General features: G+C 42.2%; 2 protein-coding genes across 4 annotated transcripts; both read right to left on the bottom strand.

The window, feature by feature from the left end:
• Positions 1-8,068: 8,068 nt before the first annotated feature.
• PLEKHS1 (pleckstrin homology domain containing S1) lies at positions 8,069-27,831 on the bottom strand. Of its 3 annotated transcripts, XM_061372738.1 has the most exons (16): positions 27,670-27,831; positions 26,016-26,171; positions 25,147-25,278; positions 23,921-24,012; positions 23,709-23,815; positions 22,626-22,760; positions 21,190-21,265; positions 20,431-20,538; positions 19,630-19,725; positions 15,220-15,330; positions 14,433-14,542; positions 12,810-13,019; positions 12,471-12,572; positions 11,245-11,380; positions 10,365-10,454; positions 8,069-8,598 (listed from the first exon to the last, which is right to left on the bottom strand). In XM_061372738.1, exons 3-15 carry the CDS (start codon positions 25,175-25,177, stop codon positions 10,386-10,388), a joined length of 1,383 nt encoding a protein of 460 aa, XP_061228722.1. In that variant the 5' UTR covers positions 25,178-25,278; positions 26,016-26,171; positions 27,670-27,831; the 3' UTR covers positions 8,069-8,598; positions 10,365-10,385. The 3 variants fall into 3 exon arrangements, with proteins under 3 accessions (XP_061228722.1, XP_061228724.1, XP_061228723.1); XM_061372740.1 differs by lacking the exon at positions 19,630-19,725; XM_061372739.1 differs by lacking the exon at positions 26,016-26,171 and having other exon boundaries at positions 25,147-25,282.
• Positions 27,832-28,784: 953 nt separating this feature from the next.
• CASP7 (caspase 7) lies at positions 28,785-49,665 on the bottom strand. The gene is made up of 6 exons (XM_061372746.1): positions 49,527-49,665; positions 33,518-33,666; positions 32,552-32,680; positions 31,884-32,059; positions 31,100-31,238; positions 28,785-30,382 (listed from the first exon to the last, which is right to left on the bottom strand). The coding sequence occupies exons 1-6, from the start codon at positions 49,637-49,639 to the stop codon at positions 30,159-30,161; spliced, it is 930 nt and encodes a 309-aa protein (XP_061228730.1). The 5' UTR covers positions 49,640-49,665; the 3' UTR covers positions 28,785-30,158.
• Positions 49,666-51,558: the final 1,893 nt, after the last annotated feature.

The raw sequence follows: 51,558 nt of genomic DNA, 5'->3' as shown, positions 1-51,558 counted from the left end.
CCTTGAAGTCAAAACCTTAATCACAGCTCTGATATCAGCTTGCTTCCTTCCATAGGTGTATTTTCAAGAATGAGTATTCCTGCAGGGAGTGAGCATGTGTATGGGATCCCAACGTGCTGCTGCTGTTGCCGGTTTTGTAGGTAGGTGCAGGACACCTGCTGCCTCTATGGCTCTTTACTTAGTGCTGTTGGTTTCTATACTGTTACTACCCTTAAGTGTTGGTTGGTTTTTATTCTAAAAGCAAACTTCTTTCTGCAACTAACCACAAAAATGATGTATCTTGGCAGACACTGACATTGGCATCTGTTGGAGTGACCCAGTTAATCCTGCCCTGATGTGGAGCAGATGGTGATAGGCTTACTTCAGCCAGCAAAGCAGAATGGCTTTTGCTCTGAGGTCTGTTTCCAGTTGCCTGCTCTGCTGTAGGTATTCCTGCATCAGCTCGCTGGTTCCTTTCATTCTTCCCTCCTCCTGGTTTGTATTTGCACTTCTACCAGCTGTTTTTCTGTGGGCAGGTTTGAATTCTGCAGCTTCATGTTAGGAGATCTCCATGTTACCCAGGAACTTGGTCTTCTTTGTGTGGAAAAAGCCTTTTCAGAATCCAAACCCAGGAAGATATTGCTATTTTTATTTTCTTTATTGTAAAGGAAGAAGATCAGCAACATGATTAGATTGCTTAGATGGCCTAGGATGACACATAAACAGATGTGGAAAATGAATTAACTGAACAAGGAGTTTGTGCAAAGATCTGTAGCAGAACCTTTCCTGTTCACTTGTCTGGGCTGTTCCAAGGGAGGACTCTCTGATCACAGAAGGCTAAGCCTTTTAGGGAACACAGATCTATGATCTTAGAACCATAAAATGGCCTAAGTTGGAAGGGACCTTAAAGCTCACCCAGTTCCAACCCACAGGCAGGGACAGCTTCCACTAGAGCAGGTTGCTCCAAGCCCCATCCAGCCTGGCCTTGAACACTGCCAGGGATGGGGCAGCCACAGCTTCTCTGGGCACCCTGTGCCAGCACCTCAGCACCCTCACAGGGAAGAATTTCCAACCAATATCTAATCTAAATCTCCCCTCTTTCAGTTTAAACCCACTTCCTATCACTGTCCCATCCCTACAGGCCCTTGTCCGAAGCCCCTCTCCAGGTTTCCTGTAGCGCCTTTAGGTGCTGGAGCTGCTCTAAGATCTCCCTGGAGTCTTCTCCAGGCTGAACCAGACCAGCTCTCTTGGCCTGACTCCAGGGCAGAGCTGCTCCAGCCTTCAGACCATCTTTGCTAAAGCAGGTCCTAAAGCAGGATGCAGTACTCTACAGGGATAAATCTGATTTCAGCATTACTGCTCATGTGTAATTAATTGGGACTTGGGGAATGGCTCCAGTTTTCCTAAGCAGTGAATATGTTTTCAGCCTTTCAGCACTGTTGGCACTATAGCTGCATGTGTGAAAGCATTTGTGACTTTTGATTCAGCAGAGTGGCTCTAACTACAGCAAAAGTACCATTTTTGTCAAAGTCAATAGACAGGAATTACTGGTCTTTGTTCAGAGAATCAGAATAGTTTGGGTTGGAAGGGACCTTCAAAGGTCATCTAGTCCAATCCCCTTGCAATGAGCAGGGACGTTTTGAGGTAGATCAGATTGCCCAGAGCCACATCCAGCCTGTCCTTGAAAGCAGACTAGACCAGAGGTCTTTGGACAGCAGGTTCAGGAGTCAGTCTGTGTCCTTACCTTCACATCAAATGAGAGTCACATACTGACAAAAAGAATACCATGTTTTACTAAAGCAAGATGGGCCTCTGAACATCCCAGAAGCTCTTCAAGGTTGTCTGGTGCTGACAGACTTGGGGCAGAAGGCAAAGCAAACGAAAGGGGCAGCTGTAACACTTGCTTGATCAGTGCACAGAACGGTTTTCAAAGCCAACCACTCCAAAGAATCACTTTGTATTTCCCATCAGGGCTCCTGCTCTGATTACATATCGCCCCAATAGGCAGATAAATGAGCTAAAAGCAACCCCAGTTGGAAAGGGTAGAGGGGGGGAACGGGGAGAGAAGGAAAGCAGCTCACTCACTGTGCTGATTCAGGCAACGGGTTTCAGGCTGGCTGCAGTAAATGAAAGCAGCTTCTTGCAGCCATGGCCTGCCATCACCCCAAGGAGGCTTCCGGAAAGGGATCTTCAAGGTGCTGGGCATCTTTTTAAACCGTGATGTTGAAATAAGGATTGGCAATAGCTTGGAGTGGAGAAAGGAGCTGAGAGGTCGTAGGGACGGTTAAAGCATTTCTCTGATCTCATCAAACCCATCTACTACATGCTTCGTAAAGGCTGCTGAGATAAACTGCCATTCAGGTTTAAGAGAGTGTGATTTGAGATGCAGCCTTCAAGCACTCAGAGTCTGATTTTTACTGAGCCTGTGTTTTGAATTTGACGACTGTTTAAGGGGATTACACTCGAGACCTGTTACCATGTCAGGGTGAAGACTCAGTATTTTGCATCTTTTGCAATGCCTTGCTGTATTTTCTGTGTCTGGTGAGTTTCTTTGGTAGGGGAAAAAAAGCAGGGGAGTTCTGAGAACAAGAGAATGCATCCCAAACTTTCCCATGCTCCCTTAGCTACAGCATTCATTTCAGCAAGTGGAGTCAATAGTGGAGATTCATTTCAGAACCAGAACAAGAGCGTATCTTGTGGGGCAAGATCAGGCTGCTTCATGTCTTTAGGGTTTACAATAAGGTGATGCAATCTGAAATTCTATTCAACAGCCACCATTCCAACTCACCTGTGTTTGCAGAACGCTCAGGGTGTGTAAACCACACAGTATCTAGGGGGAAATAGGACAGGGATCAATGAAACCCACAGGAGCCTCGGCAGAGCTGCAGCCGCAGAGCAGAGCCCTGCACCGCCTGAATGCCGCCTCCGTTTCCCCTCTGCTCTGAACCTTTACCCACTGCTGTACAATGGCACCTTGTTATCAAACCTCCAGCAAATGCTTTGGCAGGGAAGAAGCTTTTCCACTCTGTCACATCTGCGCTGCTATCTCAGAGCAGATAGTGACTTGTTTGTGCCAGTTTCCAATGGGTACTTACATAAACCAAACAGTTTTTAAAGGCTCTAAGCTTTCCCATTTGGCATTTGAATTTAACTTTATTCTCCATCCCTTCTGTACATTGCATTGGTTGTTAAGGATGGAAGAGGAAAAAGTCCACTGTCTCAGGGAAGAAGATACCAACAGGGCACCCGAGGTAAAGGTGACACGAGGACACAAAGGTGAAAGGGTGACTTTGGAGCTGAGTTCTGCAAGATCAGAGCTGGCTGTGAGGTTCTCCATGTCCTGACTCTGCTGCTGCCCACCCCTCCCAGCTGCCCATCACCTTCCTCTGTGTACAGAGACAGTGATTTCAGTGAACTGTTCTAAGAAACAAGGTTTATTTCTTCTGATCCCTCCAGTCATCTGTCAGCTCCAAGCAGAGCTCTCCCCAAAAGCAGCGCTGGCAGCAGCAAGATCTAACCCACTTTTCAGCTCCTCTTTTAGAGAAGAGATGGATTGAGGCATTTATCACAGCAGGGCTTCCTCAATCAGAGAAAGACAGGTTTGGATTTCACTCCTTACTGAAGCTGTGGTAGTTGCTTGGCTCCCTGCCCCGCTCTTGATCGTGTCTATTGCCTGTGCAACAGAGGCAGAGCTGAAATTCAGCTATTCGTGCTGCTACCCAGCGACCGAATGAGGAACTGAGCTCTGCAGCACAGCAGGAGCCTGGTTTTGATCCAGCACCTTCATGGTCAGCCACAGCACAGCTCATTCCTCCCATGTGCTACTTACTGGTGCTTGTCTGATGCTGGAAAATAACCTTAAACTAATGTTTTGGGGTTTCTTTGAATCACCAAAACCATATTTACAGCCATCTTTGACTTGATTCTTTTGTACCCCCAGTCCCTCTTGCTGCTTATAGCTGTTCCTCATGATTCACTTTTCCTTCCTATTCTCCCCCAAGTTACCTTTCTACTACTGGGGATTTCTCAGAAACATTATGCTGCCAGAATTCACCTCTGTTCTTAGAAAGAGGAGCACAAGGACATTTGCCTTGGGGTTTTGGATTTTAGGGAAGGGTTTGTGTGTATGTGTTGTTTTTCCAGTTCTCAGGTTCATTGAAGACAGGCCTGCACCACATCATTGCGATTCCAGGTAAATGTTGTATAGAGCTGAGCTACAACAGAACAGGGCTCCCAGGAAAGCCTGTCTCCATCTCTAGCTATTTGGCTGATCCAACCTTAATGCTGCTAAAAGAGGCGGCAGCTGCTTCAGAGTTTCAGCCTACAATTACAAACTGTGTAATTATCTACAGCACTGCCTGGGATTATGTGTGCTTAAAACTGTTATGCAGCAGCAGTTAGTCTGGCACGATCAGTGTTGATGGCCTCTGTTGCTGGAAGTGGCAGGACCAGAGGTGGAGCTGACTTGTGGGCTGCTCATCTGCTCGCTGGCCACCTAGGAACCACTTGCTGGGCTTTGGTCTTGCTTCTTATTTTCTTTAATCAGCTTGGCTAACCCCATTTCCTTGCCATGGTGGAAGAACTAAACCAAACTGGGCAGGGGAATAGTAGGAGAGCTAAGCTCTGGTCTCATGCAGAGGGTTTGCTTGCTTTGTTGGCAGAGGTTGTTGAATTCTTCATAGCAGAGACCCCTGGACTGGCAGTCTGCAACTAGGGCTCTGGATCAGCACTTGGATGATGGTAACTGCAGTCCTTCAGCATTTTAAAACAGATGAGCGCTACTGATGGCCATGGTCTCAGGACCCCCAGCGACTGCTTAACTTCTGCACCCTCTACTGTTGATCCCTGGGAAACAAACCAAAACATCTCAGTACAGCTCTGGTCATGCTGTCAGCTCCCCAAACCAGAAGGTAGACAGTCCTGTGGTTAAGGCTTTCTGCTGAGGTACCAGTACACTGATCTGCATTGCCAAGGTGAGCACTGAGGAAGTTCCCTTGTAAGTATTAGTATGTCTGCTAATGGGACCTGAAATACTAAAGAAGATTTCCATAGCCCCTGCTCAGTGCAGCCCTCCATAAGCAGCACCAATTCAGGATGAGCCAGTTCCCTGCAGGGGAAGTGGGAGCATCACCTAATGTTCTCTTGTGGTGTTGCTGTCTCAAGGGTGACAGAGTGAGACACATTCCTGCAGAACATTCAGGATGGCTCCAAACGGGCACATCAGTATCATTCCGTATAATGGGGCTACAGCCCCGTGCATACAGGTCTGAGGGAGGTGTTTCCAGCAGATGTTCTGAAAGAGAAAGCCATTCACAGTGTTGAATGTGATGCTGGCGATTGCATGCATTGATAAAAGAGAGTGTGATGTGTGTGTGTGTCTGAAATCACTTCCTGAATTTTACTGAGTGTGTGCAAGGAAATTTCTGAGATCACCAGAAAATAAGAGGGAAAACATAGACTAAGTGTCCCCAGCTCACCACTAATGTGGTGTGCAAGGTGACATCACTCTTCTTCATTGCAGCTACTCCTCTATTAACTCCACTTGCTGGAAGCCCAGCCATGAAAGACATCTGGGTGGGTACCCCAGTGTGGAGGGACTCTGAGTAACACATTGCATCCAGACACTGCACTACACAGAGTGTGTCTGTGGCTCAGTTCAAAATGGACATGGACACAGCATAGATAACCTTTACTGGCTAGAGTTGTTGTCCTGCAGCAGGACCTGTGCTCTCTTGATCAGTACATGACTCCAACCCCAGTTCTTGCTAGTGTGGCCCTCGAGAGGAAGTGCTGGGGTTCTGTCATCTGGTTTGTGCCTCCTGTACAATGGGCTTTTTAGTTTTCTTCAATGACCTCACACCAATTTGGAGACTTCTCTTACTATCACTGCCTCTGTTCAGGAACAGAGAGAAAGTGTTGGAACTTTCCTGCAGGAGAAGGGTGCTAAAGTGGTAGAGAGAGCATGATTCATACCAGGGAATTCAGGGGGGAAAATCAGCACCAGTAACGAGTGACTGCAGCATGGGAATGTGCCACGAATTAACAGTCAGGGAAACAACCTAAAGGCACTGGCTGTATTCAGCAACAGGAACTAAAGGAGTTAGTGAGGAGCATGTTAATTGTGAGCAAATCATGTAATCCACATTGCAGTCAGTTGGGTTTTGTCTCTCTTATACCCAGTCTGCAGATGCTGAGCACACACCAAGTGGTGTGTGTTGCAGCCAGCAATAGCTCTTGCTCCTAAGCAGGTTACTTTGGGGTCAGCAGTGCAAGGATTCATGATCTGCAGCCTTCTTCCAGCTCTGTTATTACATAGATTCACTAGTCTGTGGATTCAGTGCATTTCAGCTCATGTCAATTTAATCATCAGGAACCTCCACAGCCCAAGACTGACTAAGAAAAGATTCTGATGCCATAGAGCATGCTGCACTATCACCTATTTCTTTAAGAGTGTGTGCTGACAGGACACATTTAAAATGCCTGTAGGTGATCTAAACCATTACCAGCTACCCCTCAGACAGCATGGGTTTAAAGGCATTCCCTTCAGGTCTTCCAGGACTAAACATGAGCACTGGGTTACACATGGAAGTAGGCATCTCCCTTGGCTGTTGCTTCTAGAAGCAGCCCATAGCTTTAGCAGAATTTACTCATTTGAAGAAAGGTGACATTTTCACATGGGGACAAATGTGACAGAGGGAGATTGACCTTGGTTTTTCAGGGTAGCACTTTAAAAAGGGCTGCTTGGTGGTTCAGCTCCAGGTACTGGGAAGTTACAAGCAGTCTTTAGAGGGCAAGGAGGGGCTGTGTCAGGAGAAATCCAGGTATCTGCAAAATACAATGTATTGTAAAGTGTTAACACATTTATTAATTGCATGTGGGCAGACACCCTCCCACAATTTACTGTACCAATGTCATTTCCACATTGTAAGTGCTATGAATCAGCCAATATGTGACATTAATCTGCATTTATTACTGTGCAAGCTGACATAATGACCAGTTATGGGCTAACACATCAGGAACTGTTTAGTGAAGTACAGAAGCAACCCCCCAGTTTTCTGAAGCACCCTGGAATTATCCTGTGCGTGCTGTATCTACCCAAATCCTACTTATGTCCAACAGGCACATCCTTCCACAGCTGAGAGGTGCAACATGCATTGCTCAACACCTCCAGCAGCAATGCCACGTGCAGGTTCCATGGTGGTGGCTCTCTTCCTACCATCATGTACGGTTCACAGCTTCTTCTCTAGGTCACCTCTTTCTGGCAATGTTTCTTCATGAAGTTCCAGGAAGCTGCTTCACGGGTGCCTCACCTCCTTTGTTCACCCATAACTGGGAACACAAGGTGTTTGTCTTCCAGTTCTGTGGCATATGACCACTTACTTTCAGGAAGTGTTGGGAAAAATGCCGAAAGAATGAGAAACTGAACATGAGCCGGCTGCAGTGTGTGCTCACAGCCCAGAAAGCCAACTGTATCCTGGGCTGCATCAAAAGGAGTGTGACCAGCAGGTCGAAGGAGGTGATCCTGCCCCTCTACTCTGTTATTGTGAGACCTCACTTGGAGTATTGTGTGCAGTTCAGGTGTCCTCAACATAAAAAGGACATGGATCTGTTGGAACAAGTCCAGAGGAGGCCACGAGGATGATCAGGGGACTGGAGCACCTCCTGTATGAAGATAGGCTGAGAAAGTTGGGGCTGTTCAGCCTGGAGAAGAGAAGGCTGCGTGGAGACCTCATAGCAGCCTTCCAGTATCTGAAGGGGCCTATAGGGATGCTGGGGAGGGACTCTTCATTAGGGACTGTAGTGACAGGACAAGGGGTAATGGGTTAAAACTTAAACAGGGGAAGTTTAGATTGGCTATAAGGAGGAAGTTCTTTACTGCAAGGGTGGTGAGGCACTGGAATGGGTTGCTCAAGGAAGTGCTAAATGCTCCATCTCTGGCAGTGTTCAAGGCCAGGTTGGACAGAGCCTTGGGTGCCATGGCAGGGGGGTTGGAACTGCATGATCTTAAGGTCCTTTCCAACCCTAACTGTTCTATGGCTCTAATTTAGGATATTTGGCCTAAAAAAAAAAAAAAAGAAGAGTCAGAAACAACACCCAGAATGAAGATTTCTCTGGAGACAGTGGAAGTGCCCATTCCCTGTGCCCACTGCAAACAGGGCAAGGAATAAATCGTCTGGTGTACATATTAGTAAGATCTTCCTAATGATACAGAGAGATGAGTCTTGGAACAGCGCAGGAAGGTTTGTACTTTTCTAAAGTTCAAAGAGCTTAGGCAAGCCTTGGGAAGGAAAGGGTGAGGGTGACATCCTCGGTGCATATTCTTGAACTAGATGATCTGTGATTTCAAGATTTGGGCCTAGAGGCTGTCCTGGCAGAATGACACAGTTACAGAGCTTGAAGAAGCCCTGTATGGTGATAGCCCAGCATCTCATCCCTCAGAGACTCCTTAGCCAGAAATGGATTTGTTGTGCTCAAAGAGATGGTGTGGAGTGAAGGAATCCCACAGCAGCTTTGGAGAAGAGCTTCCAGGGAATGTGTTTTCTTCCATTTTCAGCCTCTGTAGTCCCAGAACTGGGGTTTCCCTCCGTCTTTATGCAGAATTCAGGCCTTTGAACACCACTGAAACAGAAATAGCAAAAGGTGATTCTTTCCCACCTTGAGAAATAAGCATGTCCCAAACACTCTTATCTCAAAAGCAGAAGAGACAGGCTGTGGAAACATGCAGGCTGGAAATAAGCTTTTGAATAGGAGCTGAGTCAGAAGAGCTTGTATAAATATTGATGTTGGTTTGTTTTGAGTTACTGCTGCTGATTTCATCTTTGGTTACATCTAATTTTATAATGATTGTTTAAAAGTCCAGACTGGATTTTAAAAGAGATATACAAAGCATATTTGTCAAATTTACTACTGGAGTAAGTTTGCTCTAATGATGATTTTAGTGAGTCTAGTTTCTTACTGTAGTAGCCGACTTGGCCTAATTCAATTGGAAGCTGGACATATACCTCTTTTGGGTCAAATCCACCTTAATCAAATCTCTCAGTATCAATAATCCTATGCCTGCTAAACCCATTAGTTATTTTGGTTGTGTCTGGCAAGATAAAGCTCTCTGTATTCAAAACCAGTGATTGAGTTTGTTCCCACATCACTGTATATTAATGCAATCTACCTCACAGGGGGGTTGGAAATACATGATCCTTAAGGTCCCTTCCAACCCCAAACATTCAGTGAGTCTATAACAGATGTATGTAAATACACCTGCACACAAACATGTATGTACAAATGTGTACGTACCCATATAGAGAACAGGTACATGTCCTGCCTACACACCTCATTGCTTCTCTAAGCAACAGAGGTCACTGTCGTACAGGACAAAGCTCCCTTTTGGCATCCACTTAAAGGCACCCCTGCAGGCAGGTCCATATCAAGCACCAACACCTTTTAAGTGTGATATTAGCTGAAAATCCAGTCATGTTTCTATGATAGCAATGGAAGCAAGATGTATTCACAAATAAATGTTTGCAGGAAATGTCCTTGTTTGGGAAACGAATGAGCACTTGGTCGGGAAATTCTGTGGTACCAGTGACATCCCCGTGGTACTTGGTGGCATCAAAACTCTTCCACTGAGCTCTGTTTGCACTGGGATGAGTGCACATGCCTTTATATGCACCATTTCTCTGTTTTTCCCAGCTGCCTTTACCAGTAACACTTTCACAGAGCAGGCCAGCCCTCCTCTCTCCCAAATCCATTCATTTATTCATCACTTAGGGCTTATTTTGGTTGCCAATGAACCCAAAGGTGCTCCAGACACATACTTCTTCTCCAACCAGCTCTTTTTCCTGTCATTCCTTGAATGTATTTTTGTGGCTGTAACATAAGAGGGGCATAATACAAAAGGAGGCCTCACTGAATCACTGCACAACACTTTTTCACCAGCCAACAGTACAGCTCTCAGCTTGCCTTTGCCTTTCTGTAGCTATGGGAAAACATGGCTTTGTTCCAGATGGAGGTTGTTTCCACACCCCTAACTCATTAGGAGTTTGGCATAAAACAATGTAATTCAGTGTAAAGAGGTGAGCAGAGGTGTGAAGCAGCACTTACTACTGAAGTACAAAGTACGCATAATGCAGAGGTTTCATAAATGATCTGATGCTCAGGTTTTTTCATGTAACTCAGTTGCATGCTAACATGAAATACAAGCCAAACACATAGCATCCATGTCACCAAAATAAGTTATTGGGACATAAAATGAAAATGAAATCCACATTCCAAGTTCTTTGTACTTCAGCAACAGAAGATGCCTGGCAGCTTTAGAAGACAGAGACTATCTCCATATTCTAGGTACCACATTCTTCCCCTGATCTGTTCCCTTAAACTTTGGCACTTACTTAATCACTGAGGTCTTTTCTTCAGGAACATGAGCAGCCTTTAACATGGAAGGTATCTGAATGTGGAATCCTACAAACAGTAAGTTTCACCTAAAAAAAAGAGAGACATTTTTATAGCTTGTTACATCTGGTCAACATCTGTGCTACTACCTGACTTGTATTTTAACTAGCTAAATGAAAATGCCCTATTAAGACAGATGAGTGTTTTTTTCATTGCTGAGACTGGCTTTCTTCTCTTTAGATGGCAACAGCATGTGATAACCTCAACTTTCTTGGCAAATTCAAATATGAATGAGTTCAGGTGTGGGTCAGAGAACCTGGATACTGAAATACGAGTCCAACCGAGAGGCACATAGGTAGTAACATGTAGTAGATCACAGTGGTGTTAAGGCACCCCTTGGAAATGTCCCACCCTCTTCCAAAAGGTGGTATCACACAAGGAGATGTGTAGTGCTTGATACCCAACAGGGGGTAGGAGTCTAGGGCTCTGCCCTCAGTACCCAAAACCACTACAAGCAACAGCATTCACTGCAGGCAATTGTTTATTTCCCAAAGTTTGCAAATCACAGGCCTCAGGCAAAAAAATACCAAGTAACTTTAATTTACTAATTGCTCAGTAGTATCTCTTGGGATTGCTCAGACTCCTTGAGATTAAGTCCTCAGACACAGCAGTGCTGACCCTGCACTCCCCAAATAGCCCAGGAATGAGTGATGCTACATCAGAATGATGCTGGTGAGCTCGTTGGTACTGAAGTTGCTCATGCCAATCTTAAATCAGAGTAAAGTGGTTTGATTGGAGGCACTAGAAATGTAAAAGGCAACTTCCTTTCTCATTTGTCTTTATTCATTTGACTCTCACCTTCAGGTTAGTCAAGCTTACCTCCTTTCTCATGGACCTGCTGATGAAGAAATAAGCCTCCTCCACATTCTGGGGCTGCAGATCATTCACAGCCACTATATGGTCTCCGTGGTTAAACAAGCATCCCACTTGGTGAGGACCAGTCCACTGGGAGACACTAGGGCATTTGGAGAACAAACAATAAAGGAAATGCATGGGATACCCAGTCACTGCTAACAGAACGTCAATGGATGAACAGGACTGCATTTATGGTACTGCCCTCTGGATTGAACCTGGAACACACAGGTTCAATGACTTTGCAACCTTTTGATCTGGTTCTAGCTGAAACCAAGCTGCTTCACCCATCCCAACAGCTTCTCCTAAACAGCACATGACACTGACACTGCAGCATGTTAACAAGTGAGACTGGTGCTAGCAAGTTCACCAGTGAAAGTCAGGGATTGCAGTCCAAAAGACTTGCTGTAGATGTTTTAGCCCAAAGTTTGCCTGAGATGGTTTCTGAAGTAATTCCAAAAGAATTAAATTAAAACTTATTAACATGTGTTTTATCTATGATATAACTGCAAGAGATCCATTGCTGTCCTGATGGGACCTTTTTGAGACCTCACTTAGATTACTGTGTGCAGTTCTGGTGTCCTCAACATAAAAAGGACATGGAACTGTTGGAACAAGTCCAGAGGAGGCCACGAGGATGATCAGGGGACTGGAGCACCTCCCATATGAAGATAGGCTGAGAAAGTTGGGGCTGTTCAGCCTGGAGAAGAGAAGGCTGCGTGGAGACCTCATAGCAGCCTTCCAGTATCTGAAGGGGGCCTATAGGGATGCTGGGGAGGGACTCTTCATTAGGGACTGTAGTGATAGGACAAGGGGTAATGGGTTAAAACTTAAACAGGGGAAGTTTAGATTGGATATAAGGAGGAAATTCTTTCCTGTTAGGGTGGTGAGGCACTGGAATGGGTTGCCCAGGGAGGCTGTGAATGCTCCATCCCTGTCAGTGTTCAAGGCCAGGTTGGACAAAGCCTTGGCTGGCATGGTTTAGTGTGAGGTGTCCCTGCTCATGGCAGGGGGGTTGGAACTGCATGATCTTAAGGTCCTTTCCAACCCTAACTGTTCTATGGTTCTATGGAAATTCCAATTTCTCTTTCCTGCTGATCTCTGATAGACTCTCCAAGCTATTTAGGATTAACTGACCTGACAGCCACTCATTCACATCTGACAGGCACCATCACAAGACATCCAGAACTCACCATATTTGTCCTGCTGCTTCGGTAAGCTTTAGGTAACTGTTAATATCAGCCAGGGGGACGAAAACATCCAACTTCTGCAGCTGGGTCTCATCTTTGATTTGACTGTGAGGGAAAACATCAGAGACCATAGGGTGACAGGACATCTCAAGTTAGAAGGGATCCATAAGGACCATCAAGTCCAACTGCCTCATAGAACTACCTAAAACTAAATCATATGACTGAAAGTGTCATACAGATGCTCCTTGCACTCTGAAAGGCTTGCCATGCTCTACCAGTGCCTCAGCTGAAACCCATGAACATGCCTATGCTCTCTGCAATGAAAATGGAGAAGACACTCACCTGAGCAGTATAGACAGCTGAACCACTGACAGTGGTGATGAATTTCGCCTTCTCTGGAGGGTTGGCTGCTGGCTGGTGCTGTTTTCTGGGAATTGTAGGTCTCTGTTTGCTTCCAAGTCTCTTGGACACGTGCTGTTGTCCTGGCATTCGGGAAGAGATGGGAGCCCATCATGTCTGCACGTGAGCTGGCAGCTCTCATCCAGCAACCTACTGAAGAGGCACAGTGATAACAAATGAAGTGGTTTGACCATTCCAGGCACTCTTGCTGTGTTTGTAGCTGGATCAAATAGCCATCAGTGAAGCAAAGAATAACAAGTTCTTGTAGAATATCCAGTGGACAAAATTACAGCTAAATAAAATAAACAGTCCTTCTAAAAATGGACCATAAATCCCAAAATAAACCTTTTCAGTATTTAAAGACTATTTATTAAGCCTGAAAACATTCCAGCTAACAACATGCCTGGATAAAGAAACTGAGTGCAGAGTGTTGGCCTTGGCTGTGCTGGCTTCTGAAGGGATTTAACACTGTCCCCTGGGAGATACAGGGGACATAACTCCTACGTGCTTGAAATCATTTTAGGTTTATTTGATGAGCCTTACAGTGCCTGGAGCCAGATCCCATCCACACCCCAAACAAGACTGGGGTTCATAGCAAAAGCTGGTATATTTTAACTTGAATGGCATTGATTTGTGACAGCTTTATAGTAATTCCCTCCAGGGGCTGCCAAAGAGACAGATGAGCTTGAATAGATCTATTGGAATAAACTGGTTCATGTGTCTCCAATTGCCTCCCACTATGGGGCATAAGAGCTGACTGTCAGTAGGTGGCAGGCTACAGCTAAAAGCTAAGGACGAGTCCTCTGGGTCAGGAGGTACGGTTTTATTGCGAAGGCACCCATCAGTGTACTGCGCTAGACCGTGGACGTTGTAGTTTCCTTGTGGCATTAATGCTGTGTTACAAAGTTCAGCTCTTTGTTTGTGACATGCCAAAACATTGTAGTCAGCATCAGACCTGCTCTTTGAAGAGAAACAGGAAGGAAGGAAGGGAGGAAGGAAGGGAGGAAAGGAGGAAGGGAGGAAGGGATGAAGGGAGGAAGGGAGGAAGGAAGGAAGGAAGCAAGGAAGGAAAGGGAGGAAAGGGAGGAAGGAAAACAACCTACTCAGGATCACAGAACTTCTCCCTGGGAAAGCTTGGAGCTTTTCCAGTCAGTTTTTCCCCAAGTCTATCTTTCTTTCTCTTTTAACCACCAGATAATGCTGCCTATTTGGAGAGTACCTGTCCGAAGGGTTGTTGTGCCTCGGCTACAGGACCTGAGTGAAGCAGGGGGTTGTTACATCATGAAAACCTAAGCAAAGTATGAGCCAACAGAAAGTGCTGCATTGTATAGCCAGAGCACATCTAAATGCATGAGTCTGCAATGTGAGTTTCAATTTCACCTTGATGAGTTTGAGTTTCATTCCCGGTATTGCCACGAGTTCTCAACTTTCTGAACCAAGGCCAAAGAAGGATTCACTCAAACAAGATGCAGCCTCTAGATATTGTTATGTAAATACCACAGATGACAGCTCTATCTGTACCACTTTGTCACTTAGTGCACAAACCTTAATGAAGTTGTGACTTACAGTGATTTCATTGGCATATAAATGTTCTCCTGTACTGGGTTTGTCTGCACTGCTTTCTCTTGCGCATCAAATCCAGCTGTAGGGTCAGGCTTTGATACCTCAGTAGTCCACTGCTTAAAACACGTAACATAAGACATTAACATCATTGCTCTGCCTGGAGAGAAAATCTTAATTCCCTTGTTTGGTTCAGAGATTTAGATTGGATATAAGGAGGAAATTCTTTACTGTAAGGGTGGTGAGGCACTGGAATGGGTTGCCCAGGGAGGTTGTGAATGCTCCATCCCTGGCAGTGTTCAAGGCCAGGTTGGACAAAGCCTTGGCTGGCATGGTTTAGTGTTGTTTAAGCACATCAGCTAATACAGCTTGGCTGTACAGTCCTGGGAGGGAGGCTGTAACCTCTGCAGTGTAGCTTCTCCTGACCACTAGCTACATGGGAAGCCTGGAGGAATGAGCCTCCCAGATCAGAGGCAAAATTTGTTTAAATTACCAGTATGATTCCTCCTGCTCCCTTGTTCACAGTGAAAAGTAGGTACCAAAGTACTTTACAGTGCTTTTAAAGCACTGGTTTGTTTTATGCAGCTTTTCTACCAGAAGGCTCCTTTGAAATGAGTCCACTGTATTTTTTTCTTGTGCAAATGAAATCTCTGTTCCCTTCTGCTTTATCTGTGTATTTCTATTGCAAGGTACTAGTGGCTCCTTATACAAGTTCCTCTTTGGCTCATTAAATGTCATCTGTCTCCTTGGAGATGCTAGCAAACCAACAGAAAGAAAACAACTGACAAACTACCTGTGCTAAGATACTGCTGGGAGTTTGGTAATAATCTTCTTCGTCCTTTTTGATGTCTTCATCTGTATCTGACGACAGCAGGTTTTCCTCACACTTTCCCAGAGTTTTATCCTGTTAAAAGAACGGGTTTGTATTTAACAGGGTCAGTTACACAGCTTGTTTAAGATGTATTTTTTTAATCTATATGGAGAAGTAATAGCATCAGCAAGCATCCACAGAAAACACGGAAAAACATGTTTCTCTTTGAAGTGAGAGATGCTCAGAGCCAGTCTGGTTTAGAAACAAGGTGTCTATGTTTGTATTTTTGAGATGCACTGCACACAGACAAAACTGGCTACTGGTGTTATCGCATTAGTACTTCTCATAGATGGGTTTGTGGTAACCAGGCAATTGAAATTGTTTGTGTGTTCACAACCTGCTTAAAAATCAAGTGAGTTAAAACACTTCAGGTATGAACCTGCAGGCATTTAAGGTCGCTTGAGTTCTAAAGTCTTTGCACTAGGAAAAAGATCTATGGAAAACCTAGAAGTGGATCATGATGCATTTGTCCTTTTTAAGCACCTTTTAATTGCTTTCAAGTACAGAATGAATTTGGGACTTCCTTGACTAAGGAGAAGTCTAATAGCTCATACTTCTCCATGAACTAGAACATACAGTGGAGGGCTGGAGATCTGACACAGAATCCTTTGTGTCCTGAGTGATTCTGCTTTCACAGATACTTGAAATTCTAAGTTTGTGGCAGTTTGGTAAATCAAGGAGAAATTAATCCCTCCACCACGTTTACCTTTCTAAGTCACAAAGACAAATGACTGATTTTCATATCTCCTGGTTGACTTCACTGTAGTGAAGACTATGGTAATTGGTATTTAGCTGCCTCCCAATGCAATTCTTCACGCCATGTTTGTGATGCAACCTCTTTTTATCTCTTCATTTACATTCTTGGTTTCCATGGTGATCGCTTTAATAATTGCTAAATATGCCACAGAATATATTACTGTTTTCAAGGTAAATGAAACTAATTACTCTCTTACATGTAAAGAGAGGAAACTGGCATCGAATAGATATTAAAGATGATGAATGTATTTTTGTTCCCTGGTATAAACAACATACAAAGCAACTCATGCAGTAGGAGTCAGAACAAACCTGCAAAGATCCTTCAAGAGGTGCATAACAAACCCACAGCAGGAGCAAAGCTGGCTCTGTAGTCATGATCCAAAGTCATGAATGAGTTTCCCAGTGGCTTTTCAGGGGCTTTGGGACAATCGAACAAGTAACACTTGAGGAGAAGGGGGAAGAGGAAGTGATTTTTATGAAGTCGTGAGATCCTCCAGCTCCTAGGAAATCTCAGAGAGCTGAGAGCACTCACCAGCTTCCCCAACTGAGCCTTCAATCACAGGCAGTGGCTACCTTTTGCTAAATGCTTAGTGTTTCTCCTTGGTACCATTGCAGATTACAGGGACAGTGGAAAGGAGAAGGTTAAGCTGCAGCAGCACTGCATTGCCACGAAGCAGTCTGTGGACGTCCCTGTTCCTCCAGGTGTTTTACCACCAGAGAACTGCAGTTAACCTCAATGTATAGTTAATACCAATTGAACAGCTAAACAAGCTCTTTATGCCTCTGTTGAACCATGATCTGTTGGAACAAGTCCAGAGGAGGCCACAAGGATTATCAGGGACTGGAGCACCTCCTGTATGAAGATAGGCTGAGAAAGTTGGGGCTGTTCAGCCTGGAGAAGAGAAGCTGCGTGGAGACCTCATAGCAGCCTTCCAGTATCTGAAGGGGGCATATAGGGATGCTGGGGATAGACTCTTCATTAGGGACTGTAGTGATAGGACAAGGGGTAATGGGTTAAAACTTAAACAGGGGAAGTTTAGATTGGATATAAGGAGGAAATTCTTTCCTGTGAGGGTGGTGAGGCACTGGAATGGGTTGCCCAGGGAGGTTGTGATTGCTCCATCCCTGGTGGTGTTCAAGGCCAGGTCGGACAGAGCCTTGGGTGCCATGGTTTAGTGTGAAGTATCCCTGCCCATGGCAGGGGGGTTGGAACTGGATGATCTTAAGGTACTTTCCAACCCTAACTATTCTATGATTCTATGATGTGGAATTACATTAGAGAGCAAGTAGACTATGGAGAAAATTTGTTGTAGCACAAGATGGACATGATACCTGGATAACAACTGAGTAATTGTTAATTATAGGCTCCTCAGGGAAAGTTACGTGTTGCACTTGGGCAGAGGAACTGATCAAAATCTCTGTCTGTGTCTAAAAGATCCTGACAAGGATGCCTAGCTGCCTTCAACACAGTAATGCTCAGTGTAGGGTGATGCAAGTCAGGGCTCCTTACTTTGATGTATTTCAGGTATTTAAAGCTGTGTATCAAAATAGCTGACACTGAACTGCTGAGTCAGATTTGGTTTGGTAGGTCCAAAAAGCGAACTGAAAGGGAGCCAGGTCCCCAGTCCTCTGCAGGGTCCTTGCCTGTGTGACTAGACTTGGCTGACATTGGAAGGCCTGTGTGTGCATGAGTAATGGCTACTGAACAAGGCCTGGGCCTGGATGAGGGAACCACCAGTAAAAAGCAAAACCCATCAGATGCTAGAAATGTGGAGTCATACTTCTGAAAGGAAGTAAATACAAGGGATTAATGCAGAGATCAGCTGTCTATAGACATCACTGAGCAGAGAATAGATCTGGAGATGTTAGCAGATGCTGAACTTATGAGGCAACTGAAGTATTTTTATCGAATGGACAAACATTTTTGTTCCTTGTTAGCTGTATGGCAAGGTCAGTTATTTTCACACATGCTGAAAGAGAAAGACGAGCTTCCTGCTATTGCCTCTGCTTCAGGCTAAAAAGGTAAAATACAGATTCCTTGTATTTTAACCCTCATGGTCAGTCTGTCTTGTGTCTAGACAGCTGCATGCAATACATATAATACACGCTCTCTGAGGCATCATAAGTATGAGGAGAATTAACGAATGAGACAGAAAAAGCATGCATAAGGAGGAGACAGAAAGACAGCCTTGGTTTGCATCCATAGGAGCAGTAGTTAAAGTCAGACTAAGGGTTAACCCAATGCATTTCAGAGCTCAGACTCACAGTTGAATTACTGCAGCTTCATAAAGCACTGTGTATCAGCTTAGCTTTGCTAACAGCCCATGGCATTCCAATGTCGTTTCAACTATTTTCACTTCTTTACGCTAAATTTAGCTGTATTATCTCATAGGTGCTGCCAGCCCATATGCATGGATGGTGACTGCAACACGTGAATTACCACACTGTTAGCTATGACAGCAGAAATTCTCTAGATCATAGCCCAATGCATAAACTGCCAATAAATATTTGGGTTTAAACTCAGCTGCCAAACTGCATTCAGGTGTGGTACACCTTTGGTTGCACCTTCTGTTCCGTTGAGAATGATCAGGGGCCTGGATCACCTCCCATATGAAGATAGGCTGAGAAAGTTTGGGCTGTTCAGTCCGGAGAAGAGAAGGCTGCGTGGAGACCTCATAGCAGCCTTCTAGTACCTGAAGAGGGCATATAGGGATGCTGGGGAGGGACTGTTCATTAGGGACTGTAGTGACAGGACGAGGGGTAATGGGTTCAAACTTAAACAGGGGAAGTTTAGATTGGATATAAGGAGGAAATTCTTTCCTGTTAGGGTGGTGAGGCACTGGAATGGGTTGCCCAGGGAGGTTGTGAATGCTCCATCCCTGGCAGTGTTCAAGGCCAGGTTGGACAGAGCCTTGGGTGATATGGTTTAGTGTGAGGTGTCCCTGCCCATGGCAGGGGGGTTGGAGCTTGATGATCTTAAGGTCCTTTCCAACCCGAACTATTCTATGATTCTGTGATTCTATGACTCTGCTGCGAATTGAGAGGATGGGTGAGAATCACCTGATTGCTGCAGGAGTTTGCTCAGGAAACGCAGGTCAGAACGTTCAGCTTATAATACACAGTACCATTCATCACTGTGCCTTCTTGGATCATCCCTGCCAGATACGGAAGCTAAATTACCTGAAGTCATATTAATGCTGACGGAAGGTCAGCCCTGAGGTGTGCCTTGATTTAACAAATCTGTGTTCTGTAGTTCAGCAGTTCAGTTTGATTGATTGAACTGCTACTGGCAGAGGCTGCAGAAAGAAAGCATTTAGGAAGATTGTGGCACGGATGAGAAATGCAATGGAAGGAGCAAACCCTCAAGCAGAGCAACCTGGGAGTCTTTAAACAAGTTCTTAGAAAGTTATTTTCAGTGCTAAACAAGACAACAGGCAAAATATGTAGGAACCTCTCATAGTGAAAACCAATTCAGCGTGCTGGGAAAGTATCATCTATAGTTACAGGCGAGACAAGAGCCAACAGTGGCTTCTGCAGACTGAATAAGTAAAGAGCTGTTTGATTTGTTCTGCTCACCAGACTTGGAAAAATTCCTCTTGGTGAGTCACACTGAGCCTGATGAGGGCCAGGGTCTGAGTTAGGCCTGTTCTTGTCTTCTGAGGAACCATTCTCCTATATACAAAAGGAAAGAAGTTGACTCCTGAAGGAAGGTACACTGGAGGTGCTTCATCTGCACTCAGCTTCCTCTGGCTAGGCCGTGTGCATACAGCTTCATGACTAGAGAAAACCCAACAATTCCTTGGCTGCTATTTAGTCTGTCACCAGAGGATGAGGACTGCAATTGCTTTGGGACAGAAGCAATGCTTTCCTTCCTGTCTATTTAAATACTGAGGGGGAAGATCTGATCTGGAAGGCACAGAGAAACTGAATCTGAACTCCCCTCTAAGTGTTACAGCCTGAAGAGAGAGACAGAGAAACAGCACAGTCACAAAACAGGAGGAACGTGGCTTGCAGCTGCCAAAACAAACATCACACAGCTTTGCCAAGGCATGTCAAAGCTAATCTTCAGGGGCTTATTTCATGCCTGCTAATCTTTGCCAGTCAGTTGAGACAGCAAGCGAGTATCATTTCTCATCGCCATCAACACCTGCCTTTACTTACATGCAGACTTCCCTCAAAAGTCTTTCCTTTCTGGGCACTTCCTGACGTTATCATCTAGCTCCTACTCAGGAACCTCATCAGAGAGCAGAACAGGCCACCTGGGCACCCACGGCACCAGCTCTGAAGAACTTGTGGTGGAAAAAGTCAACTATACAAATCAAATATCACAGTCACCCCTCAGAGCAAGCTCATTGTAAGCATGGCTCATCTGGTTACCTTCTGGTAGCTCTGCCTTTCCACGATACTGGTCGTATCTATAGAATTTAAGAACAGTGGCAAGGAGGAAGGCCGGCTTCTGACTTCTGAGTTTGGAGGATCTTGGGTCTAGAAGTGAGATAACAGCAGTGTAAAAAGACAGGTACCTGGTGGGCATGGGCTACAATATACCAACGCATTCCACTAGTCTAAATCTTCACTTCTAACGGCTCAGAGATGTTGTCTACCTGACATTTTTCAGTCAATAGATTTGCTCTGCTTGCACTTTGAGCTGGCTGAAAGCTGCAGGGATGTAAGTAGCTTAGCGCTGAGTCTGAATAGCAGGCCTGGCTGGCTGACAAGGTGAAGAAACTTGAGTCTGAGCTTGAACTAATAATAGGGCTTCAGCTGGTTCATAACACAGACAGAGTAGATGTGGGTTGGTTTGTAAAACAGCACATAAATATAACTAAAAAGCATGCAGTAAGATAGCACCCAGGCTTGCATTCTGACTCATCAAGGTGCCATTCACTGCAGCATGTCAATCATCTCCTAATTTCCGTGTAGCTTACTCTTCAATGAGATTCTTTCAATGTCAAATCAATCCCAGCAGACAGACTGTGCAGCACCTGCTTAATGCATAAAACCAGGGTACAAGATTTATATGGAAAATGAATTTCTGATTAAGCAAGGCAAGGGCCAACTTGCAAAGCCAAAATCAGGTTTCTAATGACATTACAAACTTCGTTCTTTCTAACACCAAGTGCAGAAACGTGTCACCTGAGGGCAGCATCCACCCCTTTTGGCCTCCTTGCAGACTGAAGATATCACAGTGACCCAGTCCTCTGTTTCCTGCCTGTAGTTTGGAACAATAGAAGTGAAAACCTATTCACAGGTAAAGCACAAGGAAAGCCTACCTACTTCTTCCTATGGGGCCGAAAACAATGCTTCCTGAAATCAATGGGGAAAATGTGCACTTTCCTTTCAAAAGGGAGTGCTGGGTTTGACTTCAGAGAGATGCAGCCCAATATTGGGAGCTAAAAGGTATTCAGGAGGGAATAGTATGTGTGTGTGCAAGAGACATGGAGATGGAAAGAGATGGGGAGGGGGGACCATGCTTTCTACTTCATTTTCTGTGTGTAATGCTGCCCTGTTGAGTCCTGCCTTAAACACAGCTAGCAAGGCTTGGGAATGCATTTGGGCTAGCAGGATGAGAAACATGCCATGGAAGGCATGTTCCTGCTCCGGCAGGGGATTGGACTAGATGATCTTTTGAGGTCCCTTCCAGTCTGTAACATACTGTGATACTGTGATACTGTGAAGGACCCCGGAAGCCCTGTTTCATGCTTGTGGTGGGTTTAGCTGGATTAATTCCAGACCACTTCCCACCAATCATGGGCTGTGAGAGCAGTGCCCTGGGGGAAAGCATGAGGTGGCACGCTTAAGTGGCACACAGGTATGTGTTTGTCTTCGGCACTTACCAGCATTTCACACATCAGCTGCTCTTCTGCCTGAAGGCAGAAAACCCCCTGACACGCCTGTGGCTGGGAAACTGAAGAGGAAAAGCGGGAAGCAGCAGCAGAGGAGCCCTGTGCCAAATGCTCTCCATCACCTAACCGAGCTTTGGCTCATCACCTCGACAGCAGCAGTGTCTGTCCCTGCTGAGGACTGGATTGCAGCCTGGGAAAGCAGGGAGCACACCATCCTGCTGCAGTAAAGGCCCCAGGCATTCCTCTTTGGATCTGTTTTCACTTGGGGGAATTTTCCAGCGATTTATCCACAAGGAGCAGAAGCTTTCCTAACTCCCAGCAGCCACTGAGTGAGAAGACAAAGCTCTCTGCTCTTCCTTGACCCTTAATAGTACAGTTTGACATGGCACTGCCACACTGATGTGCTGCCACCATCCCCATTCCCAGCCATGTGCTCCTCCTACTTCCTTGTGTTGGACATTGTAAGTGTGGATGCAGGGAAGGTTAGCTCGCCTACCTGAACCAGCAAAACATTAACCCAGCCATGGGGGGAAAATGGTACAAGAAAGAGCAGTTTTCCATTGAATCAACCACTGATCAGCCATCCCAGAGCTGAGCAGTCAGTAGCTGAGACACAAGAAGGGATGGAAGCACCTGGGAGGGAGCTGGACCTTCCCTTGGGGCAGTGGCTTAGTGTTACATTATCTTAACTGTAATGTCTGTACTTGCACATCTTTCTATGCCTACCTGCTGCTCCCAATGAGGTAGTAACACCTGTTTCCAGTGCTGACGGACATCACCTGCTCAGGAAGGCATTTAAACATCTTCCTCACCATCTCCATCATTTCGGATTTGCTGATGCCAACTTCAATATTTATGATTCTGTTAAGAGAACATGCGGAACATCCTATATAACTATACATACATAGATAAAAACATACACACACATGTGTGTATGTGTGTATATTACTCTAAGCACAGCATAATATGGTGGGTCCTGCATGGGAAAAGGTAAACAAAAGCATCCTTAAGATAATAAGCACACACAGTCAAAAGACATGGTCTTTCAGTGAAGAGAACTTCCAAGCAAAAGAATAAAATTGACTTTAGCAGACTTGTGTCCAGATTTTGGACCTATAAAAGGGGCTGTTGGTCTAATACAGTCTTGAAAAGAAATGAGTCAGAAAAACTCCTGGCAGATGTCTTTGAACCACTGCAGAACAATACATTTGATTTGAAATGAATTGTGTATTAACAGTGTTTCAACGGAGGGGAAGAGGAACAGAGTGTTCCTCTTAATGGATGCTTAAATGTAAGCACTACTTCCATTAACTCCCAAGAAGTTAAATGAGTAAAAATAACACCAACAATGCTGATGGTAATAATGTAACCACATCCCACTGAGCAAATTGGAATTTCTTTGAAAGGTTCACAATGTAAATCCTTTTAATGGAAAAAGCACAATAGCAATGGGAGTACAGTGACCTCCATGCCTAACAATTCCAGAAGCCTGGAGTATTAAGCTCAAGGTCTAACTGGTAAAATCTTTAACTTTACATTTCCCTTTACATTTACTCTTTCCTTTCCAAGTATCTCATACCATATGTAACATGGTGAAGGGTGCTAGTTCAAGACCAATGACACATAGCCTTGCTGCAGTGCGCACAGTGCTGAGGGGAATGAATATTCGGTTGATACGCTGGAGGGAAGGAATGCCATCCAGAGGGACCTTGACACGCTTGTGAGGTGGGCTGATGCCAGCCTCATGAAGTTTAACCATGGCAAGTGCAAGGTCCTACACATAAAAAAGTGACGCATTTAGTTACATACTGATCAACAGCTATGGAGCCTTTTATGTTCTGGCCTTTCAGATACTTCAGGATGTAACTGCCCTTGCTGGATTTGGACAAGATGAAGAAACGCCTTTTCCAGGAATTCTGATGAAGAGAAAGTAATTTGTGTCTTGTTAGATTCCAGGACAGCAAAAATAACAGATGCTTGCTGAGAGATTGCTGGAATATGACTAATCTGTGCTAGTTTACCTGTGAGCTGAAAAGCTGAAGAGGTGGTGATTTGATGAGGAATCCGTGCTTGCACACTCCACCTTCAGGGCAAAACATATCTGCAGTTCTCACTAATCCAAGGGAAATGAACAGCACCATTATTTTGTTGGCAATTAACCTCTTACAAAGACCTGGAAATTGTTGCTGAGCACTGGGCTTCTGTCCTTAAATGCACATAAATTACATTACAATTACAGAAGACAAACAGAAATCAAGACTATAAAATATAAGGCCAGACCATGCTTCCCTGATGTCAACATTACTGCTGGCCACTGTCCCAGACTGTAAACAAGTGATAGTGACAATACAGGGAAGATATCATGGAAGGTATCATGAGCATCTGTCTTATTTAACTGGTCTTACTTAACTTCTGGAGTCTGGTCTTATTTAACTTCATAATTAGGGACCTGAAAGACAGTAAGCAGCCCCTCTTGAAACCTGTTCACTTTGGATAGGTTGCAGACACAGACACTGTGAATCATGTTGTGACAACAGGAAAAGTCTTTAAAACACGAGGGGGGGTGGGAAATGCCTGAATGTATTCATGTGTACTCTGTAGCCAGTTGTAGTTTAGGATTCATGTTTTCCAGTCACTGATCACAATCTCACTTTTATTAATGCACCTTAACTTCCAATGAAAGGACAGGCAGTGTCATTCAATTTTTTAAGCTATAAACCATGTATGGGAAATTAAGATTTCTGAAGACTTCAGTGATTGAAAGGAGCAGAAACAACCTCATTTTAGATCTTTCAGTAAGAGAAGATACATGATATGGATAAGTTCTAGGAAATATAACATGACCAAACTTTGTGGTGGTGCAAGAAACACTTGGTTCTGAAATCCCATTTACTACTGGCTTCAGTGGAGGTTAAGGCTTCATCACCAGCGCCTTGGACATACTGAGTGTACCTTCCAGTTCCCAGTTAATGTGATAGGGACCACAGAAACTTCTGCTATAAAGGGAAATGCTGCATTTAGGCCAGATTCATTAAGGAAGGAAGCAGAGGGCAGAATTAACACACAGTGTAAATCCAGGTGAGATCCCCATATTTTCAGTATGCTGTTTTCACCTGGTTTTCCCCTACTGTTTACAAAATCCTTGGCAGGCAGAGGGCAAAGAGAATGGTACCATATGCTGGTAAGAACGGATTGAAACCTGATTCAACCTTACCACTGACAAACCTTAGGAAACAACATTTTGTACCTGCAGACTTTCTTTTAGCTGTAGAAGCCATCCTGATTGTTTCTTCCACCCAGATAGTAAGCAGAGCAAGGACATTGAAGCTAATTCCTTTGGCTTTACTTGCTGCTGAGCAGCACTTCACTGCACGCACGGCTGCCTGAGAAAATAACAAATACCTCACAAGTGGGTGTTTTATCATAGTGATGATTAAACTATGTAAAATAAGCACAGAAAATCTATAATAAACTATATAAATAATATAAATAATAAATGAACTATATAATCTACAATAAATTATATAATTTCATATGAGCATAAGACATCATAGTATTTTATATTGCAAAGTAAATTGTACCTTTTATGCCCCAATATTATATTCACTTTGTTACAATATAATGATAAAATTACAAATAGTAAGACATTATAAATTTCTATAGGCCAAAGATGCTTTGCCTAGGACATGGTGTGACCTGTCAGTTGAACCTCATTTTGCCCCTTCCTCTGCACTAGACTGAACACCTATAACCTGGGAATATCACATCCCACTTATGTTGCTGACTCTGCCTTAGCAGTGCGATCAGCCCTGTATAAAATAAGCACAGCTTGGCCTAAAGAACTGAAAATCTATTCAGAAAATCTAGTCATAATACCATGGTAATTATAGTAATTTGCAAGTCTGTAGCATTCTTAATGCAATGCCCTCTGAGTAATTCATAAACAGCGATGAAATAAACTTCACAGCTTTCAAAGAGGTGGATTAATATTGTGATTTTCCACAGGGGTGAACAGAAAGTATCTGGTTTTATTTACATCAATTTAGTTTTGCAGTGTCTCCTCCAGTATTACCAGGGAAATGGGAATCTCGCTGTAAACCTGAGAAGATAAATAACGTGCTCATTGGCACAGCCAGGCTCTGGCAGAGATGAGGACAGAGGCTGGCAGAGAGGCAGAAAGCACTGATGTCTTTCCATGGATTTCTCCAAAGTTTTGTTAAATCACCCTTTAACAAAACATGTAGGCAGTGGTCTTGGGATTTGGTAAGTGCTCTAGAGATGAAGCATTTAGAAGGTAAATGGTGAGTTTGGTTAATGGGCTTCCATTAGGTTTTTTTATTGGAGCTAATTTGCCTTTTGTTATTTTCCTTTGGGAAGAACACCGGGTGTCAGGATAAGAGAGCCAGACCTCCAAAGCACTGCTGTTTCTTTGCAATGTATTTGTGAGTTCTGCACTCCTTCCCATCACCTGCACACACACCACTACATTTTGCACACTGGAGAGCTTTTTATTATCTCACAATTCCTTCTTAGTCCATCTAAAATCAGATCTAGCTTCTCTCATGCACTTACATCTCCAGTGTGTAACAGCATGTCTGTAACATCATTTAGGAAACTTAAGTTGCCATTTGCCTTACCTCAAAGCTCTCATTTATTGCAAAATCAAATCCCTTCCTGTTAGTAACTTGGTTTAAGTTGTTTGTTAGCTGCAATGAGGTTACAATCTCCAGCATGCAGAGCCTCTTCTGGGAAAATGTGAAGGGTTCTTAAGTGCTGTTCTCTCATCCTCTGCTGAGCTCCCTGGCTGGACTGAGAGATCTAAGGGGTTTCTTTTGTTTCTGTTTCTTCAGTGATTGCCTCCACGGTGCCAGAAGTAAACATGGTGTGGTCAGGAGTGGTGATCAGAAAGGGCTGGCTATTTTCTGGCCTCGCTCATCTGACATGGGGTTGATTACACACAAATTTCTACCTCTGACGCACAACTAAAGCTATAGACTTCCTCATCTCAACAGGCAATACCATGCTGTAGATGAGAATGACCCATTGCAAACTTATGCCCACTGCAGATCTCTGCATGGCATTTCTGCCTGTATTCTTTTGTGGGGTTTTGGTTTGGTGGTTTTTAGGGAAACCTTTGTGATTTTGCCTTTTAGGGAAAAACATCTGATGTACAAATTTACTGCTAGGGTTTTCATCTCTTTCCTCCCCCCCAAAAAAGGACAAAAAAGCGACTTCCAAACCTAATAACTACACACCAAGTCAGACTGTTAGTGTCAACAGTAGGGTTGCAATGAAAGACAATGTAATACTCTTTTCTACATGACCAACAGAGTCACTGTGACAGGCAAATGAAACAAGTCTTGCAAAACAATGTTCCAAGAGCCTATGATAGGAACAAAGTCTCTTCTAGGTCTCAGCAAAAGTCAAGATTTAAAGGGAGAGAGAAACCCACAAGGTTATAGCTGTGCTATCTCACTCTGCATTTTGGAAACGAGTTTTTAGTTGTTGCATTTAATTGTCTTCAATGGGAAGCAACACTTTAAACAGTTTTTGTCTAAATCAAAATAGACACCACCCATTCTATGACTATTCCCCCTCACATTTTTGTGTGCCTGGCATTAGGAGATTCCATCGCTTTCAACCTTTTGAAATGCAGTGAGGCACTTCAGTTAAAATGCAAATAAAATGCTTCAAATTATTAAGATGTAGGCTATTATAAAGCTTCCAAAATATAATACCAAGATAAGGAAAACAAACTGGTAATACTTACAGGTAAAATGCCTTTATGATGCAGAAGGTCTTAGAAGAACACACCTTTAAGCATTTCCAAATTCCTTGTATCACCTCCTGCAGCAAAGCACGGTGTGTCCTTGCCCTGCATTGTGACAGCCTTCTTATAGTCCATGTGCAAATACAAACACCCTGAAATTTGACCCACGGAAATTTCTGCCATTGCCATGGGAAGCAAATTAAAGGCTGTTCTGAAAGGGGAAACCCAAGAGATTAATATTCACTTAGAAGCAATGACAAAATACAGACATTTGAGGCAGCTATGAACATTGCCCATGCAGAAAAGAAGCCTGGAGACAGCACATATTTGTTGTTTCAGCTTTCTAAAGTCCCTTCATTTCCCCTGAGCTGTATCTAAAACATAGTACCCACTCATGATTGAAAGATAAAGCAACAGTAAGACCCTAAAAGATCATAAAGTACAATAGAATGTAACCAAGTTCAGATTTAAAGAACATCATTTACTGAAACAGAAAACAGTGAAGCTACTTCTTATGCTACTTACATAACTGCGAAGGCATGTTATGCTCGGTGCAAGATTAAGTGCTGGTAGGTCAGGATATTTCCTTTAAAGCATTTTCATCTTTTACTTTCTTCATGGCTTACCCACTGTAAAACTTATCTTAGAATCATAGAATCAGAATAGTTAGGGTTGGAAAGGACCTTAAGATCACCCAGTTCCAACCCTCCTGCTATGGGCAGGGATGCCTCACACTAAACCGTATCACCCAAAGCTTTGGTCAACCTGGCCCTGAACACCACCAGGGACTGAGTGTTCACAACCTCCCTGGGCAACCCATTCCAGTGCCTCACCACCTTTACAGTAAATAACTTCTTCCTTGTATTCAATCTAAACTTCCCCTGTTTAAGTTTTAACCCACTACCCCTTGTCCTATCACTACAGTCCCTAATGAAGAGTCCATCCCCAGTATCCCTATATCCCCCCTTCAGATACTGGAAGGCTGCTATGAGGTCTCCACGCAGCCTTCTGTTCTTGAAACATGTCAGATAACTTCTGCATTCCTGGCTGAGAAAGGCATTGGGATGTATTGTGCCTGGTTTCCACTTCACCAGAGCGAGTGACAAACATGCAGATATTAACAGGAAATTTTTTAAAAAGGCCTTTATTGATTTCATGCTCAAGACATCCATAAAACAATCACTGCTTTAATTCAAACAACTGTAGATTTGACTTAGGAAAATATAAATATGCCTCACTATGTCACAGTATTTGTAAGAAAATAAACTTAATCACTTGGTAACTTGGCTTTAATAATATGCACTTACTTTCAAAGAAGATTGCAAAGAGTACATTAACCAGGAAAAGGGAGAATAACTGATCATTTATCACTTTAACCATCATTAAACTTACTTTTTTGAGCTAGCTACCAACTTTAGAGAGTATGTAAAATGTAGGAATATCAACATCACCGACGTAGCCCCAAAAGACAAAATCAAGACCCTTAAAAGGCACTTCTAGTTTCTGCTTCAAGAAAGTATTTCTAGTGGTGGCAAAATTCTTCACAAATAGAAGCTATACCTGAATATCCGTTTGTTACTGGAACATATAATTCTATCATTTCAACATTAAATGTTAATGCTTTATATCAAATCTGTGGCATTAACTTTCTGTTGGTTCAAACCTTCTGAATCAACAAGCAGACATTTTTATTTCTGCAAGCAGAAACACTGCAGCACCACTGTTTCAGGCTGCTTTATCAGTTAACTGTGATTTGCAAGGCAAAAATCTTTACAATGGCACTTTCATAAGGCATCACCCAATTACAGACTGCCAATCATTTACAAGGAGTTTAATTCTGAATTTTCTATTATATTTTCATACTATTCAGGTAAATCATTGACAAAACCTCATTTTTTATTTATTCATTTATGCTAGAGTGATAACTAAATAAATTGACTTCCAGATTAAGCACAGAGCAACTATTAATCTTCATTAATAATGCTCATGTAAGGGAAATTAATATAACAGACTAAGAAGCATCCTTTTAAATAGCTACAAACTGTTTCATCACTGGACATAACCATAATATGATGGTCTTTGGAAATTTCCAAGCAAGTTATGGTTCCATGAGCTAGCAGTGAATGAAAAGATGGGAGTCTCACAATTTAATTTGTTTGTTCTTAATTCACAATCTGTTTTCTGGAATAAACCTTTATGGGTCAGGTAGCTTACTCTCAGAATGTCTTCAGTAGCCATAAATCATGACACCCATACTAAGGGAAATTAAGATACAGTCATTAGTATTAGCTGTCAGGTTGGCCCATAGCATTTATTTCTTCCTTAAAATCATGCATATTGTCCAGCCATCAGATACCTCAGCTTATACAATATAAAAATCTAGTGTAATTACATTTCTGTTATTAAAAACTGCTATTCCAGTTTATAATCAAATCTCCACCCAAAACCATATCCTGATTTTTCATCACTGGCTGCATTAAAATACACTTTCAGAAGTAAAGTTCCTTAGTGAGCATAGAGACCACACAGGGAATCTGCTTCTTCTCACTGAAGCGTGGATCATCAGACTGTGATTCAAAATTGGTGGCAACCACATAGTTGACCCGTGTGAGGATCTGCATGATCTCAAGTTGTTTTCCATGCTCATTTAGCACAGAGCACAGAGACTGCACAAACCAGGAGCCTCTTCCAGGATTCCTCCAGGAGTAATAACCTTACAGGAAAGACAGACAAGAAAGTACATGGGGTTATTTTTCCTCTTTTTTTTTTTCTTACTATATTGAAGATATGAAATGTCAGAGAATATCTGAAGAATGGAATGGCAGAGAATATGTCTAATTTGTATGAAAGACTGGGCAAAGAGTGATAATGCACACACAGAAAGATTAAATCCTATCACTTGTGTCATACATCCCACTTCATTAAACAGGAGAATAATGTGTATTAGCCCTCCTAACCTCATACTACTAAAGTACCGATCCATATTTTTGCATTTGGGAAACTGCCCTGCCCATGGCAAGGGAGTTGGAAGTAGGTGATCTTAAGGTCCTTTCCCAACCCAAACCATCCTATGGTTCTATGCTTTTCCTCTCCAAGTTTCATGCTGTAACTATTTCTCTTCCTGCCTCAATCAAGTATTCAACACACTCACTAAACTGGGACATGGAAGGGCATGATTCCCAAAAAATTGTATTGTCTCCTCCACTTGGAATGTCTGCATCTTCTCACCTCAGATTGGGGCTTTCTCCTGTTTCCATGACAGCTAGTGTAAAAGGAAGGGCATACAACACAGTGGCCTAACATACAGTAGGCCTTAATGTTTTGTCCATCGATGTACAATATGTTATGAATGAAGGTCAGTTCAGCATCAAATCAATATGAGTGATGAGTTGTTAGGCTTCTACTCCCACCCTGACCTGCTTTTCTTTACCTGGCACTGTGGAATATGCAAATAGAAAATCTGCTTCTACTGGAATTTTGTATCTTGGATTGGCATCTGTCTCCAGAGTGTCATTTGCAGGTCCAGAGTCAGTTTGTATGCCTTCATCAAATTCAGAGCCTCTGCATGCCTGAAAGCAGTGAAGGCAAAGAGAACTTGTCCAATAAGGTGAAACAAGGTGTTATAAAACTGAGTATTCATTAACATTTTTTAATGTCTACGGTTTTAAACAGCACTTTGCATGTACTAGAAGGAGAAATTAAATTCCATGGGACGTCTCATTGTCCAGTGATAAAATTACTAGCCTGCCCATTTTAAAATATACATCCCTGAAGGGAGGGAATAGCGTTGCAGGCTCTGGATTTCAGTGGATTGTCAAAGTGCCAAGTCAGCATTAGTTTACTATATAAGATTATTATATATAATAGTCAGCAATTAACAAGTGTAATTAGCAAGTAATTAACATATGCAATGTATAACCACATTCTGTACTCAGCTGTTTGCACAGGAGGCAGTTTTGCAGCTCATGTATTACCAAGCACAAAGAGACACCACGTACAAAATTACAGCTACAATATATTCTTTACATCTGTGAATGCTGTATATAAATTATCTCTTAAAAACAAACCAATCTCCCAACTTCTATCAACACAGTTTTTCACGAATCCACCACTACAATTCAGTAAGTTAACACATATTGCAGGAGCAAACAACCAACATAGCATGTTTTCCCCACTGCAGCAGTAGGATACTGTATTTACCTTAGGGCTATTACCTGAATGAAGAATAATTTGGGTTTGCCTATAAGGCTTTTACACTTGTCTCCTCTGAATAGTGCAGTCAAACTCTTGATAGCCATGGGTCCATCAGTGCCATAGATGAGGCCTTCTTCTCCATGGCTCAGAAGGATACAGGCAAAACAAGCGGCATCACTGTGATTCTCCTCAGCAGCTACAAATCAAATACTTCTTAGCCAAAAGGAAGCAGCAGTCTAAATAAAAATTATATTTAGCAAACACATTTCTCTGAGACTAAATATACACTGGGCCTCTACTGGAAGGCACAAGAGGGAATGGATAAAGATGACACATACCACTTTTTAGTACTGTGATGTGTATCTTGAATACATAAATGCATCCTTCACTTGACTCCAAGTCTAGCCCACTGGAGTCAACAGGCTGGACTCTATCTATTACAAGGCTCTTCACTTAATACAAAGGACAGATGCTTCAGATTCCTAATATAACAAGAAAACTGCATTTCTGAATTGATGTTGGAAGAAGACGTGGGGAATTAAGTCTAATCCATTCAGAAACCAAATCCTTCTATACAGAAAATAGCATGTAACAGGGCTCAAGCTGTTCTGACTTGAGCAGGGGGTAGACTTGGTGACTTCCAAAGGTCTTTTCCACTCTAAATTATTCTATGATTCTAATTTTTTACCTTGCTTCAGTAATTTTTCCATATCACCCCGGCTTCGGTCATTGTATGTGCAAACCTCAAACCCCAAGTTCTGAAAACTCTTAGCTAAATCTCCAGCATCTTTATCAGTGCCATTGCGTGTGCCCATTCCTGCCAGGAAACAAAGAATATGGTTGACTGCACATTACACAATTCAAAATTAATCACATGCTCAAAGGTACACTTTTAGGTTTATGCTTAATAAAACTAACCAGTGTCGTGGTGACATGATTTTAAAACAATCCTTTTAACAACATTCTCAGCACTGAGAACAAACTGTGAGGTTTGTTTTAATGCAAGGTTCAGTGTTAACACAGATCTTATCCTGAAAAATGTTGGCATGTCTCCAGCATCTTGCAACACTGGACCACTATGGATGATTCTGTCTCCTTTTGGTTATGCAGTGTAACTGAGAAACAGTGGAAAAGAGCCCCTATAATACCCACCTAAAAGAAACTGATATAAATTATTTGGAATAAACACTTGATTTAGTGTGTGTGCCAAGTATATAGGAAAAAAACCTATAAGTTGACTATAACACAAATATCTGTTTCGAAACTGTACGTGGTCTGCAAAGTTAAATGCAGGAGTGTGGACAGGAGCACAGCTACAGCTTTTAGCTTTTGTAGGTCATAGCTGTAGCTCGGGGACAGAGGAGTTATAATATGGGCTGCAGATGCCAAAGTTCAAACTTTAACAACCCAGTCTTAACCTCTGGGACAAAGGGTTAGTTTGAAGTTGGTAGAGCAAGGTGACATGCTCTTTGAAACAGGAGCTGCAAAGAGCTGCTTTAATATGAGAAAAGAACAGGAATAAATTGTAGGAATGTTTCTCAAAAAAGACAAATATAATCATTAAAATTCCATGTCCTAAAAATAAAATGCTTACTGATTAATTAAAGTATAAGGATTCTAAGGTCTGTAATGACTATCATCAGAAGAGCAATACCTGTTTTGTCTTCAAAATTTTTGTTGTTTATAATAATACATTTGCCAACTTTCTTGTAGTCCATATTATACTGGAATGTGGGTGTAACAATTCGGTACTGATTACTGAGAGAGGACTTTGGCTGTTCTTCTTCTCCATTCTTCTTTTTCCTAGGTGAACCAAATGGAACCACTGTTAGGGCCCAGTCACATGCGGTGTGCCTATTTACCTTAATTCAAATCATCCAGGCAGCCCTACCCAATGTTTTTTCTTCTCTGATGTTTGTTTTCTTCCTTCATATTTTAAATAGAGGCACAAAGATCTTGTGATTTCTATGAAGCAATTACTGTATGCGGTTGGATTCTGATGATGGTAAAGTGACTCTAGAATGAACTGCAGCCAACAGTAACATATGCAGATCCTGACCCACAGATAAAACAAATACCTAAATATGAAGTCAGGCTGGTGATAGCCTTTTGCAAACTATGGTTCTGGACACATTTTACTTTTACTATAAATAATTCATGGAAGGACAGAAAAATCTCCCTTTATAACTATTTCAAATACAAGAAGATTACCCGATGGAGTGATAGGATTTGTTTACTAAATCATCATCACCCGTAAGTTCTCTGAAGATAAGGCCAAGCATTAGGCAGTTTCTACTGACAAAGGTCATAGATGTGGACAGGCCATGCATTAGTTTGATCTGACAAACAGCAGTCTGATCCTATGCAAAAAAACCAAGCATATTTGAGTGTAATTATCAATACCTGAACCTCACTTAAAACCAAACAGGAAATTCACAACAAAACAAAACAAGCATTTATAGTTCTCTCTTAATGACTACGTACTGACCTTTCTGCTATGTGCATGAGTCTTAGATTGGATTAGAAAGAGATGCAAAAGGATAGCACAGATATTACTCACCAATTTATTCTAAACAAAGTATTAAGAACAAACCATTGCAGCCAGCATGTGCATCTCAAGTATAAGCACAAAGAACTCAGCAGTACTTGCTTTTAGAGGTGGACATTCTGGTCCAAGCAGGTGGCTTCAGATATTGGTAAGATTTCCTCCAGCAGAACTGAAGCCAGTGAGAGCCTATGAAGGGTCTGATTCAGCCTCAGAACTATGAACAAACTTTGGAGCAAGTCCAGTTAGAAACAATGCTCAGAGAAGGCCAGAAGAGGTTATCAGAACCTCTCTTATTTGGTCCAGCATCCTGCTTCCAATAGTATTTATTGATGATGTCTGAGAGCAAAACATAACCTATTTTCACAGCACAAATAACTGTATAATACAGTTTGTTCTTAACAAAACTAGATGTTCCCCATAATCTCAATTAATTTAAGTACTTTCACTATTCCCACTCTTATATCTTTCTAAAGAATTACTAACCTATTTGGTTCAATAATAGCCTGTACACATGAGATCGCTGCCAACTGATTAAATGTTTTTAGTAATCTACTCTCTTACCTTCCTGATTTAACAATTGCTGTCTTTTAGCATAAGTGCCCCCTTTTCTGTTACTAAAGGACAAACCTATTTGGAAACTATAGCAAACCCTGTCTGGATGATTCATTGTGTTTAAATGCTAATACAATTCAATTTTACAACAGCTTCTTATTTTTGAGTGTCATCATGTTGTATTATAAAGGGCCAAATTAAATAGCTGCACCTGGCAGGCTTTCTCTATACTCTTTCTACATGTGACCATCCTAATATCCTCTCCTCTCCTAAGCTTCTCTTAGAGACGACAAAACAAGATATTGAATTAAACTTACTTGAGGATTCCGTCTGATACTCTGGTACATTCTTTTCCTGGCAAATGACAAGTATTGGTATTCTCTTTGCACACTGCTTCTTGAGGGCTCTGGGAGCCATAATTAAATATGCTTTGCCTCAAGAAAAGATTTTAACCTTTATAAAGAAATATCCACAACTGTATGATGTTAATATTACATTTGACTTTCAAAGAGATCTTGGATTCTTATTTTAGCCTAAAATTCCCCCTGGTCCTACATCATTTAGACAGCTCTTTGGCAAAGAGAGAAAAAGTAATTTCAGAACAACAAATAACCATTCAGGTCGATGAAGAGGCTAATTTCCTCAGTCCACACTGGAATCAGGTTTCTGCAGATCTATCTGGCTTCAGTGATTTCCTGAACAAAGCTATGCCTAACAGAGGCTGTTACAGACAATAGTATATTTTCAAGGGGTTTGTACACAAACTTCTGTTTATGTCCAACCCAGGAGCAGTTGTGAACACTTGGGACAGATCCACATGAGCAGTACTGTATCATGTTTGCACTGTCTGCTCTCCTAAAATGCTGGAAGTGATCTAATTCTAGTCCAGAAATCATGCAGCCACGTTACCCCATAAAAAGCCTCAACGTAAACAGAAGCTAGGCTAAGGGGCACATTAACATAGCCAAACAACTTCTCTGAAATCACCTCACTTCTGAGTTCAATAGTTTGCACTCATTCACGCAGAAATACTGGGGAGTTTCAGGGATGTGACTATTGCTGCTGCTATTCCCAAAGTACACAAATTAGATTCTGCACAAAGTAGAACCTTTATCCCGCTCAATGTCAAGTGTACAGACAACCCTCATCAGTAGTACACATTCCCCATTCCTTTATAGAGGATAGTACGGTTTTGTTCTAATGATTCCTTCCAAGCTGAACAGGCTAACAAGATACTAATCAACCAGAGCATGCATTGTAGGGCTATGCCCATCATTTCTTTACTGGCAGACAACAAACAGTTCCAGGAATCTTTTAGTATCTAGCCAAACTGAATAAATAAGGAAGCAAAGGCTGTGGAGTATAAATATCCTGAGCCTGAAGTCCAGGGAGAAATTGTTTTTTGAAGATTCTATTTTCTGTGCCAACATGGAGCAATATGGGAATTGCCTGACTTGACTTGCACTGAACTGACAGCATAAGTCAACTCTTCAGTTTCAACAAGCTAAATCAGACTTTGTAATAATGACTAATAAACATGTAATACTGAGTCCTTAAGGGGAATGCCCTCTCAGTGACAGGTTGTTTTATGACTGAAAGCCTCAAGCTTCCTAGATAAATTTTTGTTTCCTAAGCTTTGAACTAGACACATGCTAAATGTTTACTACTGTAGTTCTTACTAACCCTTCTAATCAATGTGTTTTCTGACGGGGTTTTCACAGGTTAGTTATGTGCTGTTATAAAACGTTTTAAGCTATTTTCCCTCAGTTTTATCTCATTCTGCTTCTCTGACATCCAGTGTCTTTAATGTTCCTCTTTTGGGATTCAAACTTGTCCAGACTAAATAGAAACTTGAATTTTAAGACTGTTTACTCTTTCTTCAGCTTTTAATTACAACTGTGCCATAATTTCTCACTCTGCTAGTGGTCACTGATTTTTCCCTGAGACAGAAATACTGTTCTGGCCAGTGCTCTCACATACTTCATGTTCTCTCCCTCCAATCAAGGGTTCAGCAAAACTGAAACTCCACCCTGGCACCCTGAGAGCTTGACACATTTTCACCCTTCATTTGTTCCTAAATCTAGGCTTTAGGTTTGACAACTGAAAGCAACGTCTCTTAGAAGCTGAGATTTCCTCTCTTTTGGCCTCCTTTCTACTGCAATCTTCCTGCATTTTCTTTGCTATCATGTATTAATATGACGTACCAACAGAGTAAGAATCCATGTGCAGGACAATGGCTTCCTTGAACGTTGCAGCCTCTTATCATCTCTCCCACCTGCTACAGCTAGGCTCCTGGGCTCAGGTATACCAGTCCTCCAGAGTGTTTCAGTGAAAACCAGATGCTTAACTTCTATTGTAGTGTGATACATTTCCACAGGGAGAGTCTTCACTTTCCATCACATCATATAATATCAGTTGTGTAGTCTGGTATTCCCTAATTTGCTCAAGGTGTAAAGGCCAGTGACTGTAAAAGACCCTTCTGCTATAAGAAAGCTGGTCTGCTTTAACTATGTGGACTCCCCTTGGAACAGCACCAGCACAACACAAGGAAAGCTCTCAAGAACTGTTAACACCACTTCATTTACTAAACCTCAGCATTAAGAATGATTAAAAATAGGATGATAATAATTGACAGCAAACAGAACTCTTCTGAAAACATGAGCTGCTTGGCCTAAGAAGCAATGTGACACCAGCACACAGAAAGAAGAAACAGCTCTCCCTGGAGAAGAAGTCACTTCAGTAGCCTTATGGACAGAGAATTAGATGAACAGAGCCGAGTTTCACAATCACTGTTTCCCAGTCACATGATGGAAAGAGCTTTCTGCTTGCTTTTTTCCCTATTTGTTCACTTTTCTAAGAGGAAATTAATGTGTTAATTAAAATGAACTCTAAACAGTATTACAGAGGGATATCCTGGCTTTGAAAACAGCTTTAGTCCCCTTCTCTTCCAGGAAAGTTGGGGACTTTTGTTGCTGTAAGATGATGTAAAATAAAAAATGTCAAATAATCTGTGTAAACAGATTAAAAATTGTCTACAATAATGATACTATTCAATTTCAGGAAGTTGACTTCAGAGGTAAGTGGGAAAGGCTAAACTAATTACGTTCATTTCTATTTGAGGTACACACACACCAGAGAACAACTTCAGTAGGCTTGGGCTTTACTTGACAGTGAATATCACAAAACATTGTGACAGTTTTTTACTCTGTCATGCTTCTTTAATACAATATGTATCAGTTTTGAATGACTGATAACAGGTTTCTGTTAAAAAGAAAATTTGCCTTAAAAAACGTGCTACCTTTACAGAACACACCATCTCAGGAGCCTTTCTGAAGTCCCCACGCTTTTTAGCATCTTCTCAGGTAATCAACCAACATCCACCAGAACTTTCATACACATAACGTTGTGGGATGCAACAGATCTTAAAAATGCAATGCTCTTTATTCCATTACAAACAACTCACATCTTTCCTGCATGGCTTTTACATTTGGGGACCTGTTTAAAAGCTTCATTTGAATAAATTCCCCATCAAATTACAATACTGTGGAGTAAGTGAATGTAATACATTAGTTTTAAGACCTCTGAAGACACTTAAGTAGCCTATATTGCTGATTAATTTGATGCAGTTTGTGTGGTTCTATGCTGCTATTTCTGTCTGAAAAATCCCACTTCTGCCATTACTGCATGCACAGTATAAATGATATTTGTGACTGCTGCCCATCACAAAGCACCACCAAACTATGTGTAGTACAACTGAGTGTGCCAGAGACTACTTCAGAGTTATTCTTCCAAAAGAAATTAACAATCAGAATTCATAAATTAGACAAATCAAGGCTCAATATTTTGTGTGTTTCCACCTTAAGCTCAGTAATTAGTGGCTATTCATACGGCTGATGCTTTCTGATGATCATACATTAATATGTCTTACTCCTACATAACCTTGTCGGCAAACTACCAGTGTTAATACTTTTATCCAGTCTAATTTCATCGTATTTAGTACACCTCTAATTACTGTACACTCTCCCCTCTTTGAATTTTTTTCTCTTGAAACCTATTGGCAATAACAAGCCAAAGACACTTGTAAAACATGACTAGAGCTTTTTAGATCTTAAGTTCTTTAAGGCAGATTCTTGTCAGATCCGTTTTGGTAGACTGTCACACGGATTTAGAGCTGCATGCAAATAATAGATTATCCTGTTGCCTCTTCCCATTAATATTTCATCATATTGGTAGAGCAGCAACATTTCTGGACAAGAAGAATGTGTTACAACTTGAATAGTCTTTTATAAAAATTAATATTCCTTTACTGTTAAAAATCAGAAAGTGTAAATTACACAGGATAAGGACTAACCATAAGGGCTGGACCAAACAGAATCATTGAATGATTTGAGTTGGAAGTGACCTTAAAGCTCATCCAGTTCCAACCCCTTGCTGTGGGCAGGGGCACCTTCTGCTAGACCAGGTTGACTCCTAGCCCCATCCAGCCTGGCCTTGAACACTGCCAGGGATGGGGCAGCTACAACTTCCTGTGAAAACTCTAAGGAATGTTTTACTACATTTGCTGCACTTAAACATGGATAAATACTAAAACTGTATTGCGGTGCATTTGATGGTGTGATCCTGGGTCACATGCCAAGAAGGTATCATGCTAGAATACTAAGTGAAGCCAGCAATAAACACTAACAGGAGCCACTGCAGAAGATACTGTCCTCTGGGAGATGTCAACTGTTTCCAATCTGTTACACACTATGGGTTCAGAAACCTTTTCTTCTCAATACATTCCAATGGCAGATGCAATTTCCATTTCTCTCTTTTCAGGCAGATAACACCTTACCAAGAACTCTTTTGAAAGCAGTTAAATATAATCATGAACCAAAAAAATACACACTATCCCTCACAATCTTTATTTAAACAAAGGTTACTTGGGCTTCCAAAGTATGTGCCAGTAGAGAAACTTAAAACCAGCTTAATATCTGAAGGGAAAATCTCCTCAGGAAAAAGTGACAATACTAATTATGTAGGAGGAAGTTCAAGTAAATACTGCATGCTTTCACTTTCCCTACTGAAAGTATCAGCAAATGACTGCCGACTTTGACAGAGTAGTACAAACAAAATATCTGTTGTTTAGAGGGCTATTTTTAAATATGCCCCAGATAAATGTTGAAAGAAAATGTTTTAAAAATTCTAATATTAAAGTCAGAATCTCTTCAACATAGTAGAAAGTCTTCATTTAGAAGAGAGAAGAAAAATGGTCCTACAAAACTGAACAGAAAAGTCCCCCCAAAAGCACCTGCACATTACTTCACCTATACTGCTAACTAACTATGGCAAAGAGATGTCTTATACAAAAGGCATGAACAATGACAGCTGCAATTTAGAACAGCAAACATAAACAGCACAATACAAAAAAACCCCAAAACCCTGGAACACTAAAATACAAACCCAATCAAATGGTACTAGATTGCTGTTCCCTCTAATAACCTTGTTTTGCCTGTTAAAGTAATTCTAAATTATAGTGAAACATGCTAAACAGAGAATATTGGAGTCTAAAGTTCATATTCACCAATGACACATAAAGTCTATGCAACCCTTTCACCTCCATGTACTACTCTGCTGAAGTGCCTAAGCCTTGGAAGTTTCTTCTTGGAAAGGGGTAGGATAAAGAGAAATGGCAAGTGTGTTTGCTCAAACATCACAGCCCTGAAGGAACACACCCTGCTTTCAGCCTGGGAGCAGCCCTACTAAAAGCAACAGGACTAGTCAGGCAGTAAAATAAACCCCGTTTGCACTGCTCTCAAGATCAGGGCCATAGTAATTATTTAGCTTCCAGCTTCTTTTTGAACTGCCAATTAGTGCATGGCTTCTTAGGACATCTTTGGAATTAGATGTTCCGCTGCTTAAACGAAGCCAGTTTAAAAGTGACCAAAGGCAAAGCCTTTTCCCTGACTGACCCTGAAACTAGGAAGCTAATGAAGACTGCACCTCTTGTTTCTTTGGAAACTGAGGTTCCAAGCCCTCCTTATAACTGTAAACACACTAATTTTGAAAGGAAAATATTGCTGTAGCAGTCTTGAAAGAAAGGAGTTAGATAAACAATGTGATTATTTCCTTGAACTTATAAAGATAATAATGGAGCTGTGAGGTACCCAAGCTATCATTAACAAATTCTTTGCTCAAGACAGGGCTGAGTTCATTCATCCAATAAAATAGTATCATATTAAAAGTCTATTTTTATTCTTACTATGACATACCTAGCAGTACTGTTACAGATTTTGTACAAAAATTGCAAATTAAAATGCTTTATTTTTTTTTTCAAGAAATGCTGGCATTTTCCTACGTTTCCTGTAGCATGCTGCATCACCTCCAGCAATAGAACACAAGCTATAAAAGTAGTTATTAAAGTATAGCTCAATTAAATTGATGAACAAGTTAATTAAACAAACCAAAATGCTCAGCTGGGGGGATTATGTTCTGTTATCTGCTAAGAGCCACTTGGTTGTGCTCTTCTAGGTGGAGACCTGAGTGTGAATCCTGATTCTGCTATTGAATAGCTTTAGCAAAGTAACTCAGTATCTCTTGGTTTTAGCTTATCCATTATGAAATGAAGCCTAAACAAACTTATTTCATAAAAGAACTGCAGATCTCATGGCTTCTTTCCAGGGGGGATAGCAGTATAGAGTAAACTAGAGAATGAATATAAAATCCACTGTTTTGTACATACCTACTATGTTCACATCCAGAGCATGGGAGGTAGCTTACTGCCATCTGCCTCCTGAGTGGTTGAAACAAAGGCACTCTTATTGTTCACTACAGAGGTTTACAGTGGATCTCAGTTCAGACACAAATTCCTATCTTTGGTTACTGCACATTAGCTTCCCTGAAGAGATAAAACTGCTCATGCCTACACATGTTTATTTAAATTGAACTGAAAAAATGACAGGGTAGCAGTTCACAGAACATAGCATTTCCCCAAAGTATATATATATAGCCCGAAAGGCCTCTGAGACCTTGGCTTAACAGTCAAGATACCACAGCTTATCACACTGTAGTTACTCACCTGCACTACAGCAATGGCTATCAGTATGTTCCTTTGAAACCATAATCTAAAGTGTGCTAGCTTGAATCACAACAAGGCTTCACCTACCACAAAGCTTCACAACTGCAACAGTCTCAGAGATGAACAAAATCAGCTAGTGAGCTGCAAGATGCTAACTGCAGTAACTGACTCACCAAAGTATGAGCACACTTTTCATCTGATCTCTTGCAAACCAAGTCACAAACCCTTATTCAGTAGTTTCTACAAACCTGCAGCTTCTGTTTAATCTACAGAATGTCTTTTAGATTTAGACTCAACTTCTTTTTTAAACATCCATGTATGGATCCATTTATGAATTCTTTGCTTACAAAAGCCTCCTGATTTTCCATCACCTATATATTTGTATAATATACCACATATTCATACTACCTACAATAACAGCAACTTATCTTTCAACTTTCATTTAGAGAAACTAAATGCATTTTAAATCCCTCATTGTAAGCTACTCTTACAGCTTTTTTGTCCCTTCTCCAAGTTGGAGGGAGACTCTTCTCTAAGAACTTGGAAAGCAAATAAACCCAGTCCAGGGCAACTGTAAACTCACTCTGTAATGAAAAGAGCAAAGCTCTTTGGAAGAGTAAGCTTCAGACTACAACTTCTGACATAGTTTGTATATTTTATATCTGTATCTTTGGAGTTCTGATAGTTACATCTGTCTCCTTCTTCTAAGCACGTTTAAATGATGGTCTTCACATAATTCAAATCACAACCATGGCTGCAATTTTATTATATACAAATGAAGCAGAGGAAGAACACTGGGGCTGAGCCAGCTACACTTTGTAAACAGAGTTTCAACACAGACTATTACATCTAATATTGTCCACATTTTGCAACCCTTAAAAAAGAAACAAGCAGCAGTATCCTAGTCTTTGTGCACATATTTCATGTATCATTTACAGCTTACATAACAATCCTGAGGTGTGACACCTGCAGCAGAGAAAACGACACCAGTAAAGTTTTCAATTCTCAACCATCAGTTTGTAATTAATCTTCAGCTTCCCAATTAGCTGTGTGATACTTGCTGTGCAGGGCTCATAATATTGTATGTGAGATAATATTCAACTAACAAAGAAAAGGTAAAGCTTTACAAATAAAGCATATTGCTTGCTGAAAGGTTTTCTCCTTATTTCTAGAAAACCTGCACGTACATACCTGCCATGGGTGTTCTGGAAACTGAAATCCTACGCAGTATAATGAGCACAGGCAACTGCCAGTTCGGGAGGGGAGGGGGGGAAGAAAAGGTGAAGCCTCTCTTATCTATCATAGGTACTAAGAGCAATTAACAGGTACATAGATTGCTATACGGAATGCTTGGAAAATGACAAAAAAAACCCCAACCAATCCTCCCCTCCCAAATCCTGTTTCTCAGAGAACTCTCTGGCCAGGACTGGCAGTTGCACGTCACTACAGTTATAATTAGCTGATATAAACACTGACACTAAAATTCTCAGGGTATTCATTCATGAGCTTTCCAAACAGGTGGCAGAGAAGGAAGGAGATCAGTAACATTCTACAGTACCTTGGCTCATCATCAAATGGTACTCCACACTGCATCTGCAAACAGCTTCAGCTTGTCCTCAAGAACAAGTCTAATCCTCTGTGCTAATGCTAGGAGCCCACCATGCTCAGGGTTACATTGGAGAGAGAAACAGGATGGATGCTCTCTGTGTTCAGGCCCAAACATTCGCATGTGTCAGCAGTGGGTCACGCTGGACTTTTCTATGGGGCTATTCAAACCCTCACAGCCATCACCCTGCAAGCTGAGGTCATGCAGGCCTGATCTACCTTTGCTGACAAGTGGAAAACACTCCTGTTGCTCTGATTCTATCGCTGTTCCTATGTAAGAGTGTAGGAAAACACAGCTCATCCTGAGAGTAAGGTGGGACAGCAGACTTCATTTTGTAGTATGTCTGTCTTCTTTACCTTAAAATGAGATACACCATTATTATTCTGATATTATCACACTGAATATTTCTAAGAAAATGCTGCAAATTAACACGCAGAGTTTCCAAAACTTCTTTGTATTCTGATTCACAGATCCATTTCCTATGTATTTATTATTTAACAGGTTTGGTTTATTATAAATCCAGTTTAATTTGGTTTTGAATCTTTTGAAAGCTTAAAAATTACACTACATAATAGCTTTCCTCCAAATTTTGTATGATAGCCCAGAGTTTGCTGCAATGAGGGGAATAAATTCCTACACTAAGAGAAAATTAGGATACTTGACTCACTGTTTTGATTGCTACGGATACAGTTCATTGATAACCCAATGTTTGTCATGCTTTATGAGATAAAAGCCTCTAAGGAGACTGCAAACAAACATTGACTGTGAATTAGTGAGTTCTTACACTTTAGACGGGATACTGGGGAATCTCCTATGTGGCACATCCAGTAAATGTCCCAGGTAAAGTACAAGCCCTGACCAGATTTTCACTAATTAATACTCCTGCACTGTTTTCCAGAAGTTGAGTTCCAGACCTAACAAATAAACCAATTTCCTCAAGTCAAGTCTGTTTTGCCCCAGACAGTAATCTCTCCATTTCCTTATTTCAACCAATGAGCCTTTTGCTGTATTTTTTTCTCCCTGTCCAGTTGGAGAGGGGAGTGACAGAGTGGGATTGTTGGGTACCTAGCATCCAGGCCCAGTGTTTTCAAATGGCAAAAAAAATAGGCAATGGACAACTCAGGAAAACGTGTGCATCTTCATCACTGTGAAACTGTTCTTCATAAAATTCTACCTGCAAAGGAGCTTCTTACAAACCAAATAAAAGTAGGCTGTTGGTAATCAAAAGTGGATAGAAGCTATCCCCCTCAAAAGACAGAAGAACAACAGAAGAACAAAGCTGACACAAAGACAACTTGCCACACTTGTTACAGCTCCAAAGCTGAGGTTCAGCTGAGGCTGAACCTCAATAATGAATATTTATTCATTGAAGGACATGGCTATTTATTTTGAGAAATACACCTGTACTGAGACAAGGGACATGAAGTTGAAGTAGAGAGCTTTGGTAACATCCGTGCTTCCCTACTTTGCTGTCCTGTAACCAAAATAAATACCATACAAATGAAAAGAAACCTTTATATCTGTAAATCTTTTTGATCTGAATGCTAGTTTACAAACATGGTAGGTACCATAACTATTGAACTGTTATAACTATTGCACTACTGAAGGCAAGATGCACACTGATGTTTCCAGCAAGCTTTCAGATTCATTAAAATGAAAAGTCTCAAACTTTATAGTGGCCTGAGTTGGCAGAAATAAATAGAGATATTTTGGGTTTGCAGTGTTAAACAGATGAAGTACTCTTGGTGACTATATGTTAGTGTACCCTATGCACTTCTCAAATTCCTTAGTGGGATTTTCTTACAATATATTTCATGTTTCTGCATTAAGGACAGTACAGTCACACAGTTTCAATTTTAACTAGGCATTAGTAAGAATTCATAAATATATATTTAAATTATGTTTTCTGCTTCCAGATGAGAGAGGAATATTGCCCATAAAACAAAACATTAGGGCTGCAGTAGGTAAAAGTACCAGAGGACAAATGGTTCTATACAATTAAATCAGAATAAAACTGGTACCTATCCTACCAATAACCACCCTCTTCTGCGTTGTACTTCTTCACTGAAGCCCACAAACAGTCATGACTATTGACAGCACGAGTCTAGCTTGGGAATTTTCAGATGCAGCTTTAAAAGAAAAAGAAAATACAACTTTCATTAGGAAATCTCTGCTATACTTAATATGGTGGAACCACAATTCTGTTTCATGCAACGTTATGTTTTCTGGATGCTAAAACAGGCTTGCTGCTATCAATCCCCAACACCAGCCAGTCCCACTGCTGTGCCTGGCAAAATCTTGGAGCAGATTCTCCTGGAAGGCATGCTAAGGCACATGAAAAACAAGGTGCTTGGTGACAGCCAGCATGGCTTCACTACGGGGAAATCCTGCCTGATCAATTCGGTGGCCTTCTATGATGGGGTACAGAACTGATGGACAGGGGTGGAGCAGCTGACGTCATCTACTTGGACTTGTGCAAAGTGTTGGACACTGTCCCGCATGACATCCTTGTCTCTAAACTGGAGAGACATCAATTTGATGGATGGACCACTCGGTGGATAAAGAACTGGCTGGAGGGCCTCACACAAAGAGTTGTGGTCAATGGCTCAATGTCCATCTGGAGACCAGTAACGAGTGGTGTCCCACAGGGATTGGTGTTGGGACCGGTCTTGTTCAATATCTTTGTCAGCAACATGGACAGTGGGATTGAGTGCACCCTCAGTAAGTTTGCTGATGACACCAAGCTGTGTGGTTCAGTTGTGTCGTGGTTTAAACTCCCACCAAAGCTGGAGGGAAGGAATGCCATCCAGAAGGACCTTGACACGCTTGTGAGGTGGGCTGATGCCAACCTCATGAAGTTCAACCATGCCAAGTGCAAGGTCCTACACCTGGGTCGGAGCAACCCCAGGCACAGCTACAGGTTGGGCAGAGAAGAGATTCAGAGCAGCCCTGTGGAGAAGGACTTGGGGGCGCTGGTTGATGAGAAAATGAACATGAACCGGCTGCAGTGTGCGCTTGCAGCCCAGAAAGCCAACTGTATGCTGGGCTGCATCAAAAGGAGCGTGACCAGCAGGATGAAGGAAGTGATCCTGTCCCTCTACTCTGCTCTCATGAGACCTCACTTGGAGTATTGTGTGTAGTTCTGGTGTCCTCAACATAAAAACGACATGGAACTGTTAGAACAAGTCCAGAGGAGGGCACAAGGATGATCACGGGACTGGAGCACCTCTCGTATGAAGACAGGCTGAGAAAGTTGGGGCTGTTCAGCCTGGAGAAGAGAAGGCTGCATGGAGACCTCATAGCAGCCTTCCAGTATCTGAAGGGGGCCTATAGGGATGCTGGGGAGGGACTCTTCATTAGGGACTGTAGTGATAGGACAAGTGGTAATGAGTGAAAACTTAAGCAGGGGAAGTTTAGATTTGCTATAAGGAGGAAGCTCTTTACTGTAAGGGTGGTGAAGCACTAGAATGGGTTGTCCAAGGAAATTGTGAATGCTCCATCCTTGGCGGTGTTCAAGGCCAGGTTGGACGAGGCCTTGGGTGCCATGGTTTAGTGTGAGGTGTCCCTGCCCATGGCAGGGGGGTTGGAACTTGATGATCTTAAGGTCCTTTCCAGCCCTAACTATTCTATGGTTCTATGACACCAAATGAAGCTATCATTCTGTGAAGAAGTGTGTGACTATTTTTAAAGCCTTAAAGCACAACAGGAGCACACAGAGCACAGAAAAGAAAAAAATCTATGGGAAAATTTATATTTGTTTCTATCACATAAAGACTTAAAATACATATTTGAAATCCTCAGCTCAATCTTCATTTAACCACGTTCTGAAATGTGGTTGTGCATAAGCTTGCCACAGTGCTTTCTTAAACAGAACTTTTTTGCTCAAATGCAACTTACCCTAATTTCTGCTCACTTCTTTTTTTGCAATAAACAAAATTGATACCCTCCTGCCATCTAGTGGCCACAAACCCCCCGAACCAAACACCACCGGCAGATGTTCATTCAAAACTTACTTCTTTCAACTCCTTTCCCCACCAACACTAAATACTATTACTTTTTCAAAGCAAAGGAAATACGTACAAGTTAATTCCCCTTAATTGCGGTGCAGCCAGAAGAACCTATCCGCTCCATGGCTTGTTCTGAGCCTCGCAGCCTCCATGCTAAAGTAGGCCCACACTCCTCTGAGAGAAATGTGCTGCAATGAGTAAGATTCTCACCTATTTCTACTTACTGCTCTCAGAAGATGAACCTCCAGTCACAGCCAGAGAATGGTAATTAACCATTTCAAAGCCTTGCAGAAAGACCATCAGTTTCCACTAGCTTCCAATTCCGAGCTGTGAAGCTGGTGGAAACTGCTGGCCTTTCTGTGAGGGTTTGAATTTAGTTTCTCACTGTTCTGCGTTTCTTTTTTAAGACAAAACTTAAGCTGAATCTTCCAAGTTACCTTGTATTTCATCTAAACAATTTTTTACTTCTAAAGAAAAATGTTTCAAACTTATCTTCAAGGAGTTCCTAAAAGATGAATGCCTCAAACTGATGATGCAAAGTCAAATTATTTGGAAAATGCCTTATAGAAAAAAGTGATAGAAATGCTGATTATTGCCTTTTCTTCAGGAATGATTAACTTTGAGTTGCCTAATTTAATAGCAGTATTAGCATATAACCTCTTATAAAGAAGACCAATTCAGATATTAAAACACACATTCTATAAAGTTTAAGAGTCCTTTTGAAAATACTTGGTAAGATTTAAAACCAAATGTACATTATCTATTTTGCATGACATAAATCTGTTAAAATTAATAATACACACATCATAAAACATATTTAAGGAATGAGAAAATGAGACAGAGAAAGTAAAGTGGCTTTCTTAACAGCACATCAAAAGTCTTCTAACACTAAAGCATCTTCACTTCTTGCAGATTTGTTATCCCTATTAGACTCATATAATAAGCAGCAAAAATGAAATTATATTCTCCATGTACTTTCTCTGAATCTTACTGTTTACTTGAATGTGCATGTCCAATAGTGATAAAAATCAAAACCTCTTTGTAAATACCAGAGTCTTCGTAGTAAATACCACTGATAAAATCCTTCTAAATCTATGAAGTTCACAGTGTTAAGCAGTAATTTCATAGAATCACAGAATGATCTGGGTTGGAAAGGGCCTTAAAGACCATTTAGCTCCAACTCCCCTACCACAGGCAGGGACACCTTCCACTAGGGCAGGCTGCTTCAAGCCCCGTCCAGCCTGTTCTTGAACACTGCCAGGGCTGGGGCATTTCCTCACATTCAACAGTATTTGTACATTCTGCACGTTCATTCTTCATCTTTCACATTTTCAGTCACATTTATCTAGCGTTTTCAGGAGTACAGACAAGCAGTACGTAATTTTTGCTTCCTATACAATTAATGAAAAAAAACTTATACTTCAGTGAGACGACTATGTTTTAAAATAAAAGGCTTTTTAATTTATTCTGTAATGGGTTACATCTCTAGACTCTGTGAGGCTTCTTTGTGCTACAACCTAGATGGCACATCCAGGCTTTAAACTAACTTAAATAGTCAGCAGGGGATTCCAGTGATGCAGGAGATTAGCTGAGCTGAATGCAGTAAAACAGATAATTAATGGCGTATTTAATTCCCAGCTCCACCAAAGGGCAGTGTTTAAGATGAGGGACTATAATTGAGGCTAAATGAACTAAGTGATCTCTTGACTACCAAATAAAGCTTATGGGAGATACTATAAGGTACAGAGCTATACATTAAACCTACACAGTATAAACCTAGCTCCCTATCTAAACCACCGATGACATTGTGGACATGGCAAACTGAACACCAAAATCCCATTGGGGGCTAGTATGAGAGCTGATATAATAACAGGAATTAATGTAGTAACTTACTTCGAAAAAAGTGAGAATCTGCTACTTCTGTCTGGCCTTGCATCACATACATCTTCACGATCTTCATCACCTCCATCTTCTGTAGAGTGATCAACATGCTGATTCCCCGACATCTACAGATGAAAGTACAAGAATCTTAAGTGTCCCTCAACGAATACTATCATTTTAGAAATACTTTTATAAACCAGTTAAACCAGATACACATGAGGTTGTCAGTTATACTGTATACTTCATCAAGTAAAAGTGGCCATAGATTTCCGGCCATGTATTAACATGACATTGCACATGCCTAGCTGCCTGTTTACGCTTACCAAAAGTGACTTCTCTCATACATACCACTCTCAAAAATGCAAGTAAGAACAAAAGTAAAAATGATTTTATGGTAAAAGATCTTATGACTAACTCCCAGAAATTTTTTCCGTGGTCTGGAAAGAACTATGTTGGGAAGAAAGCAAAGACAACTAACATCAAAACAGTTGTTAACAGCAATTCTACCTAGTACTAAGACACCCAGAGAGCTCCTGTTGTTTCATTTGCACACAGTCAAATGTGTGTAAGAGAAAAAGCCCGGTATTATCCTCTCTGGATGGAATCTTAGGTTTTCATTTCTCTGTTTATACCAACACTAAATAGTTAATATATGTGTAGACCTGTTAGGCAGAAAAAAAGTTGTGTTTCTTGGAAATTAACAGGTATTTTCATTACATAAAACATTCTTACACAACTTGCTATATTTCAACCAGTGGGGACTTTTTGACTGTTACTCCAGTAAGTCTGGAACATCTTCACTCATCTCAAAAGCAACACAGGGCACTGCTAAACAAGGCTAAGCTGGCCTAATGACTTCTTCCTGATGAAAAAACAGTCTGTTTCCTCTTCTTCCATGTATTCTGTTGCCCACTAAGGAAGTATATTTAGATCACTGATCCAGCAGAAAAGTACAGGGAGTTATTTTTCTGATGGGGGCAATGATCTGCACCAGCTCAGCACAGGGTGAGAAAGCAATGTGGGACCTCATGCACACGGTGGGATGTGCTGAGCCACCTTGTCCAACTCCAGCCCTGGGCTTCAGGAAGAAAAGCAGCGATTTCTGGTTCTCCCCCATACTCAGGCAGATTAAAATTGCCTTTATAACAGAACAGTTTACATCTAGCTTGAAAACCATCCTGCTGACCCTGCCAGGCCCAGCTGCTACATAGCTGCCAGCACCACCCCAGCCAGGTTCTGGGCCATTAATGGAGGTTCCACAGAGTAACAGCACTTCACAAAATCTAGATTCTGCTTTGTCAAACTAATGCGCTTTTTTATTCTCTTTTAAAAGACAAGAATCAAGGAGCTCACAGGCCGCAGGTAGGCAGTGAAGCAGCGAGGCGCACGGGTGGCTGCCCCAGGATAGCAGCTCCAAAGCAAGGCAGGCGAGCGCAGGACACCAGCTCCTCCAACTACCAACTACACACACCCCAGCTCCCACCGCGACTACTCCTGCCCTCGGCCGGGAAACGGCGGTGTAAGCACCGCGGCCGTCCCAAGTGTGCGGTGCCGAAGGAGAGCCCCTTCCTCCCACCTCCCCGCACCTGGGCGCCAAAGAGCAGGGAGCAGCGGGCCCCGAGGCTGCGCAGCAGCGGCCAGGAGCGGAACAGGCGCCGGGCAGCGGGAGAGCGGCAAAGGGGAAGGCGGGAGAGCGGCAAGCCGGGCCGGGGGCTCAGGGGAGCGGAGCAGGGTGCCTCAGGCCAGCAGGCAGCGCGGCCGGCAGGTCGCGGAGGGGCAGGCGGCTGGGAAAGGGCCGGGGCTTGCCTTGGCGCGGGCGTCCGGCGAGGCAGAGGGGAATCGAAAGTGGCGGGGTGGTTCCCCGCAAACCGGCAGTGGGGCGGGTTCTGCCGGCCCGGGCCTGCCCCGAAAGGGCCGCGTCTTCCGCCTACTGTTAGGGGGGACTGTGAGGCGGACCGCGGGGCGGTGGGGAGGGTGCCCCTGGCCCTCCTCGCTCTGCTGGTAATGACGGCTTCATCACAGCAGAAAGGAAATTGCCCTTTTC

The sequence above is a fragment of the Neopsephotus bourkii genome, unplaced genomic scaffold (assembly GCF_033783945.1).
Source record: "Neopsephotus bourkii isolate Nb327-2 ecotype Australia unplaced genomic scaffold, CSIRO-AGI_Nbou_v1 NB_1615, whole genome shotgun sequence".
NCBI classification, from domain to species: domain Eukaryota; kingdom Metazoa; phylum Chordata; class Aves; order Psittaciformes; family Psittacidae; genus Neopsephotus; species Neopsephotus bourkii.
The sequence above is the reverse complement of the archived record's forward strand: the minus strand, read 5'-3'. Positions and strand labels throughout refer to the sequence as shown.

Excerpts from the sequence above, each read along its gene's own strand:
- PLEKHS1 (XM_061372738.1), bottom strand. The coding sequence starts at position 25,177 with ATGGCTTCTACAGCTAAAAGAAAGTCTGCAG. Across the intron at positions 20,539-21,189 it reads GGGGTGGATGCTGCCCTCAG|ACCCAAGATCCTCCAAACTC; the intron begins GTGACACGTTTC and ends TCTCACTTCTAG. Across the intron at positions 11,381-12,470 it reads GAAGCAGCAGGACAAATATG|TGTCTCCCAGTGGACTGGTC; the intron begins GTGAGTTCTGGA and ends CAAATGCCCTAG.
- CASP7 (XM_061372746.1), bottom strand. The coding sequence starts at position 49,639 with ATGTCGGGGAATCAGCATGTTGATCACTCTACAGAAGATGGAGGTGAT. Across the intron at positions 31,239-31,883 it reads CCAAATTATTCTTCATTCAG|GCATGCAGAGGCTCTGAATT; the intron begins GTAATAGCCCTA and ends CACTGCTTTCAG. Across the intron at positions 30,383-31,099 it reads TGCATATTCCACAGTGCCAG|GTTATTACTCCTGGAGGAAT; the intron begins GTAAAGAAAAGC and ends CTTTCCTGTAAG.